The sequence below is a fragment of the Gossypium raimondii genome, chromosome 11 (genome assembly GCF_025698545.1).
Source record: "Gossypium raimondii isolate GPD5lz chromosome 11, ASM2569854v1, whole genome shotgun sequence".
In the NCBI taxonomy this organism is placed as follows: Eukaryota; Viridiplantae; Streptophyta; class Magnoliopsida; order Malvales; family Malvaceae; genus Gossypium; species Gossypium raimondii.
This window is the reverse complement of record NC_068575.1, coordinates 57,198,509-57,269,986: the sequence shown is the minus strand read 5'-3', so window position 1 is coordinate 57,269,986 and position 71,478 is coordinate 57,198,509. Positions and strand designations below refer to the sequence as shown.

Sequence of the window (71,478 nt, the reverse complement as noted above, 5' to 3'; positions counted from 1 at the left end):
TACGTTAGGACACGACAAGTTAAGTTCCCAAAAATGATTTTTATTCTCATGCATTTTGAATAAAGAATATTCTCGGTTATTTAGGATTAACAAAGAAAATCGGAACCCAATACGTTAGGGCTCAATTTTCTTGAAAATCCCAAACCTTGAATATTGCTTTTATTCAAACAAAAACTTCAAATCAAGAGAAAATGATTTTGATATACCGATAAAACCAAATTATATTTTCAAAAGGGTATGTTAAAAAATGTACAATATGAAACAAAATTTAATGTAAGGCATATATGGATATGTGTTCACAAAATATATACAAGTATAATGTGCAAGCAAATTGAGAATATGAGTGTGCACATATTTAACATACATATTCTAGTATACGTATGAAAAAAATGAAACATATAAAGCACAAGGCTTATGATAATCCCGAAATATATGTATGTACAAATTATAAAAGAAAAGTATATGTATTGATACATGTGAAAATTAGGAGAAATAAATAAAGTGTAAAGGTATGTTCATGTATTTACAAAATTTATATATACATATATATATTTAAAAAATAAAAAATATACTTAGGTTTATATATATATAAATTATTAAATATATGAAAAGAAATATGTATTTAAAAAGAAATTGAATATGTACATATGTATGTAAAAAAAGATGAAAATAAAAATAAAACGTATATAAAAAAACAAGTATATATACATATATTTAAAATATAAATGGATATAAATAAAAGTTAAAAAGATAGAATAAAAGTATATGTATAAAAAAATAAAAGGTATACAAAATATATACATGTATTTATAAAAGCTTAAAATACATATATGGAAAATATATAAAAAGGTGCGTAGGTTTATGTATAAAAAGCATAATAATAATAATAATGATATAATGATAAAAACAAATAATAATACAATAAGGTAATAACATAAAAAAAAATTAAAACAATCTTAAAAAACAGATTAAATTGAACAGATGACAGCAAGGCAGGGGCGAATTCAACAATAAATAAAAAAATCAATTCGAATACGCAAGCAACCATGAGGGACTGAAATGGAAATAATTCCTTTCCTCCCAAAGCACTATGCAACGATGTATCAAATTGAAAATAAAAAAAACTGCGACCCAATTTAAAAAACAAAACATGATTGATTGCAACGCATTGCAAAAGGGAGGGACCGATGGCGCAAATCGTGCGGAGGCTGGCTCCGAATCTTGCGGCGGCTGGAGAGGGGACTGCGGCGCTAGGAGTTGTGTACTGATACTAGGGTTTCTTTGGGCTAGGGTTAATTTGGGTTTTGGGATGTTAATTGGGTCTATTTATTGGTTTGGGCCCGGGCATATTTGGTCTTGTACACTTATATTTATATCGTGTTTATATTATTTCATATAATATTTTATTTATTTTTTTATGTTGTGTTGTTGTTGTATTAATTAAATTATTATATTGATTATATAATTTAAATGTTAAATTTAAAACTTAAGGTAACATGCAATGTTTATACTTTCTTTTAAAAGGGTAAACTATATAAATGGTTTTCAAATTATGCATGTAATTTAATTTTTAAAATTTTTAATTTAGGTATTAATGTTTGAATTTGTTCTTATTTTGGTCACTTGTTATTAAATTGATAACGGAAAGTCTTTTTCTAACGGTATAATACATTTAGTCCTAAATATTTACATATTCTATCAATTTTATCTTAATTATAAATAATTCAATAAATTTAACCCTTCACATTTACAAGTTATATCAATTTCATCCTCAACTTCCTAATTAAAACTTTCACTTTTAAAATAGAGACATCTCACATCTATAAATTTGTAATACCTAAAGAAGAAAAAACTTCTCTAAACTAACGAGCTGTTTTTCAAGCCAATTCTCGATACCAATAAGTTTGTCTTGAAATTTTATTTCCTTTTCCTCTTTTTTTTTTGTATTTGTTTTCTTCGAATATAATGCTTTATAACCCTTTGATTGATAAATTTTAGCTAAAGGAAATAGAAAACTTAACAAAAACACTTTAGATTTACTCTTGTTGTAAATAATATGATATTTCCTTCAAGGTACATAAAATAGCCCTCGAAATTGGTCCTTGATATTTGAAATTAAACCAAGAGTTAAAAATATCTTTAAAAATCCAATTGTTTGATCAATAATCATATAAGAAAATATTATGAACATTTAATTTTTCACAAGAAAAAATGCTAAAGAATTAATTGAATTCCTCTTGTTACATTGATAATAATTTTTTAATTTTATAAACTGGTTAATAGATGATTATGTGTTTTATTTAATTTTAATTATTTGTTTTAATTTTAAATTTACAATGAGTAATATGTATCACTAATAACTTGATTTAATGTCAAATCATTTACCAAATTAAATAAAAACTAAAATTATTCTAGTCGAGTGAACATTTTTTTACAAATATTAAATTATTTATACAGTTTTATTTTATATTATATTTTGAAATTTTAAATTTTCTATTATTTTTAATGATGTTTAGTTAATTTCTACTACTAACTTCTTAAAAATATAAACAAAAAGAGTTATGCATCGAATTTGATACTTTCAACCATAAATAAAACAATTAATAGATGTGGAATGCTTCTATTTTAAAAGCTGGAAGTTTTGGTTAGGAAATTTGAGAGTCAAATTGATGAATTTGTAAATATGAAGGGTTAAATTTATTAAATTATTTAGAATTGGGATCAAATTGATAGAATAAGTAAGTATTGAGGACTAAATATGTTATTATACCGGTTAAAAAAAGGCTTTTCGTTATCAATTTAATAGCGGGCAACCAAAACAATAACAAATTCAAACGTTAGTGCTTAAATTGGAAAATTTTAAAGTTGAGTGACCAAAACAAAAATACGAATCTAGTTGCATGACCATTTGTACAATTTACCCTTCTTTTAAGTAAGAAATAAAATAAACGTTTTTAACATTAATTTTAACTAATGATAACAAATTCGAGGTTTTGGGATTTTGATGTTTCAAGATGAAGTTTCATTTCATGTAAATTACGTGTGACCTTTATATTTATTTTAATTTAATCCACAATATGCAAATCTTTTTCAGATTTATTATGATATTTCTGTACTTAAAACTTTAGAAAACCAATAAGTAATGTAGCAAAATTTTATTAGGTTAAACTATTAAAATAATATTTTTTTATTTACCTTAGGTTACATTTTTGTCACTTTTGTTTGAAATATTATGTTTTAGTCAGTTACGTTATCGCGTTGTATCATTTTAGTAACTGAGCCATTAATTGCCGTTAACGGTGTAATGGTAAGCTGACGTGACACATTAAATTATCATTTCAAATAAAAAATTTAGGTTAATTTATACAATCGGTCCCCATATTTGTTTGTTTTGAGCAATTTAATTTTTTTCTTTTATGTTTTTTTAACTTTACTTTTTTTTCTTTTTTTTTCCATTCTCTTTTGTTTCTCTTTCTGTTTTCCTCCCTTCTCCATTTCTCTTAACGTAGTTTTTCTATGTTTTTCATTTGTTAAAACTAATCCCTATACTTTTATTTTTTTGAACAATTTAATTTTTTTGAGTGTGGTGAGCTTGTGGACTAATTTTAACAAATGAAAACTACGTTAAAAGAAATGAAGAAGGGAGGAAAACAGAGAAGAAACAAAAAGAAAATGGAAAAAATAAAAGTTAAAAGAACATAAAAGAAAAAATTAAATTGCTTAAAATGAAAAAATATAGGAGCCAATTGTAGAATTTAACCTAAAATTTTCGTTTGAAATGATGATTTAACGTGCCACATCAGCTTACCATTACACTGTTAATGACAATTAATGACTTAGTGACTAAAATGTTACAACATGATAACATAAGTGACTAAAACGTAACATTTCAAATATAAGTGACTAAAATATAATCTGAGGCAAACAAAAGTGATTATTTTAATAGTTTACCTTTTTTTTGAATTATATAATATTAAAAACTATTTACGGAAAATAACAAATTAAGTTAAAAAAAATGTATAAATCGACCTTAAAGATAATATTGGAAGCTAAATTCCTAACGACTACTAGGGCCATAAATTGACGGTGCTGATGCATTTATACCGGTCTGTGGGACCCAAACACCTTCTTGTTGGTTTTTTCCTTCCGTTTAAAAGCGACAAATCCTAATGGCTTGAACCATTTTAAAGGAAAACCAACAGGAAAATTAAAAGGTTAAATTTTGCTATTAGACTCTGTATTACTTGTATATTATTTATTTAGTCCCTATACTTTAGTTTGATTTTTTTTCGTCCTTGTATTTTTCAAAATTCAAAATTCTAATCTAAAAAAGATAGCTGTTAAATTTATTAAATTCTATTACTTCCAAAAATATTATGCTACTAACATATCAACACATTTATAATACTACAGCAGTTTGTTATTTCCAAATATTACTAAAAAATAGTTAATAAAATCATGACTATCATTTGTGTCAAGATTGGAAATTTAAGATTCGGAAAGTATATATACTAAGAATTGTCAAAATGGACTTAATCTACAACTTCACGCACAATACTAATTACAAAATTTGAAATGTACAAATACTAAAATTAACCAAAATAAAGTACAACGACTAATATAAGAAATTTTCCAAATATTTGAAAATCTAGTCGAAATATTTGTAATAGAACCATGAAATTTTGTTCAATTTCCAAAAGCCCCTCAAAGTTTTTGACAACTTTCTCAAATTCTTGAAAACAAACATATGAAAATTTCCTATTTTCCTTACGTTTGTTTATTGAGTATTTTCAAGGACTAAGAAATAATAATAAAAACCCATCACAAACCAAAATTTTTGAAAAAAATTAAAAGACATAAATAAAAAGTTTTAGATAATGGTTAAAATATATTTGAAGTTCCTCTACTTTTTGTATATCTTTCTACTTTTATTTTCAATAATGTAAATTTTTTACTTTTTAGATTTTAAATTTCAATGAACAATGTAAAATTTGTTTTGATAAATTCACGAAAAAATAAAACCCACTTAGCACCCTTGTAAAAAATGATGTTATAATAACCTAAATTTAATAAAAAAATTAATCGTGTTAGTAATTGAACTTATATTTTAAATCCAAAATATAAAAACAAAATTTTTAAAAATAAATAAAATAAAAATTTAAATATTCCAACATATTTGAACTTAGAATAGTTTTTATTTGTTTCCTTCCAAATAAAATATCACAAAATTCTCTTTTCAAAATGCCGTCAAATCATTAGAAAATAAAATCAGTTAAGTGAACCAGAGCATATATGTCCACTGTATTTGGAAATAAGCAAAAAATCCAATCAAAAGGACTCAATTAAAAACTTTAAAATATTTCGGATGCTTTCATAAATAAAGCATACTTAGCATACCATTCCATAAATTGTTCCTAAATTGAAATATAAAAATTCTGAAAAAGAGAAACAGAGAGACGAAAGAAGAACAAAAAGCCAAGTAAGACGCGCATTTGATTGTTGAAAATTTTCTTTCCCAGTTTTTTCTTCCAATTTTTTCTCTCCCTCCAAACAGCCTAAAAAGATTAGGGTTAGGATATTAGAAAAACACACACAGAAACCGGAAGAAAAGCCCAGATTTTCATCATCGGATTGTTGTAGAATAAACTTAATGAAAGCTGTATTTTTTTAGTGTTTTAGAGTACCTGTATCTAGAAAATGGGTTTCTTTTCAGCTTCAGTGATCAAGTGGCAGCCATTTTTCTTACTCTTCTCCTGTGTATTGAACAGTGTTGTTTTGGGTGATAATTCTTCAGACAAAGCTGTTCTTCTTGAGTTTAAGAAGTCTGTCTTAGATCCTTCAGGGCTTTTATCAACTTGGACAGAAAATTCCGGTCACTGTTCATGGTCTGGTGTTTCGTGTGATAAAAACTCTAAGGTTTTGTCTCTTAACATAACTGGTTTTGGGAATGGGAAAAAAGGTAATTTCAACAATACGAATGCTTTTCTCTCGTTTTCTTGTTCTGATTATAGTGTATTTCCATTTTATGGATTTGGTATTAGAAGGAATTGTGGGGAAAGTAATGGGGGTTTGTATGGGAAGTTGTTGCCTTCTATTGGAAAATTGAGTGAACTTAGAATTTTATCACTTCCTTTTCATAGATTTGGTGGTGAAATTCCTGCTGAAATTTGGGAGTTGGAGAATTTGGAAGTACTTGATCTAGAGAACAGTTTGTTATCTGGGACTTTGCCTGTTAGTGTTTCTGGGTTAAAGAACTTGAGAGTTCTTAATTTGGGGTTTAATAACATTAGTGGAGAGATACCAAGTTGGCTTTCAAGTTTGAAACAAATGGAGATATTGAATTTGGCTGGTAATCTCGTGAATGGAACCGTTCCCGGATCTTTTGGAAGGTTTCGAGGTGTTTACTTGTCATTTACATCGCTCGGTGGCTTGTTGCCCCCTGATATTGGTGAAGGTTGTAAGCTTGAGCATTTGGATTTGTCTGGGAATAACTTGGTTGGGCAGATCCCTGCTAGTTTGGGGAACTGTAGTCAGTTGAGGTCGTTGTTGTTGTATACAAATTTATTGGAGGAACAAATTCCTCACGAAATCGGTCAGCTTCGAAATCTTGAAGTGTTGGATGTTTCAGGGAATAGTTTGAGTGGTCCAATACCTGTTGAGCTTGGAAATTGTTCTGGATTGACTGTGCTTGTGCTCTCAAATATGTTTAATCCATATGATGACCTTGCCATTGCTAAAGGCGATCGAAGCACTGTAAAGGATGATTTTAATTTTTATCAAGGTGGGATTCCTTCTGAAATCACGAAGCTTTCAAAGCTGAGGATATTATGGGTTCCGAGGGCAACGCTTGAGGGCAACCTGCCAAGTGATTGGGGTGCTTGTGATGATTTGGAGATGGTAAATTTGGCTCAGAATTTTTTTGCCGGGGAAATTCCTATTGGTCTTAGTTACTGCAAGAAGCTCCGGTACCTTGACTTAAGCTCAAATAAGCGGCTTGCTGGAGAGCTTATTGAGGAACTTGCGGTTCCTTGTATGAGTGTGTTTGATGTCAGTGAAAATTCCTTGTCAGGTTCCATCCCTAGATTCTACAACCAGGGATGCCCTGAAGTTCTGACCTCAGATTCATATGCCATTGAACCCTTCAGCCCGACTTCTGCTTATTTATCATTTTTGGCAAGAAAACTTCAAGTTGGAACACATTTTGAGTTCTTTGGAGGAGATGGTGGTCCTACTGTGTTTCACAACTTTGGAGATAACAATTTTACTGGCAGTGTCTTGTCGGTGCCAATCCCACCAAAAAGGTTAGGGAAACAGATTTCTTATGCATTTTATGCTGGAGAGAACTTGCTCAGCGGACCATTTCCACAGAATTTGTTCGAGAACTGCAATGAGTTGGGTTCGCTTTATGTTAATGTTAGCTACAATAGAATGTCTGGTCAGATTCCAGCTGAAATGAGTAAAATTTGCAAGTCTCTCAAATTTTTGGATGTGTCTGGGAATCAAATTACTGGGTCCATTCCGCCTAGCATTGGAGACTTGGTTTCACTTGTTTCGCTTAATTTGAGCTGGAACCTGTTACGAGGCTGGATTCCAAGCAGTTTTGGGCTGATGAAGGATCTCCGGTATCTTTCTTTGTCTGGTAACAATCTGACCAGATCTATTCCTTCCACCTTTGGCCGGTTGCAATCTTTAGAAATTCTGGAGATGTCCTCAAATTCTCTTTCTGGTGAAATTCCTGAAGGTCTGGTTAATTTGAGAAACCTGACTGTTCTTCTGCTCAATAACAACAAACTCTTTGGGAAAATTCCCTCTGGTTTGGCAAATGTGACCAAGCTCTCTGCATTCAATGTATCCTTCAATAACTTGTCTGGGCCACTACCCTCAAGTTATAATTTGATGAAATGCAGCAATCTTCTTGGGAACCCACTTCTACAGCCTTGTCATGAATACTCCTCAATGTCATCTTCAGATCAAGCGAGAGCAGGGAATTCACAAAATTATGCTGCATCACCAAGGGGATCCGCAACCCGAAGGAATGGAAATAATGGTTTCAATTCAATTGAGATAGCTTCAATAACATCTGCTTCAGCCATTGTTTCAGTTCTTCTGGCTCTTATTATTTTATTCATATATACCAGGAAGTGGAATTCAAAATCCAAAATTATCAGCACTACGAAAAAAGAAGTCACGATTTTCACAAACATTGGGGTCCCTTTGACATTTGACAGTGTTGTGCAGGCCACGGGGAATTTCAATGCTAGCAACTGTATTGGGAATGGAGGTTTTGGGTCAACTTATAAAGCAGAGATCTCCCCTGGAGTCTTGTTGGCTATAAAGCGGCTTGCAATCGGACGGTTGCAAGGCTTTCAACAGTTTGATGCTGAAATTAAAATCCTTGGGAGGTTGCGCCACCCAAATCTTGTCACTCTTATTGGTTATCATGCCAGTGAAATGGAAACATTCCTTGTATACAATTATTTTCCAGGTGGTAACTTAGAAAAGTTTATTCAGGAGAGGTCCGCAAGAGCTATGGATTGGAGGATACTTTACAAGATTGCTCTGGACATTGCCCGTGCTCTTGCCTACCTACATGATCAGTGCGTCCCACGGATTCTCCATCGTGATGTTAAGCCCAGCAATATCCTCTTGGATGATGAGTACAATGCTTATTTATCAGACTTTGGTTTGGCCAGACTTTTGGGCGCATCTGAAACGCATGCTACCACGGGTGTTGCTGGAACTTTCGGATATGTTGCTCCGGAATATGCAATGACTTGCCGTGTTTCTGATAAAGCTGATGTTTACAGCTATGGGGTGGTGCTCCTTGAGTTGCTCTCAGATAAGAAAGCTTTGGATCCATCGTTTTCTCCTTACGGAAATGGTTTCAACATTGTTCAATGGTCATGCTTGCTCTTACGGCAAGGCCAGGCCAAGGAGTTCTTCACTGCAGGGTTGTGGGATGCAGGGCCCCAGAATGACTTGGTTGAAATTCTACACTTGGCTGTTGTGTGTACTGTTGATTCGCTCTCTACTAGACCTACAATGAAGCAAGTTGTCCGACGGCTGAAGCAACTTCAACCACCATCATGTTACTTACATGATGAAGTTTCCCTTCATTAACATAATGTTTCGAGGAGAGGTAAAGCTCTTTGTTATTGTCTCCGGCTGCCCTTAGGTAGAGTTGTTAGCTGTAGTTATTGCCACTTTGTAAATTGCAACACAGGTTTTCCCCAATTTTCTGATGCTATTTCATCCATGAGTCTGCAGAAGAATGCAGATGCGTGTGTATATATATATTTATTATCCAAGCTGTACAGTTCTATCCGAGTTTCATTTGATGTCTGATAACACAATAGAATGATTTTGCAATTTACACGATTCAGTGTCTTGTCTATTTTAGTTCAGTTTTTATGAAAATCATTTCTGCAACTCAGGAGCAAGTTATGGTGAACAGTTGAAGTTACGTTTCCATTCGGATCAGTTTCAATTCGGATAATTATGTATTCTGATTTGATTTTGGTTTGCAAGCATGTTTGAGAGAAACCGCTCTATTTCATGCTTGTTTAGGGCCAAGCCAACTTCAATTTCCCTACTCCCTCCCATCTTTGCTTTCAGCCATGGAAATAGCTTCATTCTTATCAATGGAAACAACCACCACTTTCCAGGGCCTTTCTCATCCAAATCGAGGCGATCCAGCAACTGTTATAATTTGTACAGATCCTGCTGGCTCCTTGAATCAAACAAAGTCTCTCAAAAATCCATTTCTCCGTTAATCCCTTCACCGTATTGTTGCAGCAAAGGCAAACCCCGTTTTCGAAATCCTTAAAATCTCTTAACAAATATACCTTTCTCCTCATTTTATTGAAATCTTCTGGAGAATTGTAACTGCGGTTCGAACTAGATTCGGAGACGCTCCTACGTCTGTTGAAAGCTTTCAACCTTTTATTACCGATAGTAATTGTTAGCCACTGGTTCAAATACAGCACATCAAGGTCAGTCAAACCCTTTAGGATCTTCGATGATGTCATGTCCCTAAAAAAAAGTGGAGTTACTTCTGGTAGCGACCTTGAGTTTTCTTTAGTCCCTTTGCTTGCACGTGAAAGCCCAGGATTTCATAAACATGGATGTAGTTTTTCCTTCAAGAATTATGTGATGAGCTGTGATTCCCAAGGAAAAACCTTGACTAGGAAAAAGGGTTATTTGAAGAGCTAGAATTGATGCTAAATCATCTGAGGATGTCAGGTGAGGTATCAAGGGATGTAACTCAACAGCTTCATAGATTCCGTTGCTGGAGAGACGGCGGAAATCTGCATCAGACTTGGCATCTGTGAGTCAAAGTCCATCATTCGGAAAGGATGGGTTTGGGGGGCATTTGATGGCCACTTGAGGTTTCCAGCGATAGAGAGGTAATGGTGGAGGGTTAGAGAAGAAAGATTGCAAGAGTTTGGGTTGAGAGGCTCGACTGGAGGGAGTTTGAAGCAAAAAGTGAGTGGAAGGGAGGAACTGGTGCTGCAGCTGATGGTTTGATTCGGGTGGTCAGGTCTCAAGGATTTTCACTGCACTGGAAGATGATGCCATGCTACAACGTCTCTTCTTTGACCAAGTTTGGACTTCTTTCTACTGCTATTATCAAAAGTTAACGGATAAAATAAAGAGAATACGCAGTTCAGGTAAAAGATTTCGATTAAACTATAAAAATAATCTTATTTAAATTATATTCTTGCAAGTCTTGATGACGAAACAACAAAGTTGACATGGCATGTTAAAATAACATTTCTTTTAGGTTAAAATATATACTACCTATATATATTTTTTATTTTGAGAAATTTTTTTTAATTTTACTTCTTCCAACGGCTATGGATTTACAGCCGTCGGTGTTCCCAACAGTCTCCACGGGGATGAAGGTGGTCCTTTTGGACCCTTTCCAGTGATGGATCTGTTGGGATGGGTACGACAGCCCTGAAGATGTTGATCTCTCCAGCCACTCTCCTCCCTCCCCGCTTGTTAATGAAGGAGACTGGGTTGGGCCTTGATTGCCCTTGTACTATTTGTCTTGATCCTCTGGGCTTCTGGGCCTTTTGCGATGTACTCTTTTATGATTAATGGAATTGGTCTTTTTCTAAAAAAAATTGAACTTAAACCCTCATCCTTTATATATATATAAAACTTTTGGCAGAATATATGGAATCGTTCCAGATCTGTGCCTATTACAGGTTTCCAAGTGCCAGCTCGCACTCTGCTCTGACAAATTTGGTGAGAAATTTAAGTCTGATTTATTTAATTTTATAATGAATACTCTCCAATTCATAATCTTTCAAATGGATTAAGAAGTGATTGAACCAAACCAAAAAAATAAAATTAGATTTAAAATTATTTTCATGAAAAATTATTGAACGTAATAAAATCTAAAACATTTAGCTTATTAAATTTATACTAAAAATTGAATTTACATATTTAATATACAAGGAGATTAATTGGGAAAGACAAGAAATGGTGAAGATAATAAGATCCAGGAAGTGATGCTTAGAATCCCCAGGTTTTTTTATCAAATCAAATCAGATGCGGTCAGCAACTAGATTTATTATTTTATGCAATATTCAATTATAATAATTCAGAAAAATTTAGAATAACCCCAAAATGAGCTTGCTTTCAACGTGGTCTGCAATATATGATATTACATAATTAAAATAATATAAATATTATGTAAAAATCGTTATAAAATCATGCCAACACTTATAGGATTTTTTTCTCTATTTTAGTCTTTTATTTAATTTATCATATTTTTAGTTCTTGAATTTGTATTACTTGTCAAATCACCTTAAAATAGATGAAAAAATTTAACGTTTGTTAATTTTGTTAATTTGACATACATGTGGATTGCCACGCTTATGTCACGTTAGCAATTGATTAATGTTTTAAAATATTTTAAAATTTTTAAAATTTTTTAAAATTTAATAACTAATAATAACTTTAGAATGATTTGACAAATAACACAAGTTTAAAAGCTAAAAGGATATTAAAAAATAATTAAATAAAGGGCTAAAATGATATTTTCGTCAAGTTAGAGGGTCAAATATATTATTATGCCTCCTTTTAAAAACTTTAAATTTTAAGCACCAATAAAAATATTAATTTATTATTTTTAAAGACATAAAATTATTATACATTTATCCATATTTAATACTCTTTTAAAATTAACTTAAATTTAATTAAATCAATTAAAATAAATAATTAAAATTTGAAAACAAAATACAAAAAATGATTATTTTTTCTAGAATTTATTGAAAATAAAAGCATATGTTGTGATGCTTTCCCTTTCATTGTTGTAATTTTGAATGAAATATTGATTGACATTTAATAGCAAGGGCATATTTAATTAAAATCATATTTTCTATTATAATTTTTTGGTAAAATTGTTTTCTGTAACACCCCTAACCCCAAACCGTCGTTCGAAACAGGGTTACGAGGTATTACTAAACTTATCAGACAACTTACGAATAATTCACGATTAAAATAACATTCATAGTATAAATTAATAACAAAATCCATATAATGGACTCTCAAAGGCCAAAACATATATATATAAAAAAACGAAACTTGTTCGAATATTCCATTTTTTTTATAATTTTTGAAAAATTTAAACAAGATTTCGCTTATTTTTACATAAAACCCCGCAAATTAAAAACCAAAACAACCAATACCAATGTTTCAATCAAAGATTTTATTCCTTAGAACACTACTAAATCATGCTAAATAAATTGATTTACTACTTTAATTATAAAGACTTAAGTTAATACAAAAAAAACTAACTAATTCATATCTTTCATTCCATTTCAAGATTTAATACTAAGTTTACTAATTTATAACTTTAAACTATATTTATCATCAAAAAAGATCGTAACCATTTACTTACAACTAAGATCATTTAACATTTATATTTACATTTATATATAAGACTCGTGTACAATTACCTAGTACATGCCACTTAAACAAAAGGAAGAAATACATCACCAAAATTTTCTTGTTGGAGTCGAGATCTTTCTGGATGCTGAACTGGACTTTGAACTCTAATGACCTGCACACGGAAACGACTGTACGCTGAGTATTTCATACTCATTGGTATTATTATAAATTAAACTATTTAATAATAATAAAATTTCAAATATCGACCATAATCTTTATAAATCACTTAAACTAAATATTCATATTTATATATCACTTCATGAATCTTAAATTCATATTTATTTATTTTTTTACATACTAATTCAATTCATAATTTAACTCATACATTCTTTCTCGTACCTTTCAATAGTGCCAAATCAATCAATCTCATTTTCAAATTTTCATTTCAATTATTTACCCTATTAACAAGGCTCGGACTCTGACAGATATGTGGATTCCACCCAAACACACCAGAATATCCAACCTAAACACACCCGGAATAATATAAATCCTCCTTAACACACCAATATGTCATATCCTCCCAAACACACCAATAAGGCATTAGATGCCTCTTCGGATAAACCGAAGCATATAATGACAGAATCATCTTCTCGGCCGAACTACAAATCTCCTCATCACATCACAAATCCTATGGCATGCCATTTGTATCCAATCTAGTCCGATAAGTTAATAGGATATTATTTTACTTTTCTAATTTTGAATTCATTTCCACAACAATTTCAAATATTCAAACAATTCAAAACATCTATTATTTCAATTCACATATAATTCAATATTCACACATATTCTTACTTAATTTCAAATACTATTACTTACCTTACTTTAAATGTCGCATGATTACAATTTCAATGCATTTAGTAAATAGTTTAAGTTATAGTAATACAAACCCGAAATACGTGTTTACTCCTCAACGATCTTTTCTTTTCATTTGGATGCCGATGCCTCATTTTCTTTGTTAGCTACGAAAATAATAATTATTTTCAATATTAATTACAGCATTAAATTATAAAAATAGAAATAAAAATAATTAAAATTTATTCAATTCCTACTTATTCCCAATTTAATTCTAACTAAACTTACTTACTTTTCTAGTTTAATTCATACTTCTTTTCTACTTAATTTTTTTACCCCATTTAACTCAACTATTCAATATTCATAATTAAACCCTAATTTAAGGTTTTTATAACTTAATCCTAACTATGTAAAACTTATAACTTAGTTTACAATTCAATCTTTTATCTATTCTAACTAGAAATTCTATCAACTAAACCCCTAATTTAACAACTTGTTCAAAATGAATCATGTTCAAAAACCTATGAACTTCCATAACCTCCACTTAATTTCAACAAAACTTTGTTTTAAAGCTTCTAAAACATCAAAATTAAGAGAAAATGGCTAAATTTAGCTTACCAATTAAACTTGAAGCTTTAAAATCTCAATTTTCCGCTTTTCTTTTCTTCCCCTTCTTCTTCTAGTCTCTTTCTCTGTTTCTTTTCTGTTCTTCTTTTGTTTTACTTACTTTACTTTATTTCTTTTATTTTAACTAATAATATTAATAATATATTATTATAAAAAATTTTACTTATTATTTAAGCATATATTTATTTTTACTACAAGTGTACCTATATAATTATTACTATTACACTTGTCTTTAAGCTTTACCATACGTTTGTCATCTATTCAGTTTATTTAATATATAATAAAATAATATATTAATATATTTAAAACATAAAAATCTAAGATTTTTATCACTTATGCCGCCTCATTTCTTGTTAATGGCTTAATTTCCATTTTAATCCTTTTTATTTTCTATTAATCTATAGTTCAACTTTTACCCCTAATTCAATTTAGTCAAATTTTTCTAATTCCTCTTAAATAAACTAAATTCACCCAATTAATACCTAATTAAGCACTCAGTTAAACTCATAATTACTTCAAATAAAAAATTTTTAATGACTCGGTTTACTAAGACGGAGGCCCGATAATGTACTTTTCCAATGCTTGTGAATTTTGAGTCATTACATTTCCATTGGTGTCCAATCCAATTTTGTAATTTGCCAACATTGGAAGTTGCATTGATGTATGTAGGTTCTATGGTTAGTAGATGGGATTTATAGATCATAGGGTATTGAATGTTAATAAATATTTTATTGACATTAACCATGGAAAGGGAAGACATAAAGTCCTAGACTGAAAATTTAAATGTTGCCGCTTATAATGTTTCTGAGAAAAAGTTTAGGCAAATTTAAAATTTTTTTATTTCTTTCTTTTAAAATTTTAATTATTTGTTTTTTAAATAATTATGTTAAGGTTAAATAAAATTAGAGAGGATTCTATTAAATATGTTTGAGTGTAAATAATATTTGTATGTCTTTAAAAAATGATGATGTCATACTATTTTATTGGGGTCTAAAAAAGAGACTCCACCTCTGCTTATATAACGACACTAACGCTTATATTTATATAGGTTGCAACTAGACCTGATCATGGGTTGGATTACCTGTCTAGGCTCGAAGACCCACTTTAAAAGTGTGATAGTTTGACAAAAAATATAGGCTCGAAAAATGGGTTTAGACAAAAAATAATACTCATTATTTAAACGGACCGAGCCTCGGGTAAAATAATTATTTTGTAAATTTACGCTTTGTATTTACAAAATAATTATCACTTCACATGAAATGCATTTTAAAGCCTTAAGATTGTTAGTAAAATAAATAAAAAATCGAAACAAGAAAAATAAATGACAGTATTAGTAAAATATGATGGCTTTAAGGCATATAAAACACTTTTCTTAAGGCTTTAAAATGTCTCCAACATACAACAAAGTCATCAACACTCCAAGCAAACACACTAAAAATGATTAATAGAAAAGCCTTTTATATAGATATTAAATAAATGTATATTTTCGTAAGATACCATTTCATAATTATAAGTAACTTTATATAAAGTTCTAACTTTACGTATAGGGACCTTTTTATTTTCCTAACTATCTCTTGGAGAATCCTTGAGATTGTTAATATTTCCTATTCATGGGCATAATAGTATGAGCGGAATCATTACGGGGATAAGTCAAATGTCCATATCTCTAATCCTTTTAGCACATTGTTAGAGAATTGGATACACTTGTTCACTGATGGAGCAGTTGATCGAGGATCTGGAGTAGCGTCTGCTGGTGGAGTGTTGCTAGATTAGAATAGGGATTGGATTTTCGGATTTAATTGTTTTCTCGAAAAATGCAACATCTTTGAGGTTAAACTTTGGGGTATTTTGGATGGCATGATTACGTCGCTTAGTAATAGTTTTAATAGAGTTGTGATTCACACTGATAATTTGGAAGTAGCCCAAACTTTACAGGATAATTTATTAGGAGACTCAGACATTACAATTTCTTAGAAGAATCCAAAAGATAATGAACATGGAAGGGCGTTGGCTAATTCGACATGTTTCAAGAGGAGACAATTATGTTGCGGACTGTATAGCTAAATTGAGCTCAGAAGGGAGGACATGTCTCCAAGTTTATGACGAATGTCCTCATGTTGCCTCAAAAATTCTCATTCAAGATAAAGCTAGGGGAACAATTGATAAAATGAATATGATGTAATTGTTTTACCAAAAAGTGTTAAATCTATGAAGCATCAATAATTATAATTTACTTAACTTTTTTTTATATAATAAAATATTATTACCTACCAACACGCCTAAATACGTGTGAACAATTATAACATTAGTCAAGACAAGTTGCAAACACAACACCAAACTCATAAATTTATAATTAAAAATAAACATAAATAAATTTGTGAAATATTAGTAAAAAAAGTAAATAAATTTAAAAACATGTTTAAAGCCTAAAAGGCTGACCAGGTTAAGAGAGCCGAGCCGACACTTTTAGAACAGAATGCGTGTTTTCTTTTTGTTTTTTGAACTTTTTGTACTCTTTCGCTAAATATAAAATTCCAATGTAAGTACGTTTCTTAATCATGTCTTGGAGTTGGAACATCATATTTAGTAAATCATGAATATATTAAATTATGATTGATTATTGACAAGTTTGAATAATAAATATAATTCCACTCCGCCATATCTCTTAACTAAGTTGGGAGACTAACCAAACAAAGAAGAGAAAATTATCTGCCATGGCCTCTTCTTGTATTGTGAAAATCCTTGAGACTACTGAAATCAAACCATCCCCTGAATTCCCCAACTTTGCCTCTGAATCCACTTTGCCGCTCACTTTGTTCGACACTTTCTGGTTCCAGATCCCACCGGTTGAGCGGCTCTTCTTTTACCACCTTAACGACTTAACTCCTGCAGATTTCAGCTCCGAAATCCTCCCCAAACTCAAGCACTCTCTTTCTCTAACGCTCCATCATTACCTCCCCATCGCTGGAAGCCTCAAGTGGCCGTCACATGCCCCCAAACCCTTCATTTCCTACACTCCAAACAATGGAGTTTCACTCACGGTTGCCGAGTCTAATGCAGACTTCCACCGTCTCACCGGCAATGGAATCTATGAAGCTGTTGAGTTACATCCTTTGATACCCCACCTGAAATCCTCAGATGATTCAGCATCAATTCTAGCTCTTCAAATAACCCTTTTTCCTGGTAAAGGGTTTTCTATTGGAATCACAGCTCACCATACGGTTCTTGATGGTAAAACTACAACCATGTTCATGAAATCCTGGGCGTACCTTTGCAAGCAAAGGAACATACAGAACTCTCATCAGTTGCCACCAGAACTAACCCCAGTTTTCGATAGGGACGTTATCAGAGATCCCACAGGGTTTGACCTTGATATGCTGTATTTGAATCAGTGGCTAACATATACTATTAGTAATAAAAGCTTGAAGGTTTCAACAGACAAAGGAGCAGCTCCTAATCTAGTTCGAGCCACAGTTACGATTACTCCGGAAGATTTCAAGAAAATGAGGGAAAAGGTATTCTCTAAATCACCTGATACCTCAAAAACACTTCATTTATCAACTTTTGCGCTTACGCTTGGTTATGTAAGTAGTTGCCTAGTCAAAGCAAGAGGTGGAGCAGGTGATAGAAGCGTGTGTCTTGCATTTACAGCTGATTGCAGGTCCCGTTTGGACCCACCTATCTCAGAAACCTATTTTGGAAACTGTAATGTTGTTCTATCAGATATATCAAAGGCTAGAGGCTACATGGACTTTGAACATGGGTTTGCATTTGGTGCAGAAAAAGTAAGCAATATGGTGAAGGGATTAAAAGAGAAAGGGGTTTTCGAAGGAGCAAAAGATATGCTGAGACCCTTTTTCGAAATGGCTAAAGAGGCAGCAGGAAGTGTACAAGCAATAACAGTTGCTGGATCGCCACGATTTGATCTTTATGAAACCGATTTTGGATGGGGAAGGGCGTGGAAAGTGGTGGTTGTTTCCATCGATAAGAATGAAGCTATTTCCATGGCAGAAAGCAGAGATGAGAAGAGGGGAATAGAGGTTGGGTTGGCCTTGAAGAAGCCTGAAATGGAGAGGCTTCTCAACGTGTTTCTCAAAGACGTTGTTTAACAAGATAATCAAGGTGGGAGAAATAAACTAGAGCCTTTTCTCTGTTTCTCAAAAGTGTTGGTCATGGACTAGCCATGGCACAGGGTCAGGTCAATCCATTATTTCTTCACGTTGATCTGGTGGATATCTCTTGTGGTAGTTCTGGCGGCTCAACTACAAACCTCTTCATCCTTCCAACAACAAAAAAACAAAGCACAAGTCTCTTCATTCCATTCCACATTTATGTTCCTCAACCTCTTCTAATTAATCGAGTTCTGCCTGTCTACGAATTATGACAGTCCATATAAATACATTTTTCAAGTCATTTATGTTATATAATATATTTAAGTTTTGAATTAATAATTAATAAAATTGATTTCTTTACTGTTATACTTCACATGTTATAATTTTTGTTGTTGTAATTGTTTTCATACTTATATTATATTTATGAAGGTATTGTCTTTGCAATAATAAAATTTAAAACATTTAGTTTGTTAAATTTATACTAAAAATTGATTTTAGTTAAAATTAATATTGAATTTACATATTTAATACAAGTATACAACTAATTAGGGTGAGTTTGGATGGGCGGTGCGTTTATCTACGGTTAGTGTAAAAACAGCAGTGGCGGTGAGATTAGATACTGTAGCGATACTGTAGCGTGAGACCCAAAGAAAGTTAAACGCACCGCACCCAATCACCCATCCAAACCCACCTTAATGTGGCAAAGCGAGGTGGAGCGGACAAGAAGTGACCAAGATAATAAGGTCAAGGAAGATGCGGTCAGCAACTAGATTTATTACTATTATTTATATTTTGCTTAAGGTGAAAAAAGCCTTTATTTTTTTTACTTATTTGGGTACTTAAAATTTTAAAATATATTAAAAAAAACTCTCAAATCTTCAAAAAAAAAAAAGCTACTATTCTTTTTTTGCACTCAATTGGATATTTAAAATTTTAAAATACATTAAAAGACCCTCAAATTTTTCAAAAAAATTAAGCTCTCGCTTTTATTAAAAATTAGAAAAAATTTAAATCAATAAAACTATAAATATTATTAAATTTTAATAAAAATTCTAATATTAAAAATTAGAAAAAAATTATAAAAATCGTAAAAAATATAAAAATTGTAAAATTTTATAAAATCATAAAATATATAAAATATATAGAAATATGAAAATTATAAAATTTTATAAATTGTAAGAAAATTATACAAAATGTAAAGAAATATAAATTTCAGTAAAAAATTATAAAAATTATTGTACCAAAAGAAACATTTTATAATTTTTCTATAACTTTTATTGAATTTTATTTTTATCATTTTTCGCCACATGTCACGCTGTGTTGCGACACATGATGACTTTAATAAAAAAAACTAGGGTCATTAATTTTTATGATTTTATAAAATTTTACAATTTTTTTATTTTTACGATTTAAAAAAAAGCTACATTTTAATAAATTTTAATTTTTAATAAAATTTAATAATTTTTCTAAAATTTATTGTTTTTTCTAATTTTAATAAGAGTGGGCTTAATTGCTTTTTTGAAAATTTTTGAGGGTCTTTTTGATACATTTTGAAAGTTCAAGTATCCAATTGAGTGAGAAAAAAAAGTAGGGGCTTAATTGCTTTTTTTGAAGAAGTTTGAGGGCCTTTTTGATGCATTTTAAAAGTTCAAATGCTCAATTAAGTGCAAAAAAAAGGGTTTAATTGTTTTTTTTTTTAAGTTTGAAGGATTTTTACACCCTTACTGCTTTTGTATTTTATACAATATTCAATTATAATAATTCAGAAAAATGTAAAATAACTCAAGGAGCCCGAAAAATGATTTCATTTTTAAGATAGGTGTGCAAGATATGATATAACATAATTAAAATATTACACAACATAAAAATAACGTAAATAATATGTAAAACTCGATATAAAATCATGCGAATACTTATAGCAATAATGCTTTTCTCTTCTATTTTATAATTTTATTTAATTTCTCGTCTCTTTTAGTCATTAAATTTGTATTGTTTGTCAAATCACCTCAAAATGGATAAAAATTAACGTTTGTTAACTTTGCTAATGTGACATACATGTGGAGTGCCACGCGTATTAGCAACTCGATTAATTTTTTAAAATATTTTAATTTTAAAATTTTAATAACAAACATCATCTTTTCATTCATTTTAGAATGATTTTACTAACAAGACAAGTTTAAGCGAAAAAAGATAAAAAAATTAAATAAAGGGCTAAAATAATATTTTCGTAAAGTTAGAGTGCTAAATATGTTATTATGCCTAACTTATATGACGATCCTCTTAAAAATTTTAAATTTTAAGCACCAATAAAAAATATTAATTTACTATTTTTGAAGATATAAAATTATTATTATACATTTATCCATATTTAATACTCTTTTAAAATTAACTTAAATTTAATTAAATCAATTAAAATAAATAATTAAAAATTTGAAAAAGAATAAAAAATATTTTTCTTCTAGAATTTATTGAAAAATAGAATCATATGTTGTGATGCTACATTTAATAGCAAAAGCATATTTAATTAAAATAATATTTTGTATGGATGGTTGGAGTTTATATTTTTATGGTAAAGTTGTTTCCATTGGGGTCAACCCAATTTTGTAATTGGAAGTTGCATTGATGTATGTAGGTTCTATGGTTAGTAGATGGGATTTATAGATCATAGGGTATTGAATGTTAATAAATATTTTATTGACATTAACCATGGAAAGGGAAGACATAAATATGAATTAAAAATACCAATTGCGGAAAGATAATGCCATTTAGAGGTGCTCATGGGCTGGTCAGCCCGGCCTGGCCCGACAGCTCGCTCGAAATATGAGAGGGTTTGGGTAAAAAAATGAGGCCCGTTTTCGGGCACCACTTTTTTGGCCCGAGCCCGGCCCGATATAATAAATATATATAATTTTAAAATATTTTAATTTTAAAATATTTTTAAAATACTTTTTTTATTATTTTTTAATTTTAAAATTTTTTTAAAATACTTTTTAAAAATTTTTAATTTTAAAAATAAAATTTTGGTATTTATTAAAAAAATGGGTCAGGCCGGGCCTGGGCAAAATTTCAGGCCCATATTTTGGGTCGGGCCCGAGCCCGGGCCATAATTTTTTATGGGCCCGTCCCGAACCCGGCCCAGCCCTACCCATGAGCACCTCTAATGCCATTAGATCATGTGCTTTTTGTACTCTTTCGCTAAATTTACATTTCCCATCTTAATCCTGTCTCGGAGTTCATACATTATATTTATTAAATTATGATTGATTATTGACAAGTTTCTTAATCCCCCAACTTTGCCGCCCATTTTGTTCCACGCTGCTGCATACAGTGCATCAAATATTATCTTTGTGGACATGTATATAATGTTTATTTTGCACCATAAGGATTAAAATGTATTTATTGTTATAATTACGGGAGAATTTAGATGCGAAACTTGAAAGGAACAATTATTAATTTAACCTTTATAAACAATTATACATTGGTTCTTTAAAAAAGTTTTTCTGAATATTATGCAAATCCTTTGACATATTTCAATTCATTCATGTCATATATTCCATGTACAACGTAATTTTGTTAAACAAAAGCACGTACATCATCAAATTGATGGGTTTTGTTTTTATTTGAGTTAATTTCACTAAATATCCTTAAACTATGATTTACAATTTAAATTAGTTCTTAAATTTTAATTAGATCTTTTCGTTATTAAAACCGTTAATTTAACGGTTAAATGATACATTTGATTTTATGTGAATTTGAAAAAAAAAAGTAAAAGGAAGACCCTTGAAAATTCATAAAATTGATTTTAAATTTAGTTTTACTCTTTTATAAAAGCATTATTTATCTCATAATATTTAAAGATTAAATATGTTGAATTATATTAAAATTTGTTGTTATTAAATATTTGTTATATTTAATACTTATCTAATGTTTAATTATTTTAAATACAATTAATCAACTTAAACTAGTCTATTTATTAGTGGTGGAGGCAAATTCTAAGGAAAGCTCTATAGAATGAGATTTTCATAAGCTTAAATGTTAGATAAAACATTTCTATAATTTATTAATTTATAGGGTAAAAGGATATAGAATCACTGAATTTTCATGAAAAATTAATTAAGTCTTTTCACGAGAAATACATTTAATTAATTTTTAAAATTTTAAATTGTATCAATTAAATTTTTTAACCAACATTTTTCGTCTTTTACTGTTACAACGCCAACATGATCGTTAAAAGCACTACTATTGTGCTCATGTTAAGATGTTGACTTGGCAGCTCAACAAAACAAATTCAAATTTTTTAAAAAATTAAAAGAAATATATATTTATTTTTTGCTAGAATGAACCGGATAAATAAATTTAGATTTTTCCATTTTAAAATTTGTAAAAAATATTTTTAAAATTTTATAAATTTGTAAAAATATTATTAAATTTTATAAAAGTATTAAATAAATTCAAAAATTAAAAATATAATAAAAAAACATTTAGAAGTTAAAGCCTATGTACAGATTCAATGTGAACCTAGAAAATATTACGTGTAGTGGATTGAAGATGATTTTTCTAAATTATATAAAATTTAAAAATATTTTTTAAAAGATATGTATCAATGTTCTAATTAACTTTATAAAGGCATTGGAAAATTTTAAGGGACCTCTATATGGGTCCTGATGATAATAAGTATAACAAAGTTACAATATTAAACCATAAGGGAGTTAATATAAATCTAAGAAATACATTTACATTATAGGAAACTAAAATATGAACTTAAATTTGATTGCTTTTGTTTTTGTTTTACTACTATTTCCTTAATTTTTAGATGAGCAACATTTGCCAAACTAGATTAAACTTGGGCATAGACTTTAACTTTTAAATTATTTTTAATTTTTTTATAAATTTATAAAATTAAAAAATAATTTTATAGATATATATTATTTTAATTTTTAAAAATTTAAGTTTTGAAATGAAGAAGTCAAGGTTCATTTTAATAAAAAAAATAAAAAGGTATTTCTTTTAAATTTTTTCTATTTTTTTTAGAAAATATAAATAAGTTACTGAATCAAACTGAATGAAAAGATTATCAGGTAAAAATGTAATGAGTATATAGTTGCTGGTCATACTTATCATCCAACTGAGAACATTAATGTAGATCAACCTTGGACTTTCTGCACGACAAAGATTATCATCAAAATCTTGAGGGGAAATGCATGCAAGAAGACTTTTTTTTTAACCGTATTTATGTGTATTTATCAAACTTATATTTATATATATCAAATTTTTTTATAAATAACCTCGTTAATCAATTTAACATTATAACATTTTTATTTTCGACACTATAAAAAATTATCAATTTAATCACTAATATTTATAACTTTGAGTAAATTAGTTCCTCCTCCGTTATAATGTGTATCAAGTGTGTAATTATTTTAAATAAATCCTTTACACAAAACTGTCGTATTTCAATACTCAACTGCCACCGCACCTCATGGCAAACATTTCTTCAAGCAATAACAATGTCTCATCTCTCTGTCATTGACTATTGAGGGTTCTGTTTAGGAAGAATGTAAATCGATTTGGAGCGACGATGACATTGGTCAAAGCTTCTTCAGCGCCGTTTACAATATTCTCCTAAAACAACATTTGCCAATCTTTAAAAAAAAAATCCACTCTTTTCTCTATTTCCTTCATTTTTTTCTAACGATTTTTTATCCAAATCATACTGACAATGGCCTTCTAAGAGTGGATTTTCCTTGAAATGTTGAAATTTGAATGAAACCCAACATTTTTCATTAGTTTAGATTTCAAATTTATTCTTGAAAAACTTTAGAAACTTTAGTTTGTTCAAATTGAAAATTGGTGAATTAATTGGTTTGACCATCAATTCAGTTATAAAAGCCTTGATCAAAATCATGAATTTCAAAATATTCGCACTTGTAAAAAGCTCAATATAAGAGGAAGAAGAAAGAAAATATATAAAGTAAAAATAAAATATATAGAGAGAGAAAAATACATTTTTTTTACCAAATCACAGTTTTATTTTGTTACCTTTATTTTTAAATAAATTTAATAATTTAAATGATGATGGAATTAATAGCGGCATCAACTTGAGAAAAAAAAGTTTAAATATCACTACAAAAAAATGTTTTGATACCAAAATGAAAAAATAACAATTTATTTTGGCAAAAAACATAGTTTAGGTTCGAATTAGTTGGTTAAACATTTTTTAAAATAGATTTAATGGCTTTACTAATGAATGAATTAACAAAGGTATGAAACCTTTAAGTTTATATTGGTAAATTTTACAAAGATTCAAATATATGGGTAGAATATTTAGTTAAGGAAAATGTTAACCGTTTGGCTGATATCACTTAATTAGTAGTATCGCATTAATGCGGTTTTGTTTACTAAAAAACAAAGAAAGAAGTAATTTAAGTATCAATTATAAAGGGAAAAATGATATACTTTTTAAGTTAAATTTATAGGTTAAATCTTAACCATTTATTTTATCCTTTATATTTAGGTGCAAGGAAGGAAAGCTTCTTCAATACCACAAATCTGAAAGAACATGCCAACTGCAAAAGTACATATGCAAAAACCTGAAATCATGACCTAGAGTGGAGTGGAGATTTAATTAAGTCTATGTTGAACTATTCTTCTAATAAGAGCAAAAAGAACCTGAGGTGATCTTCCATGTAGCCTACCATTTCTTTCTTGCCGTAGCATATAGAAACATATGCATAATGCATTCCATGATATTCCAACAATGGTCGAGGCCAATCCAAAGTCTTTCTTTACCCAGTCAATCATATCTTCCCAAGAAGAATGCGCCAGCCTCAAATTGCCGGCTTGCACACTGCAGTTCCATAGTTGGTATCGTATGTTTTTATTATATTTGTGAATACATTATATACTAAATTATGATAAGTTTGAACAAAAAAATGTATAATTCCACTACTCCATGTTGTATCTATTTAAGTTCCCGGAGTGACCAGAAAAATCCAACGGGGAAGAGAAAGTTTCCGCCATGGGATCTTCATGTACTGTGAACATCCTTGAGATTGCTCAAATCAAACCATCCCTTGAATCATCGAACTTTACCATTGAATTCTCTTTGCCGCTCACTTTCTTCGACAGTTTCTGGTTCACATACCCACCAGTTGAGGGACTCCTTTTTTACAACCTTAACGACTTAACCCCTGCAGATTTCGGCTCAGAAATCCTCCCCAAACTCAAGCAATCTCTTTCTCTAACGCTGCGTCATTACCTCCCCCTCGCTGGCAGCCTCAAGTGGCCATCAGATGCCCCCAGACCTTTCATTTTGTACGCTCCGGATGATGGAGTTTCAGTCATAGTTGCCGAGTCTGATGCAGACTTTCACCGTCTCTCCAGCAATGGAGTCTATGAAGCTGTTGAGTTACATCTTTTAATACCCCACCTGAGATCCTCAGATGATTCCGCATCAATTCTAGCTATTCAAATAACCTTTTTTCCTAGTCAAGGTTTTTCCATTGGAATCACAGCTCATCATACAGTTCTTGAAGGAAAAACTACATCCATGTTTATGAAATCCTGGGCTTACCTATGCAGGCTAGGGAATAAAGAAAACCCTGGGTTGCCACTAGAACTAATCCCATCTTTTGATAGGGAAATTATCAAGGATCCTACAGGGCTTGACCTTGATATTCTATACTTGAACCAACGGTTAATATGTTCTAGTGGTAATAAAAGCTTGAAGGTTCCAACAAACAAAAGAGCAACTCCTAATCTAGTTCGAGCCACAGTTACGCTTAGTCAGGAAGATTTCAAGAAAATGAGGGAAAAGGTATTGTCTAAATCACCTGATAGCTCAAAAACTCCGCATTTATCAGATTTTGCGCTTACTCTGGGTTATGTAGCTAGTTCCATTGTTAAAGCAAGAGGTGGAGCAGGTGATAGAAGCGTGTGTCTTGGATTCACAGCTGATTGCAGGCACCGTTTAGACCCACCTGTCCCAGAAACCTATTTTGGAAACTGTAATGTTATTCTAGCAGATATATCAAAGGCCAGAGGTTACATGGACTTCGAAAACGGGTTTGCATTTGGTGCAGTAAAAGTAAGCAATATGGTGAAGGGATTAAAAGAGAAAGGGGTTTTCGAAGGAGCAAAAGATAGGCTGACACCCCTTTTCAAAATAGCTAAAGAGCCACCAGGATCTGTGCAAAAACTTATAGTTGCGGGATCGCCACGATTTGATCTTTACAAAACCGATTTTGGATGGGGAAGGCCGTGGAAAGTGGTGCTTGTTTCCATTGATAAGAATGAAGCTATTTCCATGGCTGAAAGTAGAGATGGGAATAGGGGAATAGAAGTTGGCTTGGCCTTGAAGAAGCCTGAAATGGAGCGGTTTCTCTCCATGTTTCTCAAAGATGTTTAACAAGATAGTTAAGAGGTTTTTCTCTATGTTTCTCAAGATGTTTGTCAAATCCGTCCGGTCTATACTGGACCATTATATATGGAAAATTTTAAATTATGATATTTTCTATGGTTCGGCCTCTTGGGCTCAAATAATATATTAAGTAGATTTGAGTATAATTTATGATTATAACAACATGTTAAGATCGTATCCAATCGTATTACTGATAAGTTGTTGTTGGATCATCAAGTAATTCAACATCCTAAAACGAGGGTTGAGGCTTAGCAGGGACAAACCAAAGTTCAAAGAATTTCAAGCTCTAGAAAGAGCTTACAGGGAGATATTAAAGATCATTTGTTGATCATGGAGGCCACAAGACGAAACCTTGGCACGTGATTTGCTAAATTGGCTTTCACTTGGAACTGTTATTGTTAGTTAACCTCAAGATAGTGCAGAAAATTTGTGCTATATAATGTGTACATTAAGATTCGAGTTTATGTAGTTCTCAAATTGACTGGTTACTTTAGTTTAACTTTAATAGGTAGCATATTTTAACTTCATTCTTAATACGTTTTAATACGTTTTTGGGTGATTATTTGATGTTAATGATGAATTTTATGCTCCTAATCCTTTAAATTCATGTTTTTATACTTGGAAAAACATTTGGAAGCAAAATGAGCGAAAACGAACGAAATTTGGAAAATCGGAGCAAATTTCAGGAGCCACACGGGATGTCACACGGCCTTGTGCCAGACCATGTGGAAATCACGAATCACACTCCAAACCTGCGGGAAATGATTCTGAAGTAGATTTCCATCAAAATGGAAAATTCCCTTTTGATTTCTTTGGGGATTATTATGAGTTTATTTATTATGGTTATACTGTATTTTGGATGTTTTTATTTGCTAGCATGAATTAATTTTCCAAATTCCTAGGGAGATAAACCCTAGGATGGATTTTGCTATTTGATTTCTATTTTTATGCAATAAATACTTGATCTTGTTCTCAATTATGTGCACTTAATTTCATGTTTGATATGCTTAAATCAGAGGAGGAATAGATAATGTTTAAGAGTAGATCTAGTGTAATTAAGTGGAGTTGCATGCAATTCTAAAAGTAGGATGACATAAATATACCGGATTAAAGTCAAATTTAATAGGGGAATCTATAGATCGAGTTAATACGATAATAGATGTTTTAATTATAAAGAAATTTCAATTAATAAACCTAGAGTTAGTTGCTCTTATTCTTAAACAGAGATATTGTACATCAAGATACTAAGTGAAAAAATTGCGTAATTTAGATTAATAGAGACAGATGAAGTCTGGGTGAATTCTTTCCTAGGTATTGGTTTGCTTCTCGGTTGTTAATCATTTATTTTCTTGATTTGTTCTTTATTGCGTTCATAATTAATTAATTTAGTTAATTTTAGTTTTGGTTAATCTCTCGAATTTATCGATTAAATAATAGAAAGATAGTAATTACTAATACTTTTAGTCATTGTGAGAATGATATTTTTACTCATCGTAGCTATACTATTAATTGATAGGTACACTTGACTTAGTCAAATTTTTAGTTGGTTTATGACTGCATCAAACTTAAAAGGTAAGCAGTGTAGAAAATTTGTGTTGTTTAATGTGTATACATTATGATTCGAGTTTCCGTAGTTGTTAGATGTATTGCAACCTTAGATTCTATACTATTCCAATCAAGATTGAACATGAATTACCGATAGTGGATTAAAGCCTGTGATTATTACGCACAAAGCGTGTCATGAAGATTAAATGGACAAATCGAGCCCAGATTTTAACATTTTTATCAAAGTTAAATTTAGGCAAAATTTTAAACTTAATTTTGAGATTGGGTCCGAACCTATCAAAAAAGTGGCGTGGCATTGGCAGATAACATAGAACTTGATGATCCTTTGGATAAGTCGCAAAAAATGGAATGGGCTAAATTTTAGAAAGGTGAATGGAAGGGTTCTGTTGTTTTATCATGAAAAGGAAAAAAAGTGAACATCCCTCCACTTTTATATGACCAAATATCCCGGAAGAAAGGTCGTCCATCAGAAAGCAATGGATACTGTGAGAGAGAAGGGTGGGGAGTAGGTCGAGGCTTGGAAGGAAAAGAAAAAAAAAAAAGACAGAGAATTTGATGAATTGCCTACCTAGCTCTGTTCTCAAGTTTGTAGAGCAGCATCAATTGTTCTTTTTTAAATAAAAAAAAAAAAACATAGGAAGGATGGAAAAGATGGAGGCAGCAGAAAAGGCAACGTGTCGATCAGTGGACAATTTTAACCCTTTGATCACAACCATCTTTCAGGTCTCCTGCATTCTTGTCATTTCTCATATGTTTCACATTCTATTGAAACCCCTGGGACAACCTGGACCCTTTGCACAACTCCTTGTGAGCATTAATCATCATTTCTATATTATGCATAGTATATATGATGTTAATAATGAATGTTGTTGGAGCAATGTGGATGAATGTCTTGTTGTTGTTGCTGTTGTGTACAAAGCAGGCTGGTGTTGTGGTAGGCCCTACATTGTTGTCCCGCATACGCAGAGTTGAGGATTTCTTCATCCAGGCATCTTCTGCAGAGTACTATATGTTTTTCTCATTCTTATGTCGAATGCTATTCATGTTCTCCATTGGCTTGGAAACAGATATTCCATATTTAAAGCGCAACATTCGTGTTGTAAGTATAGTGGCTGGAGGGGGTATAATCCTGTCCTCCATCTGTGCTGCACCTCTCTTGTGGTTGCTTATCAAGGTTTTCACAGTGACTAAGAGCCGCTTTCCATTCTACCTTCTTATCTTTACAGTCTTAGCAAATTCAGCGTCTCCTGTAGTCATTCGGATGATTGCAGAATCCAAGTTTGACAATGCTGATTTAGGCCGCTTGGCAATTTATTCTTCCCTCATCAGTGAAATGTCTTGCGTTGCATTTGTCGCTACACTTACCGCCTGCTCCTCCACCATAAGACTCGTGGGTGCAATCATTGCTACTCTTGTCACCGTGCTCCTTATCTTTCTCAACAATTATCTACCTTTCGTTTTCAACAAAAGGAACCGCCACAATAGATTCCTCACTAACAGCGAACTTTTCCTCATCATATTTATTCTCTTGGCTATCTCACTGCTTGTGGAATCCGCTGGCTACACAGCTATAACCTGTTGTTTCCTGGCAGGCCTCATGTTCCCTAGGGAAGGCAAAACATGTCGGACATTGCTACATAAACTCACTTACGCTGTAAATACATTCGTTCTTCCCGTATACTTTGGCTACACCGGATTCCAGTTTAATATAAGTAAGATCTTTAATAAACTAACTCTTATTCTCACTGTCCTAATCATCCTGCTCAGTGCTGGCACTAAAATTGTGGCCACCCTTGCCGCTTGTTATTACCTCAAGATCCCAAGGAATGAGTCTCTAATCCTTTCTTTCTTACTCAACATGAAAGGCAACTACGACCTTATAATCATTAATTCTCCTCCAGTACCCAAAGTAAAGTTCCTTATTTCTCTAATACCTACCACCTTACTATAATCATTAATACAAGTGTTGTTCATGCTATGCATTTAGTGGCATTCATTCATTCTGTGGTTAATTGTTGCAGATGCTGTGGGAAAATGATATTCATGATTTGTTTTTGAGTGTAGTAGTTCTCAAGACATTGATCCTAGCACCAGTGGTTGCCATTTGGTTGAACAGAGGAGAGTTTTGTGGTCATTACCCTACAACACTGGAAATACTTAATCCAGAGAGTGAGCTTCGAATGATGGCTTGTGCATACATCCCACGCCATGTTTCAGGCTATCTTAGCCTGATCTCAGCATTGAGTGGTTGTCCTAATGCAACTCTCAATCCTTACGTGGCACATCTAGTGGAGCTTCGCAAGAAAAAGAAAAGCAAATTGATGTACCATCAACTGGAAGATGGTGATCAGTACAGCGACGAGGAAGAGTATGGTGGAAATGATGTGGTACAGATCACTAACGCTCTCGACTCCTTCATTTCAGAGACCAAAATTCCGGTCCATGAAGCTAAGATTGTATCATCCTTTTTAACCATAAACCAAGATGTGTGCAATGGTGCTGTGGACTTGCGTGTGTCTATTATATTCCTTCCTTTTCACAAGCACCAAAGAGTTGACGGGAAAATGGAAAATAGCATGGAGGGCATACGGACTATAAACCAAAAAGTTATTCGGCATGCCCCGTGTTCGGTCGGTATATTTTTGGATCGTGGACAAACTGGGTTCCAGCAACCACATGGCTCTCTCTCTGTGCAAAATATAGCAACCTTCTTCTTTGGCGGCCCTGATGATCGTGAGGCTTTAGCATGTAGCAAGAGAATTTTGATGCATAGTCAAGTTAGTTTGACGGTCTTCCGCTTCATACAAGCCAATTCAAGTATACAGAATTCGTGGATTAGCGATGCATCCCACAAGGATGAGGAGGTGGTCATGGCAATATCGAGTATTGGGACAGAGAACGAGATGGACAATGTCTTTGTAGATTCCTTTTATAACAGGTATGTGGCACAGGGTAAAGCCAGTTTGATTGAGAAGTACGTGAGTGATGGGGCAGAGACATTAGTGGCTCTGAGAGAGATATTGGACAACATGTATTCATTGGTGATAGTAGGGAAGGGAGGGAGAGAGAATAGCTCCTTGACAATTGGTATGAGTGATTGGGAGGAGTGTCCAGAGCTTGGGTTGGTTGGGGATCTCCTGGCATCTTCAGAAATGAACTTCAGTGGCTCCCTCTTGGTCATCCAACAACACCGGCACTCCGAGGAGGATGAGGCCTTCATCACTCCATAGACAATAGTTACTATTACCACTACAAATGCTGCTGCTACTGGCAATTCAGGTACATACATGCATACATATAACAATCATGTAAATTATTTCTGGATTAGTTGCCCTGTAGATAGAATAGTCATAGCTGAACTGTTAGATATCAGAATAAGATAATCAAAGGCACTGTTTAAGATATCAGAATGATCCAAGTTTTATTTTAAGATACTAGTTGGTGAATGGTGACTGCATTAGTCATTATCTTTTCCTATGAATGGAAAACAAGATGATAATTCACTTTTAGAAATCAGCAAACCTGACATTATCAACCATATATAATGGCCAAATTCTTTACGTCATATAAGTTGGTTTAAGCTGATAAGAAAACGGAACCCAAGACACAAATGCTTAAAACCAAGTCCTCAAGACGCTAATTATTCAACAAACGGCAGCAGCGAACGATCGCAAACATAAACTAGAAATAACATGTTCATGGAGCATTAAAATGAAGTAACAATTAATTCAAATGCTTAAGAATCCTTTCTCCTTCAAGCTTTCAACAGTTTCCCGGAGACTCCTCTCCCAAGTAGTGAAGCTGAGACCCAAACTTTTTGCTTTCTCCTGGGACACCTGGTATGTACGCTTAAGAGGCTTGTGAAGTTCTTCACATCTGTCATTAATTAAAGGAAAACTATGACTCTTATCACCAATTCCATCATCAATCAAACAATTGTTGGTACAAAATAAGCAAGATAGCACAATTGCTTACTTTCTTTCGAGGCCCAAAGTAGGATAAAGCTCATTCAAGGTCTTCAGAATCTCCGGAAACTCTACAACTCTTTCCACTAAGCAATATCTGCCAGTAGCTGAAGGAATCTCAAATGCTTGAATATGTGCATATGCAACATCTTGAACATCAACAAGCCAATAGATTGAACTAGGAAAAATGTTTTCTCCTGTATCCACAAGATTTTCAAAGGTTTTTACTGCAAAAATGGCACAGATGAACAACTCTATAATGGGTAAAAACAGTACCTCTTGTGTGGGCTAGAACCACCTCTGAAGTGTAATTTAGAGATGGCTGTAAAAGAGGACCAACCACAAATCCTGGATTAAGTACAACCAAGTCCATCTTCTTCTCTTCTGCAAACCTCCAAGCAGCTTCCTCTGCTAAAGTTTTTGAGGCCATATACCAAAGCTGGAAAAACCATGTAAATAATTACTCATTTGCAAGACATCGTAAAAGGATAGAACTAGTGTGGACATCAATACCTTATTTTTCTCACAAAAACGTGAATCTGAAAACCAAGTCTCATCGACCACCACATCAGAAGTCAAAGGTTTTCCGTTGTATACGACTGAGACGATAGAAGCTGTTATGACAACTCTCTTGATGGAAGGAACTTTGGCACATGATTTAAGAACATTCAGTGTACCCTTGATTGCTGGATCAATTAGTTCTGCCTGAAAATGGGAAAAGTTGGAATTGTTTGCATTAAATTCAGAGACAGTAAGCTAAACAAAGTGGCCATCATTCTACAGTACATGAATTCATTTTCCTTCAGTAGCGCATAAGTCTACTGTTGTAGTTGTGATGGAATCCAAAGTTCTAGCCTGCCACTGAAACGTGCATGATTTCCCCTAAAATTGTATATTGTAAGTGTCATTTAGGTCCATTTTTTGTCATATAAATTGTTTTCCTAAAAATATTTTTGAAAATTATGAGGATTTTTTATGAGGCTTTTTATTAAAAGAATAAAAAAATTAATTTCGAAAATGATTTAAATTCATTTTATACCTTTTATATCATTTTCGTAATTAATTTACATCTTATATCATTTTCGTAATTAAATTTTTTATATTGTTTTAATAAAAAACTCTTTTTTCAGTTTTGGTTAATATTAAATAAAGAATATAAAACTAAATTACCTTACACCTATATGGGTGACCAAATCCTATATCTTAAAGTTTCTAAAAATTATTCATATCTCATCCTAACCCTTAAATAGGAAAATAAATGTGCTTCATAACATTCGAATTTACGTTCTACTTCACCAGCAATAATGTCAATGTCAACCGAGCTAAGAATCAATCGGTTGTTTTATATATTTATTTATTGGGAATAAAGTATTATTATACACTCATCTATATCTAATATTTTCTCCAACTTAGTTTAACTTTAATTAAATTACTTAAAATAAACAATTTTTTAAATTATAAACAAATGTATTTTCTTCTTTTACAAATTTTAATCATTTTTTTCGTAAGTTAATATTTTTTATTAACTAGGTTCCTGCATCCAACTAAGAGCTAAAAGGACAGAAAATAAAAACGGAAGGGATGATAGACCTGTGGGTCTGTAGCTGAAAAGATGACAGGGGAGGCTGTATGGAAAACACCATGGCATCCATCCACTATAGAGTCAAAGCATCCTTCCTCCAACAACTCTGCCTTCAACAAATGAAGCCTTTCCTTAGCCCCATCAAGGGCAAGCAAGTGCTGTGTCTTTTTTGGATCACCTGTTGTATATTCAAACATACCAATGTTGATGTCAAACTGAAACGGAGAGGCAAGGAAATTTCTTTTCTTGTAAAAGAAAAAGAGAAAATTACAGACTTGGGTCACGAACAGTGGCTTTAACAGTGTAGCCGCGTTGTAGTAAAAGCTTAACGAGCCATGAAGCTACGTAACCAGAGGCTCCGGTTACACACACCACCTTCTCTGCTGTATTCATCTCTAATCAGTAGTTGCGTCGGCGTTAGCTAGGATCTGAATGAGCCGTTAGTTATGTTGGAGATAAGCCGTTTGAGATATATGGGTGTGTGTGTATATATAAGAAAATTATTCAAGGTTTTCCGAATTTAAATTTTATTTTTTAATGAACGTTTTAATCAGAGGATTTTTAAGTTTATTTTAAAAAATTACAAAATAATCATTGAACTATTCAAAATTTTTTATTCAAGTCATTGATTTGTTAAATTTCTTTATAAAAAGTCTGGCTATAGCGCTTCAAGGGCAATTCAACTATCGATATAGTTGATCAATACTCATCGATGATTAGAAGAACTTACCTTAAATCTAAGTCAATCTAATGGCCAGTGCTGAAGATCGAAGAAAAAATTGCTTAAATTTTAATTCGCAGATTCATGACTTTTAATACTATTTCATAAATAATAAAAAAATTAAATTATAGAAAAAATAGAAAAATAAACTTTCAATTGATGAAAGGATTATATAATTTAAGATCTGATCATGATGATAATAATCCCATAGCATGCGGTGATAGAATTCAACATCGTGTCAAGAATTCAAGGCTCAGTTCCTTACTAGATGAGGTATATATACAAATAATAATCCAACAGCATGCAGTCATAAAATTCAATCCCATTGATTACAAAATTTGAGTTTTGATATTCAAATGGCTTACCATATATGATGAATTGTCATGAAATGATTACATATATTTATTTCTATAATTAAATTAAAATTAAAATTTTAAATATATATTTAAATTATAATTAAAATTTGTAAGACCCATTTTCTGCCTGGCCCACTAGCAAAACCAACCAACCCAAAAATAAAAAAAATTACAGTCCATCAGAACTACAAGCCCAAACCCAATAGGCCCAAAAATCAGAAACCCTAAGCCCACAAACTTAAAGATTTTCAGCAAACCCTAGTTGCCTCCCCTAAGCCCTGGCGCCGCAAGCTTCCATGCGTGGCCTCCTCGTCTGCCACGCCTCCAGCGCACGCCGGCCTACTCGCACGCCTCTGCCATCGTCTGCACCAACGCATCTGACACCTGCAAGAGCCAAACAACAAAACGACAAAGAAAATAGAAATCAAACGGTTGTAATATGGCTATAAAAGCCAAAGTGTTCTCGTTGTAACTTTTTTTACAAACGCACATATAAAAATAAAAAACAGAATAGAAGTTAAAAAGGGTTGAGATTCTATTGTTTTTTTTCGTTTTCTTTTTTTATTCATCTTTTATTTATTTATTTTCTTTACAAGTGTTTTAACAAATAAAAAGGAAAACAAACTTACCAGAATCGGCCCGTGGCTCCTCCGTCGGTGGTCTTTTTCCCCGGCGTTGGAATCGGCAAAAAGGGAGGCAAAGGTCGAATCTTTTTCATTTTTTTACTTTTCAGGCATTTGCCTTGTAGATCTAAAACCTAGGTTTAAAACGGGCTAAAAATAAAAAAAAATTGGTTCTCCGGCTACCGTGTACGGCGGCGCCGTCGCCGGTGACCGGCGGCTATGACGGTGGTCAACGGCCGGATCTTTGCCCGGATGCGGGGAGGGGGCTAAGAGTTTGAGAGTATCTCAACTTTTTATTTTTTGAGAAAGAAGGAAAAATGAAAAATTTTGAAAAAAATTGGGCTTTATAGGAACATTAAACGACGTCGTTTTGAGCCAAAGTCACCAGTGGCAAAACGGCGTCGTTTTGCCTTAAGAACCGTGACCCGACCCAGCAGCCCACAGGATCCGCGTGTTTTTGCGGTGAATGGGAATTTTGTGCCGTCGGTCCCCCATGCTTTCAGCGCATTTTGTCTCAGTCCCCTAGCAACCTGTTTTACTTGTTTGCACTTTAAACTCCGATTTTTGGCCTGATTTCAATTCGGTCCATGACTTGTTTTTATTTTTTTATTTTTATCTTTTTCCATTTTGTTTATTTTATTATTATTTCTATTTATATTTTTTTTAAAAGAAGGTTTCAATAAAGTTTTCAATTACTGTTTGTTTACTCATACTTTTCTTAATTTTGATTAATTTCATACTTTTATTTGTTTTATTTATTATTCCTTTTTATGTATACTTATGATTATTTGCTTTGCTTTTACTATTATTATTGTCATCTCACTAATATTATATTTGTTAATTTTAAAATGTTTCTAAAATGTAGATACATTAGTTCATTTTTGTTGCTATTATTGCTATTGTTAGATTGTTATTTGCATTATTATTATTATTCACGCACGTTGATACTAGAAATTTTAAATATTAAAACATTTGTATTTTACGATGTATGATAGGCCTTTGTTTCAAATGCATGTTGTATTATTATTAATAGCTATGTACAATTCCTTTTGCGTATTAAATGATTTCTCTAAAAACCTAATAAATTAAATGCGTTTTTAACCTTTCACTATTCTTTTACCTAAATTCGTAACATATCTCAATAATAAGGCAATATTTTGCATTTTAGAAATTCGGGAAATTGTACCCTAACTTATTGGGTTTTGATTTTCTCGTTAAACCTAAATAGCAAAATATCCTTTTAAATTTCCAAACACATAAAATTTCAAAAATAAAGGTAATATTTTATATTTAGAAAATTCGAAAAATCGTACCCTAACTTACTGGGCTTCGATTTTTTCTCGTTGATTCTAAGTAATTGAATACCCTTTTAAAATTAAAATAAATGAGGTTTAAACAAAAAATATATCCAAGCTTACTCTCGAAAATACGAGGTGTCGGGTCCTAACTTACTAGATTTGACATCTTGTTACTTCGAGATAAGAAGGCATTTTTCCATTTTGATTTATTCGAGTAATTTTAAAATAATACACATAAAGAAGGATCGTATTTTTAAATTCTTTAAAATTCTCAATTTTCGACACCAAGACATTAAGTAATTAACTAGGTACCAATTTTGGGCGTATCGAGGGTGCTAATCCTTCCTCATGCGTAACCGACTCCCGAACCCGTTTTTCTGAATTTCGTAGACCAAAATCGTTGTTTTAATAAAAATTAAATCGTTTATTAAAAACAACCACTTTTCGAGGTGACCCGATCACACCTCATCAAAAAAAAGATTGGTGGCGACTTCTACATTTGATTTCATTTTTCAAAACCCAAGTTGACCCTGTTTCGTCAAAAAAAATGGTGTCAACAAAATTTATATGTAATTTTGAGATTAATTTTTTGTTGGGTTGCGAAATCAAGTGATTGTTGGAGAATTAATTCAAAAGGTGAATTATTGAAACCTTGAGTTGTCACAAATACTACGGTGATTGTTGGAACATTGAGTTGCGAAATCAAGTGATTGTTGGAGAATCAATGGAAACATTGAGTTGTCAAAAATACTACAGTAAATCAACTATTTTTGTTTTATTTATTGTATTTATTACTGAGCATGCGAGCAGGATGCACGAGGGTAAATATATATTATAACTAATGTCAATGTTGGAGTTGGAAAGATGTCTAGCTATTGGGAATAAAATTATCCGTGGTTTGTTATTTTTTATAACTTACAAAATGTTTTAAAAAAAGTAGTAATGAAATTTATAAATTAACATGTTATCAAAGGTTTTTCTTGATAATATGTACAATACGTGGTGTGAAGAAAAATAGTTGATTGTAAGATTTCATCTGATGATTGCATAAAAAAATATTTACTACCCAGTCTTGAGAACGTGATTATTGTTAATCCATCAACTATTTTGTTACCCTCTCTGAAGGTATGAGTAACTTTAACCATTCAAGGAATTTGCAACATGTTCTTAATAGTACGTGTCATAGCTGAGTAATGTTGATCAACTACATTTTCTTGAATCACTTGAATAGCTTCAATGCTATCCAGCTCAAGAATTATTCGTTTTAGCCCGAGGTTCCAGGCGGGTTGGAGACCTTTTGGAGCTCCCCAAGGTTCAGCATCGATAATTGGGCAATGGCCAATATTCCTTGAGAAACGAAAAATCCACATCCCATGTTGATCGTAGATCAGACCACCTGCAGCAACATTCTCGAACACCTTAAAATTAAAATTTTTTGGGTAAACTACACTAAATGTCACATATTATTATTAAGTTTACGTTTTAGTCAATTAATTTTAAAAAGTTACAAAACAGTCACTAAACTATATGAAAGTTTTCATTTAAGTCACTAAGTTATTAAAATTATTGTTGTATGACCTCTATTTGCATCACTTGCATCAATTGAAAGCTCACTTTTCCATTTTCTTCTACAATTCAATTTTTATTTTATTTTATGAAATAGCATTGAAAGTCATGAATCTGCTAATCAAAATTTAAGCAATTTTTTTCTTCGATCTTTAGCACTGACCATTAGCTTGACTTAGACTTAAGGTGAGTTTTTCTAATCATTGATGGGTATTGATCCACCATATCGACCGTTGAATTGCCACTTGGAGCGCTCTAGCCAGACTTTTTATAAAGAAATTTAACAAATCAACGACTTAAATAAAAAATTTCGAATAGTTCAGTGATCATTTTTGTAACACCCCTAACCCGTATCCATCGCTAGAATAGGGTTATAGAGCATTACCGGAGTTTACAAATTAATTTACAGACATTTCATTTCATCAAGCATTCATATTTATAACCAATCAAAATCAAAACATTAATGAGCTAACATTGGCCAATTTAACTTATACATGCCATTATAACCAAAATCAAATCATCCAAAATTACCAATAGAACCAATGGATAGTGTGATATATCTCTCATAAAGCTTCCAACCCAATCGAGCTTAGATAATCATTTCAATGCATCTAATAATTATACATATTACCAATAATAATTCAATTCCAATAATAAAACACATATTTATATAATATTCATCACCAAATAACATTCACTATAATTAAAATTATACAAAATATAGTTCATACGAACTTACCGGGCTAAATTGCGTAAATACCAAAATTGGGATATTTTGGTAATTTTCTATTTTCCTCAAATTTCCACCCAATTTTAATCTAAATTAATATTTCATTCAATTTATTAATTTAAATAATAAAAATTCATTTCATGCAATTTGGTCACTTTTTGAAATTTTTACAAATTTACCCTTAAAATTTTACTTTTATTCAATTTAGTCCCTAAACCTAAAAATGCAAATTAACCATTTTAATGAAAACTCATGCTAGTTGAATAATCATATATTTTCTCCTCCTCCTCTGCATTCCACATCCTTAATGCATATAACATGCTTATGTGTAATATTATCTATAATTCTACTCTTTACTTATGTTCATATCAAAACTATCCACGCGAGTCATAGTTAATAAATTATTTATATCTTGAGCTACGAAACTCTAAATTAAGATCCGCTAAACTTATCTACAACTAGACTCACATATCTTCTTATCATAAAATTTTTAGAACTTATGGTTTAGCCAATAAGTACAGTTTATTCCTTGAAGTCATCCATATTCTGTTGTCTGACAGTTTTGACCCTTCTTCACTAAAAATTAATTATCTTCTCGTATGGGATTCAGATGGTGTTCCTGTTTGTTTCTATTGAAAATACACTCATTAAGAATTTTAAACATATAAATTCTAACCCACAATTATTAATGATTTTCCAAATTCAGAATAGGGGAACCCGAATTCATTCTGACTTTGTCTCACAAAATTTATTATATCTCATGATTTACAATTCCATTACTTACACCGTTTCTTCTATGAGAAACTAGACTCAATAAGCTTTAATTCCATATTTTTTTCATCCTCTAATTTGATTTCCACAATTTATGGTAATTTTTTAAAGTTAACCTATTGATGCTGTCTAAAACTGTTTTAGTGCAAAATGTTGATTACTAAATTTATAACTCCCTTATTCCCTTTCTCTATAATATTTCCCATCACTTTCACTTATTTCCTTCACTAATATATCAAGAATATAAGACCTTATATAAGAAAAATCTACTATAATATTATTTCCATACTTTTCAATAATATCAAACTTAAAATATATTGAAATCTTGATATTCTTACCTTGTCCTATTAGTTTCAAACTTTAACTTGATTTTCTCTATCCTCCAGCTTCTATTTCTTGAATCTAACTTGATATTCTAGCTCCTTATAGTCTCCTTGTTATCTTTCCTCTTGATGGATATGAAAATTCTTTTGATTTCTAAGTGAAAATGGTGAATATTTGGTGAAAGGACCAAATTGTAAAGAAAAAAATTCTTTCTTTCTTCTTCTTCTCACATTGGTTCATGAGAAAGATGATGATAATTCTTCATCTTTCTCTCCTTATATATTAAATACAATAATAATAAAATAATAAAATATCTCATTAAAATATCAATAAACTAATATTTATTTAATTAAATAATCTAAAATATCACCAATATCATCATTGCCTTCTAGATTTCTCTCTTTAATTGACCATTTTACCCTTTATAATATTTAAAATTTCATCATTGAGTCATCACTTAATTTGGTAAAATTGTGATTTAGCCCTCAAAATTCTTAACCTTTTTCAATTTGGTCCTAATTCATCCATTTTCCTTAGTTTCTAGATTATTCCACCCTTAAAATATTTGCACTATTGGTCCTTTAAATTTTTCATATTTACACTTTATTTTTGAGTATTTACTCTTGACCAACAAAACTTTTCTCACTTTTGCGATTTAATCCTTTCTTGAATTAATATATCATAATATACTTCCCAATGTAGCCATAACTCAAAATTTCCCTTTTTGTCAATTTATTTCCTTATTTTGCTATATCAAGGATACCTACTTTCTTACTGTAGTAATTTTCGGGGTATTACAATAGTAATTTTTAGGATATTACAATTTTGTAACTTTTTAAAATTAAGTGACTGAAACGTGTAAACTTAACGGATGGGATGCAAGGAGACTATCAATGGTGGACAGAATTACACGTGTAAACTTAAGATGGTATAAACAATAATTATAGAATCTTCAAAATAATATGATTTACATGAATATAGAGAATTACCTAATGTAGAATTCAAGTCCATCATTAGATATTTAGATTTCACGAAGAAAAGCAACACAATAAACCAAATTCTTACTCTTGACATTTTTCTTTTGTTACAAAAATCCTAATGATGGAGGTTATAAACTTTCTATTAGTTTTTTATTTTTATGTGCAACTCTAATAAGTAGATGTAGAATCAATTTATAATAATCAACATTTATTTCAAGACACCCATCAAGTAACCAAATTAACAGATAAAATTTAATTTCTATTAAAGTAAATAATTTAACCACTTTAAATTAGACCACTTGATTTGAAACTTCATTAGGCCATAAATTTGAGCTAAAATCTTACATTTTCTATTTGAACAAATGCGATAAAATATAATCTTTAATAGCACAAATGTAGAGCTCACGTAATAAAATATAATATTCATTATAGTGAATTACAAATGCAAGTTAGTAACATACATATCACATCGTGATATGCCATTCTATGTACTACAACATTACAATCAATATAATAGATCTTTAAGTGTTAATGAATCAGTTAGAGAGGCAGTTAGTAGTAGCTAAGGTTGTTAGCAGATAGTTAGAGTAAACAGCTAATTCTATTACTATAAATACAATGACTTGTTTGTATTAAGAAGATAATGTAGTCTAAATTCATTTCTGAAAGAAGATTAGATTTACCTTTTATTTTTCCTATTTCTCTTCATGGTATCAGTCGCTAGCTGATCCTCGGTTATGGCAACCACACACTCTGCTGCATTAGACTCTGTCGAACCTCATGGCACTATTTTTACTGCTGATCGTGTTGTTAATTCCTTTCCTCGGCATGACGTTGTCAAGCTCGATGAAGGCACCTTCCTTTAGTGGAAGCAACAGGTTCGGTTCATTGTTAATGGTTATGGTTTATATGGTTTTCTTGATGGTTCTGTTACTGTGCCGTCGAGATTTGTACAAGCACAGGATGGTACTCTTGAGCTTAATCTGGCGGCGTCGGCGTATCAACAACAGGATAATCTCCTTACCTCGTGGCTTCTTTCCACCATAAGCTCGACAATTTTGTCTTTTTTTATGGATGTACAATCGGCCTCTGATGTTTGGACTACAACTTTGGCGATGATTACGGCCGATACAGATCTGAAACAGTCAAGGTTGCGTCATGAACTTCACTCAATCAATAAGGGGAATCTAATGATCAGAAAGTACGTGGCAAAGTTGAAAAGTCTCTGTGCTCTTCTAGAAGCATCTGGATCTTTCATTTCAGTGACGGAGCAAACGACTGTGCTTCTTACAGGTCTTCCGTATGAGTTTGAAGGTGTCGTCTCATCTGCTTCTCCTTCGTCGTCTCCTCTGCCGTTTCAGAGTTTGGTGGATGCTCTAATCGAGTGTGAGAATCGGAACATTCAGACGGTTCAGAAAATTCTGTTTGCCTCAAATCTGGTGGAAAACTCTACACCGTCGGCAATTGAAGGTTCGTCGCATGGTGGTTGGCCAATCTCGCGTGGTCGTGGCAGAACTTTTCGGCAACGGCTTCAATTTCAGATCTGCTCTCGTTTTGGCCACATCACCCAATGCTGCTTCTATCGTTACCACCGTGATGAAATGTCTCCGTTCAGCGCTCCGGTGACAAATCCGGATGAGTGTGGTTCTCATGGTTGGCCTCCACAGCAAAACACTCGACCAAGGGTTTCTTTTTATGGTCAAACCGTGCATAAGGACGGTCAAAATTGGTGTGCTAATCCAACTATGCCTTATGGTCAAAATTGGTGGGCTGGTCATGGTTTTGGTCCAAATTCCACTCACCATGAGTTTAGGCCGCAAACTAATGGGCCATCCTCGTTTGGTCCCAACTCTGGGCCGTATGGTTTAGGAAATAATAATGATGTACATTGTGATTTTGGGCCTCCTTATGGTAATGGGCCCTCCGCTCCTACAATGGCCCATTAGCCCGTCACTAACAATGTGCAGGTTGATTCGACTGCTAATTTTAGGTCACCTTGTCAAGAGTTCAGCCCTGTAGGAGTCCCATGGCGTACTAAACCGCGGACTCACATGTTTTTGGGAACAAATTCGTGCGTTGGGCTCCCTCGATTAGGTGACATTCATGCCTCTGATTATTGTGATCCTTCTATTTCCGGCTCGCATATAAACTCCACGCCACATGAGATTACTGGTGATGACACTGACTCACCAGTTCCTGGGCCAGTTGGCACCTCTTGGGACCCTGATTCTGGTGCCAGTAACCATATTTGTCGGGATTCTTCAACGCTGAATAATGCGACCCCGTACTCAGGTAAGTCCTCTCTTTTAATGGGTGATGGTACGCCTTCTGTAATTTCGTCAATTGGTCAAGGTGTGTTGTCTACGCATTCTAGGTTACTTCGATTATCTAATGTTTTGTGTGTTCTGGCCATTCGAAAAAATTTATTGTCGGTGTCTCAATTTGCTACTGATAATGGTGTATTTTTTGAGTTTCATCCCACTTATTGTATTATTAAGGACAGCGTGACACATGAGGTTTTGCTGACGGGCCGTATTCATAATGGGCTATATTATTTCTCTCTATCCGACACGCCTGTTCCGTCTACGGCTCAAGTTGAACTTCGGACTAGTGCTGAAAGCAGTGAGGTCTTTTGGTTATGGCATAAGCGTCTTGAACATCCGTCTTCATCTGTTGTCAAGACTGTTCTCAATAACTGTCATATCAATTTTAATAAAAGTTCTATTGATAGTATTTGTACTACTTGTAAAAAAGGAAAGTTTCATAAGTTACCGTTTTCTGTTTCAGTTATTGAATATACTGATCCGTTTTCTTTGGTTGTTTCTAATCTCTGGGGTCTTGCTTCTGTTGCTTCCGTTAACAACTGGTATTATGTGTCGTTTATCGATATGTATACAAGGTTCACTTGGGTATATTTGATTCGCCAAAAGTCTCAGGCTGTGGATTGCTTTGGTCAATTTCAGAAATTGATTCAGACTCAGTTTGGTAAATCTATCAAACAGTTTCAGAGTGACTAGGGTGGTGAGTTTCAAGTGTTTACTTCAGTTCTGGCTTCTTAAGGTATCGTTCATCTCCTAACATGTCCGCATACGTCTGAACAAAATGGTGTCGCTGAGCGTAAACATCGTCACATTGTGGATATGAGAATTACTCTTTTGGCTCAAGCGGGTCTTTCTATGGCATTCTGGGCTTTTACGTTTACGTGTGCCGTTCACCTGGTTAATCGCCTTCCCACACCAGTACTAGATGGCCAATCTCCGTTTAAAGCTCTTTACGAGCGTGATCCCAATTATGATCATTTACGTGTTTTTGGATGTTGTTGTTATCCGTATTTGCGACCATTTCAGCGACACAAGGTAGATTTTTTATCATAGCCTTGCACTTTTCTGGGGTATAGTTCCCGTCACAATGGTTATCAGTGTCTTCTGCCTAATGGGAAGCTTATAATTTCTCGTCATGTGGAGTTTGATGAGTTGCATTTTCTGTCTCCGTCATCTCTCTTGGGATCTGGTCGTACGGTAGTAACTGTACTCACATGCATTCCAATAGTCAAACCTGTTTCTTCTTTTTCGGAGGACGTGTTGCCTGTTCGTGCATGTTTCAGTTCCTCGGATAGGACTTCGGTTCCTCAAAATAGAGATGCTGGTAATTCAATACATGCTAGTTTTAACTCCTCAAATACTGAATCTCCAGGTGTTCAGTCTCTTACGCCAGTTGTTGGAGTTCCGTCTGATCCTACAGGACCAGAGATTTGTGTGCCTAATACGAATGTTCATCCAATGACAACTCGATCAAAGGCTGGTATTTTCAAGCCAAAGGTCATGACTGCTGAAGTTGTGGAACCATCTACGATTGAGGAGGCTTGTGCTCGCCCTGAGTGGCAGGTTGCAGCTCAGGCTGAGTATAATGCGCTGATTCGCAATGCCACCTGGGACCTTGTCCCTCTACCGTCAAATCATAAAATTATTGGGTGTAAGTGGTTATTCAAAGTCAAACGGAATCCGGATGGTACTGTTGTTCGTCATTAGGGGTGAGCAAAACTCGATTCGACTCGAAAAAATTGAAAAAAATTCGAATTTCGAGTTAAACGAATCGAGTTATTCGAGTTAATCGAATCAACTCGAATTTTTTTTTCGAATTTCGAGTTCGTATCAAGTTGAGTTTTCGAATTCGAATAACACGAATAATTCGAATATCAAACTATAATATTTTACATTTTTACCCTAAACTCCCAAACCTTTTTATTTTTCTCTCAAAATTTTTAGTTCTTCCCACTTTCCCTCAAAACTTTTACTCCCCTCCCCTCCCAACCCCCCAATCTACCCAAAATCCATTTCCCACCAAAATTTTACTCTCTCATTTACTTTTTCTCAAAATTTTACTCCCAAAAACCCTCAAAACCTTTTATTTTCCCCCAAAATTTTTACTCCCTCCCACTTTTCCCCTAAAAATTTTATTCTCTTTCCATCCCACCTCCCATCTACCCTAAACCCTCACCCCTCCAATTTTTTTTTAATATTTTCCCTCCAAAATTTTACTCCCCCTATTTACTTTCCCTCAAACTTTTATTCTCCAAAACTTTTTATTTTCCTCCTAAACTTTTACTTCTCACCATTTACTCTCAAAGAAAAAATCAAAATTATCCAAAAAAAAAGCACTAAGCATAAATAGTAATAATTTTATTTATATCTACTATTTATATTATTAAATTAAATTTCACATTTTATATTATTTATATTATTGAATTGTTTAGTCATCTTGACTATTTATATTAAAATTGAATTATTAATTATGCCATAAAATATTCATGTTAAAATTTTATATTGATATCAATTTCACATTTTATTTTTAAAATAACTTTTATTAAAAATTCATATTTTTACATTTAATATATTTTTAATTCCAAAATACATAGTGACAAGAATCAAGATAATTGAAACAACTAAGCAAGCAAAGAAGCTAACCAGTATATAAAAAATTAATAAATAAATTATGAGGTGATGAAAGTTAATAAAAAAATTGATTAAGGTGGTCAAATTTTATTACGATGGGTGACAATGGTTACAAGGACCCAAAATTATTTTTTAAAATTTAACTCGAACAAATATATTCGATTCGATTCGATTCGGATTCCATCTCACTCGACTCGATTCGAGAAAACTTCAAATAAAGTTAGGATGATAAAACGAGATTCAAAAACTCGATTAACTCAAAAATTTTCGATTCGATTCGATCGAATGCTCACCCCTATTCGTCATAAAGCGCGTCTCGTAGCAAAAGGTTGTTCTCAAGTTTCGAGTTGTGATTTTCAGGAAATGTTCAGTCCAGTAGTGAAACCTGCCACAATCAGGGTCATTTTGTCGATTGCTGTCTCTAGAGGCTGGCCTCTTCGTCAGGTTGATGTGAATAATGCGTTTCTCAACGGCGATATTGATAGTGAGGTATTCATGCAACAACCTCCAGGTTATGTTCAGTTAAGTTTTGATGGGAAGCCTCTGGTGTGTCGCCTAAGAAAGGCTTTGTATGGTTTTCGTCAGGCTCCTCGGGCATGGTTTGTGAAGCTGAAGGCCTTTCTTGCGACCATTGGCTTTGTTGGGTCAAAATCGGATGCTTCATTGTTTATTCGTGTCTGACCTGATTCCACACTATACGTTCTTATATATGTGGACGACATTATCGTGACTGGTAATTCACCTCATTCTATTGACTGGTTTGTGCAGTTGTTAAATGATGAGTTCTCGTTGAAAGATATGGGTGCTTTTCATTATTTCCTTGGGATTGAGGCCACTTGGTCTTCCTCTGGATGTCTTCATCTGTGTCAAAAGAAATATATTCGTGATATTATTGCGCGAAGTGGTATGTCCACTGCTAAAAGTGTTCATACGCCAATGAATAGTTCGTCGAATCTTTCTAAAGATGACGGTGATCTTTTATCAGATCTAACGGAGTATAGGAGTCTTGCTGGTGCATTACAGTATATTGTTCTTACTAGGCCTGATATTGCGTATGCAGTAAACAGGGTTTGTCAGTTCATGCATAGCCCCATTACGGTTCATCTGGTTGCTCTTAAAAGAATCTTACGATATTTGTCTGGTACTCTTGATTTTGGGGTAGTTTTTCGTCCGTCCAAAGAACTGTCCCTGGTTGGGTATGCCGATGCTAATTGGGGGTTGAACTTCGATGATCGTCGCTCCACATCAGGATATTGTGTATTCTTTGGTTCGAATCAAGTGTCATGGTCATCTAAGAAACAACCAGTGGTTTCTAGATCCTCAGCTGAAGCTGAATATCGAAGTCTTGCTGCTGTCACCAGTGATAACCTATGGTTATCATCGTTGCTTCAAGAATTACATGTTAAGTCTGCTACTACACCTAATATTTGGTGTGATAGTTCCAGTGCAGTTGCTGTTGCTGCCAATCCCGTCTTACACTCCAAATTTAAACATGTGGAGTTAGATTTATTTTTTGTTCATGAGAGGGTTGTTGATGGTTCAATTCAAGTTGGTGAAGTTCCTGCGTCTGATCAAGTCACTCGTTTCAGGAATTTTCTTCGGGTGAGGAAGATGGGTAAATGTTAATGAATCAATTAGAGAGGCAGTTAGTAGTAGCTAAGGTTGTTAGCAGATAGTTAGAGTAAGCAACTAATTCTATTACTATAAATACAAAGACTTGTTTGTATTAAGAAGATAATGTAGTCTAAATTCATTTTTGAAAGAAGATTAGATTTACCTTTTATTTTTCTATTTCTCTTCATTAAGTAACATATATACCACATCACCATCACAAAATATCTTATAAAGATTTCTTGTTTTAAATAATTTCATATAAATTACATGCACACAATAAAAAAAAACGTTAATTTTATATTAGAAACACGATAATTTAGATAAAGTGTCACGTTACCATAAGATATCATCTATCAATACAACTAAGACACATTTCGTATACTTATTCTTTAAAAGTTTTATTTTGTAAGTCTTTAGCCACCAGATCTACAATAAAGAGATCAATTAAAATGTGCTTTGTTGATATTATTTGTTTCTAAACTTCCTCCTTAACAAAAAATTATTTTAATTTCATATATTTTGCAGTTTTAGAGTATTTGTGATTCTTGGAGAAAATAATGTTGTGAAATCATTACAATAAATTTTCAGTAACTCAGTAACAATGTTAGACTACCCAAAATCTTAAAATAAGCTTTGTAACTATAATACTGTATGAATTGTAACTATAATACTGTATTGATGAGTGCACTGTTCTAGTCCTGATATTAGTACATACCAATACCAATGTGTTTTAGTGTAACATTTCAGATTTATCGATATTTTTAATTTTTTACATGTATATTTATTGTCTAATGTTAATTTCTTACTAAATTATATATTAAATATAAATGTAAATTTATCTCAATTGCATCCACATAAATATATTTATATGCAAATATAAGCTTTAAAATTATTAATTGGTTTAATAATTTAATTTGATAATTATATTTTAATTTTAAATGTAACTATAAAAAATTGATTAAGATTTAACAAAAACTAAAAAGTTAAGTTTAAAGTATCAAAAAAAATTCACGTCATTCTTTAACCATGTGGTCAGGGGTTGGATCCCACCTCATAGGACACATTTTATGGTTGACTGTTTTTCTCTTTGGATAGCGTCTGTGGTGAGGGATTAGTCACTGCTACAAGTGGTGGATACTTTGATTATGACAATTTTTTTTTTACCAAATGTACGAGTCGTTAAGCATTGATATAAGCCAGTATTGGTCGAAACAGGTTAAAACACACCAAAATAGCCAAAACGTACCAAAATCTTGCCCTTAATGAAACCTAAACTACTTGGTAAAAATTGAGGATTGAAATTATTATTAACTAAGTCGGTTATACCACATACATCCAGATTGTTTTCATCATTATGAATATTTATGCAAGTGTATTAAATTATTTTCTCGAGAATTTTCATTATGCTTCCAACATTTTAAAATTTTTGGGGTTTTCATATAAATTTGACCATATAGTGATTCATATAAAAGCAATAATTAACAACTATTAAACACATGTCAAATTTTACCATATAATGATTCATTAACTGCTAGATTAATAAGACATCTAAAAGTGACTATATTCACCATAAAAAATATTATATATTTTCATAATTAATATCACCAAGTTTTGAAAACTTGATTTATGTCCCATAAAAACTACTCATTTCTATTTTGTTGGTTTTACACTTTTAGATGCTTTCTTTAATCGTCAAAAAACCTCACATCTTAGAAAATCATTTCTGGCTACATTACTCCATAGATTTAGGCACAAAGTCCTTCCCTTTTATCATTTTACCATAAATGTTATCAAACAACTCTTTCATTTTGATTCCATTTTTGTTTCTCCAAAGTCAGATAACTCATTCAGATCTCTCTATTCTTATTATTTTTATTTGCAGCAACCTGAAGCTGAGTTTTTATTCGGAGTACCTGTATTATTTATTATTTTTATATAATTAATCAACCATGCTTCAAGCAAATATTACTTTTATTATAACACGTGGTTATCTTCAGAAGTTAATTAAAGCATTTAACAATTTGACTTGCCATATTAATAGTCAATATAATTAATTATTCACTTCTAGACAGCAAACCTAACATTATCAACCAAGACCCAAATGCTTGAAATACAGTCCTGGGGGCGGCAGTGGCAGATGGTCACAGGTACATACTGGAAATAATAACATGTTCCAACGAGATGGAACATTAAAACCAACACTTCTTCAGATGCTTAAGAAGCCTTTCTCCTTAAAGCTTTCAATAGTTTCCCTCAGACTCACCTCCCAAGGAATGAAGCTGAGACCCAAACTTTTTGATTTCTCCTGGGATATCTGGAAAACACGCTCAAGAGGCTTCTCATGATCTTCACACCTGTTGTTAATTAAACAATACATCACAATTTTAGGTAGAGAAGTAAGATCTCAAGTCTCAATCATGCATGCAATGGGGGCTTTTGAAACTTTACTTGCTGTGGAACGAGTGATCATAATCCTATCCAATTAAAAGTTTAATAGAAAAAAGAAAAGCGCTAATTTACACTCTAAAAGAACTTTATTGCTAAACAACTTCCCAACAATGTCAATTCTAATCCATATGAATACATGATGAGACTCTTTTTAGCCCTCTAACCTTCTAAAATGCAGGCAGCAGTTCATTCATGTAAATTTCACGCCATTGCTTTGCAATTGAGTACAGTCTAAAAGTTCCCTATGACCTAGATTGAGTGGTTTTTGCATCAGAGCCAACTAACATAATCCAACTACCCCAGACTCTCTTACCATTCTACCAAGTGAGGACAGTCGAGTGAAACAACGATGGAACACAAGAATCCAGTGAAAGAATAATAAGTTGCATTTGGCAACTTGCAAAGAGTGATACTAAATAGCAAGATAATCCAATTGCTTACTTTTCTTTAAGGCCCAAAGTAGGATAAAGTTCATTCAAGGTCTTCAGAATTTCCGGAAACTGTGCATGTCTCTGGACTAGGCAATATCTGCCAGTAGCTGAAGGGATCTCAAATGCTTGAATATGTGCATATGCAACATCTCGAACATCAACAAACCTAAAACCAGGAGTAGTGTATTCTCCTGAATTCAAAAGATTTAAAATGTTTTTGGAACAAAAATGAAACAGATGAAGAACTTTTCTTCCAAACAATTAAAATGAGAAAGAATATTTAGGTACATCATCCTCAATAGGTTAAAAAAAGTTACCTTTTGTGAGGGCTAGAATAATATCTGAAGTGCTATTTAGAGCTGGCTGTAAAAGAGGACCAATCACGAATCCTGGATTAAGTACAACCAAGTTGATCATATTGTCTTCTGCAAACCTCCAAGCAGCTTCCTCAGCTAAAGTTTTAGAGGCCATGTACCAAAGCTGGAAAAACCAAAGATCAAGAAGTAAGTACTTTGACATTATGTATACTTTCTTTAGTCATTTGAGAATGTTGATTTATCATAAACTAATAAACCTATTCCAGTAGCACATAAGGTTGAGAAAAGATAAAATATAGAACCCTTTAGATGAAAGGCGATAAAAATCAGACTTGACATAACTTTGACAGCATAAGATTTACAAGGACTTTTGATCAAAGTGCAATTTAGTTAGAACCCTCACCTCTATTAACATTTTTTATACATAGATTAATTAAAGAAGAGGGTATAACTGAGATTACTGGTCACTCATGGAATTTCGAGAAGCATATATGCTACTATATTAGCTATGACACTATAAACAACAACAACAACAAAAACTCATTTCCAAGACATATTATAAAAAGTTACCTTATTCTCCTTGCAAAAACGTGCATCTGAAAACCAAGTCTCATCGACCACCACATCGGGAGTCAAAGGTTTTCCATTGTACAGAACTGAGGCGACAGAAGCTGTCATGACAACTCTCTTGATGGACGGAACTTTTGCACATGATTTAAGAACATTAAGCGTACCCTTAATTGCTGGATCAATTATTTCTGCCTGAAAATGGGAAAGATAAAATTTGCATAAAATTCAATGACAATAAGTTAAACAGGGTGGCCTGGCCATTATCTTACGAGAGAGGGTCAAATCACATATAATGCAACCATACAGCTTACAATACAATAACTCATCATCATTAGAACATAAATCTATAGTAGTTGTGTTGGAGCCCAAAGTTCAATTAGCCTGCAATTGAAATGTGCATGCTTGCCCCCAAAATTGTATATATAAGTGAAATTTAGCTTCTATTTTTTAGCCTTTGATCCTTTCCCACAACAGTTTGAAAACAATCTTAGTGGTCTTTTGCCCCCTTAACTAGGTTCCCAGTCCCACATCCTAGCGGTTCAACTAAGTGCAATACAAAAGAAAATCAAAGACATTACAAATGGAAGGATAGACCTGTGGGTCGGCAGCTGAAAAGATGACAGGGGAGGCTGTATGGAAAACACCGTGGCATCCATCCACTATAGAGTCAAAGCATCCTTCCTCCAACAACTCTGCTTTCAACAAATGAAGCCTTTCCTTAGCCCCATCAAGGGCAAGCAAGTGCTGTGTCTTTTTTGGATCATCTGTTGCATGTTCAAACATACCATTTTGTGGTCAAACTGAAACGGAGGGGCAGGAAAATTTCTTTCCTGTAAAAGAAAAAGAGAAAATTACAGACTTGGGTCACGAACAGTGGCTTTAACAGTGTAGCCGCGTTGTAATAAGAGCTTAACGAGCCACGAAGCTACGTAACCAGACGCTCCAGTTACGCACACAACCTTTTCTGCTCCACTCATCTCTAATCAGCACCCGACTCAAGAGTAGTATCGCTTTAAGTAGTTGGGGTTTTGGAAATTTCTGTATCTTCTAGTATGCTATTGCCAGAATCTGAATGAGGCGTCTCCAAGGAAGACGCAGACCTAGGGTTGACTACTTCACTTTACTAACAAGCAAAACGCAGTTTACAGCTTCTTTTTCCTTTTAATAACAGGGAGTGATGGAGTTTATTTGGAGTCGATCTGATTTTTTTTTTTTTGGCATAATGAAATATTTACCACTCCGACTTGGGTTTTGGTACCAATAAAGTTCCATTTCTAAAATTATTTATAGATATAGGCACTTTTTAAAAATAATAATGAGTATGATCAAAAATTTAAAAATGCGTTGACGTAGATGTATTTTTAAGGATAAACTAAAAAAACGTTTCTTTGTCAACATTTTTTTATTGTGTCAGGTAAAAGTGCGTTGACATGGATTTATTTTTGACCGTGTAATCTTCATTGGGTTATTTGTAAATTAGGTTTTATGTTTAGAGTTTTAGGTATGGTTAGGGTTTAGTAAAATTTAAATTAGGGTGTTAGGTTTTCAATTGTTTAGAGTTTTAGGGTTTACTTTTTTTAATTGCTAAGTATTATTCTGGAAAAAATATTTTTGACAATATGAGTTTTGAAAAATAAATTTAACGTGATGTGTTCTAAAAATTATTTTGATAAGATGAATTTTGCTTTTTAACATAATAAATAGAAAATTTTCATAATTAGACACATGATTTTTTTTATTCAGCCACAACCAAAAGCACTTGAAAATTTAGTTAATTATTTTTAAGTAATAAAAAATATATTTTAATAAAATGCTTAAGATAACTTTATAAAAAAAGTGATAGTAAACAATGATCATATCAATTTGAACTTACTAATAATATCATACCAAATTAAAAATATATATTAAAATTTCAAAATTTGATATAATAAAAGGGACTAAAACTATAATTTAACTTAACTCCGTACACACAAGGCTCCAAACCACAAAAATCCACTCATTTTATTAGGCATATTAGATCACACGGCTCTAGTCAAATAAAAACTAAAAATGAAAAATAAAAGTTAAATGCTCCCGTAAAAAGAACAAAGGTATTCAAAATTCAATTCCCTTATTCTTCTCAGAACAATTCCATAGAAAATTTTAAATCCAAATCATGTAGGGAAGGAAAGGTTCAACAAATAGAGAGCAAGAATGGCATCAATGACATGCAATATCTAAAGTGTTACAATGCTTCAAATGGTGATTCAACGATGAACAATGAACAAATCCAAATCCCGAATAACATCGATAAGTTCAAGAAAAACAAATTCAGTGGGGATTACACAGCCAAAAACATGTCCACATGAGCGCACTTTTGCCTGACACAAGGAAAAAACACTGATATGGAAGCGTTTTTCTAGGTTATCACTTGAAAACGTGTCCACATCAACGCGTTTTTAGATTTTTGGTCCATACCCGTTATTATTTTTAGAAACAACCTATTTTAGTAAATAATTTAAAAAATGAATATCTATTGGTATTAAACCCTAACATTATAACTAAAACATTTTAATTTTCGTTTTTTTAATAATATTTTTAACCCCCATGGTTCCTCTCCCTCCGTCACCGAGCAAGTATGGTTCTATAGGTGGAAAATCAAAGAAAAGGCAAGAGTTATGTTACAAATTAGAAAGACGTTACATAGATTGTAACAGATTCAATCAGAAATAAAGTGGAAAAGCTAGATTACATATTGATGATGCAAAAACTCGAAACTCCCCAAATGCTGTGTCCAATGAAGCTAGCAATCTTCCTAATGGAATTATTTCATCGTCACCACTTTCGCAATTCATTTTCACATATTCATTCAACTTAGTTAACGACTCTTCTTCATACGCCTTGGTAACCTCATGTTCCCTGTTTGAGTTGCAACTTGCATCTAGTGAAGTCGCGATATTAAGTTTATTGTTATCAATGTCACGAAATCTTTTTTGCGATAGTCACGATATTGAATTACTGTTTTCATGGTCATACTCAGCACTTTTGAAGTTGTGACATAAAATTATTGTCTGAAATATCGCGACACTTACTCAATGATGTCAGAATAATACCTATTGTTTTAATAGTTTTTTACATTTTAGTCCCTCAAATGTTACCGGAATATCACGAGAGCTTTCATAAGCCTACTTATGACCCGGAATTGAATAAATGATGTGTTTAGAAGTATTAAATGACGACTATCTTGTATGAACCGACTTATTGAATTTTGAAATGAAAGTATAATTGCTTCAACAAAAAATATGACATTTCATATCTTAAAGCTAATGTTCAGGTTGAGAGTAAGGTATTACACTATAGAAAGTAAAAGATCACTATATAATATATATAAATGTAAATGTAATGACTATTCAAAGTGAATTATAATATAAAATTATAAAAATAAATTTATACAATAATTTAATAAATAGATATTTTATTATAGTAAATATAATATAAAATATTATTAAAATAAAATCATGTTAAATGATTTAATTTTTAACATACACGTGGTTTTAATACTTTTAATAATTAATTTAGCAAAAACATAATATATTTTTAATATAAAATGATTTTAAATAATTATTTATTAAATTATGAATTCATTTTCAACTAATGTGGTTAATAATTATTTATTATAATCAACAATTTAAATATTATAAAAATATTATGATACATATTATTTTATTACATAAAATTACAATTAAACATATTTTTAATAAATTCATAAAAATAAAATAATTTATCATTTCTATTATATATTATTATTAATTTAATGTCTTTAATAATTATTTTTATTCTCACCTTATTATTATAGTTAGGATTAGACTACTAATTTTAATTCTATTGTTATAGTATTTAATGTCATGACCGGTATTTTTAATTTTAATGTAACCTAATTGGTAATAAGTTTATTTATATATACTTTTAATATTAATTGATATTTGCTATGTGACGTATTGAGAAATTGTCTCCTACTATCATCGGATTGGTTAATAATATCATGTCAGGACAAATTAGCAACAAGAATAAATGTTCAAGTTTTACCTTTTACTTTAAATTTTAATTAAAACAAAAACAAAAAAAGTCTTTTCCTCTCAGACTTTCAAGTGGATCTGATTCCGTACAATGAAAAACCCAAAGTCTAGTCTCCCTCCCGCCTCCTAGTGTTAGTCCTCGTCCTCCATCTCTCTGAATCCACAAAACATATCAAAACCTATTTCTTCGAGTTCTCTCCATCTTAATCGAAATCAGTTTTTTTCTTTGTAGTTATTACGCTCCAATCACTTACGCCCGAATAATTATTACCCATCTTTGTTTCTTTTTCACTGTATCGACAGATATATTGACAGGGGCATTTTTGGAGGATAAGAAACCGTAATTTTTGCATTTTAGTCATATGGCGTGTATAAAATGGGTCAATAGATCGGCCTCAGCGGCACTGGCCCCGGACGCGCCGTACATGGCGGCGGGGACAATGGCTGGGGCGGTCGATCTTTCCTTCAGCTCATCGGCTAATCTCGAGATCTTCAAGCTTGATTTCCAGAGTGAAGATCGGGAGCTTCCCGTGGTAGGTCAATGCCCCAGCTCAGAGCGTTTTAACCGCCTTGCTTGGGGGAAGAACGTATCCGGCTCCGACGAGTTTTCACTCGGGCTCATTGCTGGTGGCCTCGTTGATGGCAGCATCCATATTTGGAATCCGTTGACCTTGATCCTGTAAATTTAGTTTTTTATGCATTGTGTTTTATTTATCTAATTCACTTTATTTTTCGGTTGAATTGCAAATAAGGAGAATTAGTAAGGAATTTTCTTAATCTGCAAGTTAAGTGGATATGTTGCGGCTTTTAAGTGTATTATGTTTGTGTAAATGGTGACTGTTTTCTAGCATCTTGTGATTACACTATATTGCTATCTACTTTGACACATTTCTGATGTGGGCTTTCTATTGTTTTTTTATGTGCATTGAATTGCCTGGTTGTTTGGAGTGGATAACAAGTGACTTCTAGGCCGAACATGTTTTATTTGAGCCTAGAGTTTTTAGTGGTTGGATTGAATGATGTTTTGCCCATGATTCTAGATTACTTATTTTAACTGCATATGATATGTGGTTAGTTGAAATTAAAATCTGGAAGAGATGTGTTGTCTTTTTTTTTTTTTTTCCTCAAAAAGTAAAATATTTTGATATTTTTTTTAATGCTTTTTTTTTAGCTGGAGTCAGTTAGACAAAATTTACCGTAATTTTTTGTGCCCTATATTTGCATTGCCTTTGAGCATGCTGCATGCTTAATTTCATTTTGTCTGATGCGTCGATGGTATTGTTTTATGTTAGAAATTAGGAGTGAAAGTGAATTCAATTGGAGGTTCATAATTTAGAGAAAAATATGATGTTTGCATTTTTGTGGTGTTTTCTTCACTTGTTTGTTTGGTATTTGAATAAGTTGTGTTGATTCTTTTGTGCTGGGTAATTACTTGATGATTATGGAAAAGCTTGTTTTCAAAGGGCGGGAAACTATTTTATTTTCCTTGTATTTGCCTGCTGGATGCATTTCGGCCTTGCTGTATTTTGTTAGAAAAGAAAAGATGATCTTTATCTTTGGGGAGAAATTTCTTTTTACAAAATGGTTCATGACTTAGACCCTCTTTAGGGAAGTGGTAATGTTCTTTTATCTGTTCTTGTATGGTTTTTGTTTCTAGCGATCAAATTGGGTTACTCTCTCACATTTCACTTTTGAGAAGTTTTTTGCTAACTATTACTAGATATAACAACCTACCTCTGTTTTGGGATATTTATTTTTGTTAATATCATCGTTTTATTTTTGTTTGTAACAAAAGAAATGATGGTGAAGAAAAATTTAACTGATCTCCACCATAGATATTTTGCATATATGGTTAATGTGGCTGTAATTTACCTTTTCTTTACTTCCTTAGCTCTGAGGCAAGTGAACAAGCTCTGGTTGGACATCTTTCAAGGCACAGAGGGCCTGTGAGTTTTCTTTTTCTGTAATAAATGCGCGATCTTTCTTACATCTGTGATATTTTTCATCAAGCATTTGAAGATTGTGTGGTGTGTTTAGTTTTTTTCCTCTCCCCATATTTCAGGTTCGTGGTCTTGAGTTCAATGCCATTGCTCCAAATTTACTAGCATCTGGGGCAGATGATGGTGAAATCTGCATTTGGGATTTGGCAGCACCTGCACAACCCACCCATTTTCCACCTCTTAAGGTATGTACCAATTATCCATAACTTTTTGAATTGGAATCCTCGTGCGTCTATTATGTCATTGATAATAATCTTGTAAGTTCTGTTATGCCGTTTGTGATCTACTAAATGCCTTTAACTTCTGCGTATTTATTGCATCATTAATGTTGCAAGCATACCTTTTTTAAATATATTAATTAATGGTTTAGTTGGAAAGTAGACTACAAGATTACCTGATCTACATAGTTTTTTTGGTAATGATGCAGGGTAGTGGTTCTGCCTCTCAAGGTGAAATCTCATTTCTGTCTTGGAATAGCAAGGTTCAACATATATTGGCATCAACTTCATATGATGGAACTACCGGTGAGGAAATGAATGGATTTTATTGTCTTGTCATATATGTTTAGTAGGGAAGATAATATGTATGTTTTTATTTTTCCAGTTGTTTGGGACTTGAAGAAGCAAAAACCAGTTATAAGATAAATATATGTTATCTACCAAGCGAAAATATATGTGACCTGTTACTTCATTTGACCTAATCTTTTATATAAGTAAATATATATTGACAGTTTTGCAGATTCAGTAAGAAGGCGATGTTCTGTTCTGCAGTGGCATCCTGATGTTGCCACTCAACTTGTTGTTGCATCCGATGATGATGGTTCACCTACCCTTAGGGTAACAATCTTGTTGTTGATATTGCTTCTCTTGAGGATTACTATTTGTAGGGAATATGTTAATATCTTTAAGTTTTGCAAGTAGCTTTGGGATATGCGGAACATGATGTCACCAGTGAAGGAGTTTCTAGGGCATACAAAAGGTAAGCATGCTTGACAAGTTGATTCTTGTTCATAACTTGGTGATAACTACCTTCTTTGCTTTTAGATATTTTCTTCTGCCCTCGATCTGACCATTTTATGCAATTGAGTATTTGCTATATCACTTTTTTCACTCTTTCTAAAATTAAAAATCAGCAGCCTGAATATTTTTATCAATAAGAATGGCAATGACAATGGAAGGTCCAAATAACTCTTTCGGTTTGACCTTTTACTAGATCATTTAATGTGAGATGCATTTAATTTAATTCTTAAAGTTGGTGTGAGAGGAATTTTAAGACTGAGTTGGTTGCCCTTCTGTCGGAACCATTTGCTTTAGGGCTCCATGATAAACTTAGGTCTTTGTCTCTTTCCTGGTATAGGTCATCTGTTATTTTTTCTGGTAGTTATCTGTCTTCCATTCTTGTAGTGGTTTTATATTTTTTTTTTCTGGTTCTTTTAGTTGTTGTAAGTTAAAGTGGAGTTGTATTATTTTTGCTCTTATATTTGACAGCATACGCTGTTGCTTGTGTAATTACAATGGCATGGTGTCCCTCTGACAGCTCTTATTTGCTCACTTGTGCAAAAGATAATCATGCTATTTGTTGGGATATGGTTACTGGAGAGGTGGGGGGGGGGATGAGTTGATTATTTATATGCTTCAGCTTTCTTCTGCTGATTTTGCCTGTCCCTTTTATCAAACAAGTATATTCTCAATTTTGATTTTTTTCCCTCTTTTGGGGCATAGATTGTCTGTGAATTGCCTGCTGGTAACAACTGGAACTTTGATGTGCACTGGTATCCGAAGATGCCTGGAATTATATCAGCATCTTCCTTTGATGGCAAAATTGGCATTTACAATATTGAGGTGCGACCTTGTTTAAATTATATTTTCTATCACAGTTAACCTTTTTGTTAAACAAACGTTTCATGACAGTTTGACTTTTTATATCACAGATCAGTTGCAATCTGCCTGTGATTATTATACACATGTGGATGGGATTTATATTTGTTTCGAGAAACTGTTTCTTTTGTAATTTAATTGGCAAATGTTTGAAGCTTATTATTTTTGCTGGTTTGTCTATAAAAAAGATACTTGTCTGATCTGCAAACAATTTTTGCCTCAGAATATTTTCTTGGAACCCTAGATTTAGCACTTCTTTCAGGTAATAAGGGTTGCAGCCGATACAGTGTTGGGGAGCTTGATTTTGGTGCAGGTGATTATCAAATATAACCGTATGTTTTACTGTGTCAGTTGGTTTAGCAGTGATCAAATATGAATCATTGTAGACTGGGTTGGATAGGCTTAGGTTGAGCTTTAGCTTTTCCCGTTCTTTTCCCCCTCCTATTATAATTTGACCTTATTAGTATTAAGCTTTGGCAGTCAAGAAGAAACATAATGATGACTGTCAAAAGTTGGGGAAGATAAGCAGATATGGGCCAGATCTGTTTAAATAATCTTCACTGTTTATCTCCTATAAATTCATTGTTTCTGAGACAATATATATTTATTGGTACTTCAGTTTCTCTAACTAGTTTTGATGTTTTCTTTATGCAGCGTCTTTGAGAGCTCCAAAATGGTATAAACGTCCTGTTGGAGCATCTTTTGGTTTTGGAGGAAAAGTTGTCTCTTTTCGCCCTTGTTTATCTGGTTTAGGTAGTTGTGCATCATCAGAGGTAAGTATGTTGGTGAGGTTTGTTTTGTTCTGTTTTATTTAAATGCCACCCACATTCTTCTGTTATCTTATGGTCTTGTATATTATTTTTCAGGTTTTCATGCATAACTTAGTTACTGAAGAAAGTCTTGTCAGCCGTTCATCTGAATTTGAATCTGCAATACTGAATGGGGAGAGGTCTCACTAAGGGTTTTATGTGAGAAGAAATCCCATGAGTCTGAGTATGTTGCCTGAATTAAGAAAGTGTAGTTATTTTCTTCTTTTTTCTGTTGTCAAAAAATTTGGTTACCTCCACCAATTAATATTTTTGATGGTTCATTTTGAATAATTCTGCACAGATCTCAGGATGATCGAGAAACATGGGGCTTCTTAAGGTGATGTTTGAAGATGACGGGTCTGCGAGGACAAAGTTGCTCATGCATCTTGGTTTTAGTTTACCTGCAGAAGAAAAAGATACTGTACAAGATGACCTCTCTTGGAGTGTGAATGAGACTACACATGAGGATAAAGTGGAAGAAAAAATGGGCTATGGGGGAGAGAAAGAAGCTACCCTCTTTGCAGCTGATAATGGGGAAGATTTCTTCAATAATCTTCCAAGTCCCAAAGCTTATACACCTGTTTCAACTTCCGAAAATAGTTTTGCTGTTGAGAGCACAGTTCCTAGTGCAGATCTAATACCTCAAGAATCAGACGGACTGGAGGAAAGTGCAGATGCATCATTTGATGATGCTGTTCAACGTGCTTTGGTGGTGGGTGACTACAAAGGGGCAGTCGAGCAGTGCATTGCTGCGAATAAAATCTCTGATGCTTTAGTTATTGCTCATGTTGGTGGTTCTTCCTTATGGGAGAGTACACGTGATCAATATCTTAAGATGAGCCGTTTACCATACCTCAAGGTAAATTAAATTTTTATTTTTGATTAGCACTGATTGATTTAATCATATTTCTTCATTATTTCTTTAGGTTGTCTCTGCAATGGTGAACAATGATCTCACAAACCTTGTAAACTCTAAGCCTTTGAATTTTTGGAAAGAAACATTGGCACTCCTCTGTACGGTAAGTTTCCAATTTGGAAGTAGATAATGTACTGGTGTAGCCACAAATTGTATAACTGAACTTGTTGTTGCCATTATCATGGGCTTATTTATCATATTTGATGAGCAGTTTGCCCAGGGAGAGGAATGGGCTGTACTCTGTGATATCCTTGCTACAAAACTAATGGTTGCGGGTAAAACTCTGGCAGCAACTCTCTGTTATATATGTGCAGAAATATTGATAAAACCGTAGAGATTTGGTCAAGTTGCTTGACAACTGAAAATGATGGGAAATCTTATGTTGATCTTCTTCAGGTAAGTTGGCAATCGGTAGAACAACACATTTCTGATTGTCTAGTCCACCAATCTGACGATAGACTTTGTTTTCTAGGATTTGATGGAAAAAACGATTGTTCTTGCTTTGGCAACTGGCCAGAAGCGATTTAGTGCATCTCTATGCAAGCTTGTTGAGAATTATGCTGAAAATTTGGCTAGTCAAGGACTCCTAACGACAGCAATGGGGTATTTGAAACTCTTCGGGTCTGATGAGCTTTCTCCTGAACTTGTGATCTTAAAAGATCGTATTGCATTTTCTACAGGACATGGTACGTGGTTTAGGATATATCTCTGGTAACTGCTATAGTGCTGTTGCATTGGATTTTGTATCTACCACTGCTAATTTATATTTGTGCAAATAATTCACATGAAAAGTTCATGCTGGTAACTGAAAATGTCCACCAGTTGAACTTGGTAGGAAACACGATTGAGCTCTTCCAATTTGGATTGCTTAAACAGTGATGCTTTAGATTTAAACTAAAGAACTGTTAGCAACATTTTCTGGTCTCTCAATTTCTTTCAATTTATCTTACAGTTTTTTTTACTTGCATGTAATAGCAATATTTATGTGGCCTAACATGAAATTAGGTTGCTGTTAGCTTTGTAGACTTGAAATGTGCCTATTGAGGATATTTACTTTTATTCTTGCAGAGAAAGAAACCAGTGCTTCTGTTTTTGGTAACTCTCATCCCGCAAGTGGACCAGTCTTTGAGCCTTCACAACAGGTATATCATGGTGCTATGTCTTGCACTTTTGTTTTATAAGAGTTGTTTTTGAGTGAAAGTTCCTTGAGAATCTGTTGTGATGCTGTGAGTAGCCTTTTCTTTTCTTCTACTTTTACTCATTGCTTAGGAGTTAGCTACATCGCAAATTCATGCAAGTGTTCCTGATAGTGCTTATGATGAAAATTATCAACACTCTTTTTCTTCATATGGAGGGTATGCACCTCCTGCCTTGTATCAACCTCAACCACCACCTGCTAATACTTTTGTTCCTACCACAGCTCCTCATTTTTCCTCGGTATGCTGTACTGCTTTGCTTTTTGTGCATAGCATTCCATTTTGTTGATTTTGCTATTAATTTGTCATGTTATCTCAACACCTAGAACTATTTGGTTGAATTGGTATTTGTAGGTGCTTTCTATGAATTACCATTCTATTGGATGTATCCATGGGAAAAGAAAAGGAGAATGCTTGTTTAGAGTTTTTGGAGTGAAAGATTGCATTTAATTGACAGCGTGGAATTGGTATGTGTTTGGAAGTCTTGGCCTTGGGGGTTTTTTTTTAATCCGTGATTGATCTTCATTGACTTGACTGTTTTTCAATTCACAAACTGCCTTCCATTGCTTCTATCTAAAAATTGATTGCGACTATTTTTTCTTGAGATCCACTAGGGATAATAAAACTGTACAACTGAAAATCAGAACAAAACCAGCTTCATTTGTTTGATTGGAGTTGATTTTTTATATACCTTGGTTTGATCGAACAACGTGAAAATCTGTATACACAAAATGTAGAAAGAAGATTAGATACTTGGTAGAAGGCTCTTAGATGTCCTAGATGAGCACTCTGTTTTGACTTTCTAGTTCTTCCAGCCTTTTCAGTTTCTTATGTGCATGATGTTTTTTGCATTTTTATATCATTTTGATGCTTGACTAAATAGTTTCTTGACATTCCAGGCAAATTTTGCTCCTTCACCTGGCACCACTTAGCCTTCTGTTAGACCCTTTGTTCCTTCAAATCCTCCTGTTCTAAGAAATGCTGATAAATATCAGCAGCCAACTACCCTGGGTTCTCAGTTATATCCTATCTGTATAGCTACATTATTTTCATATTTGATGCCAAAGTTTCTGAGACTGGTATACTGAAATACTTTTGCATGCTTTCAGGGTGGTGCCTACCCTACGTATCCTTTACCCCATGGGGCCGGTTCACTTGCATCTGTCCCATCACCAATGGGATCTGTTCCTGGCCCAAAAGTGTCCCAAGTTGTAGCTCCCACCTCAACACCTAGGGGATTTATGCCAGCAACTAACCCACCTGTTGTTCAAAGACCAGGGATGGGCCCAATGCAACCACCCAGCCCTACACAACCGAGACCAGTACAACCAGCTGCAGCACCTGCTGCCCCTCCACCAACTGTGCAGACCGTCGATACTTCAAATTTTCCTGGTAATTGCTAGTTTCTTGGATGCTAATGTCATGCATGTTTATTGGATTATGGAGATATTCTGGTCATGTGGTATGTTCTCGTCACTGTATAAGTTTATTCCAGCAGGGTTTACCATCCAAAAGAATTGAGCAAAGTTTATCTTGACATTATTATTCTTCATCTGAAGAACCTTTATGAAATATGATAAATCTCTGTTCTTGGATTTCTTCAACTTAAAGATGATATGGGATACTTTTGGTGATGGCTTCATCTTGTTTGTTTTTCAGCTCACCAGAAGCCTGTAATCACAACCTTAACTGGACTTTTTAACGAGACATCTCAAGCACTGGGTGGCTCACGTGCAAACCCAGCAAAGAAGCGTGAAATAGAAGGACAATTCAAGGAAAATAGGTGCCTTATTTGCCAAACTCAACAGTGGAGACATTTCAAAAAATGCTTCTGATAAGCTCATTCAGCTTTGCCAGGCTTTGGACAATAATGATTTTGGTACAGCTCTGCAAGTCCAGGTATGGTGGGGGAAGAGTGTTGTTTATGGTGATTTCATCATGAATTTTGGCAACTGAAAGTAGTTTTCATAAGTAAAAAGTTGTTTTTCATTTTAACATATATTTCCTGGAACAGGTTCTTCTTACCACTAGCGAGTGGGATGAGTGCAACTTTTGGGTTGGAACTCTGAAGCGGATGATTAAGACGAGGCAGAATGTAAGATGAGGTAGATGTATAAGGGAGGGCATAAAATCTGCAATTATGGAACCCCCGGGGTCTGCTTTTATTTTTTCCTCAACATACTTGGGGGCAGGGTACTGATGAGTCCTTTGATGTACACAAGAAATAGGGCATCTCTTTGATTGCGGTGCAGAGGATATTCTTGGTTACTTCACTGCTATATATTGACGACTTTGCCTCTCATATACTAGTCCGTTGTCAAAGCAAGTTAGTGGGAATAGTTGCGATGCAGAGGATATTTTTTGTTTATTACACATTTTGTTATTAGTGGTATTTATAAGTAGAGTTGAGTTGGCTTATTTAGTTCAGTTCTGTTTCTTTTGGGGAGGACGGAGCGAATTGGATCTGACATGCTTTTCCAATGTTTGGTTTGTGCGTGGTAGTTAGATGTAAAACCCTTTAGCTTTTTTATTATCAAAACAGAAAATTACAAAGAAAGATTTATTATTATTTCTAGATTCTGGTAGATGTGGGTAAAAACAAATCATGTACCAAAATTACAAGAAATTTGATGCAAAAAATCAATTATTGCTTTGGTCATGTTGTCTTGGGTTTGCGCTTAAACGCATGTCTTCATAATGTTATAATAGGAATGACAGTCAACGGAATTTGGTTCTGGTTGGTTCCATCCAGCTTTCAAGTGGGCGTTAATATCTGAAATGCTCAGACCCATCGCTCAGGACTTAAACTAAAAAGGCAAGCAGAAATGGAAGTTCTCTTTAAAAATTTTTTTTGAAAAGAAGCACCGCCATCTTTAGACATTTTGCACAATTTGGTAACCACCAAAAAAAGAATAAGGTGCCTTTTCCACCATAGATATTGATTGATCATTCCTTGATGCTTTCAGTTTTCTCTTTCTCACAAACTCACACTCGATAGTCTGGACGGAACTAAAAGCATCATTAAGGGTCTTAACTTCAAATTTTTCATCTTTACTGTTTGCAATAACTGATAGAAGAAAAAAAAACTTCAATACTTGGATCCAGAAAATCAAACACAGCACAACCCATTTTAGTTTCATCTTTTGAAATTCATCATCATTCTTCTCGGATTTTCGTATGTTTCTATTGCCCCAATAAAAGCAAAGAAAATGTATTTACAATTCAATTTATTTCATGGTTATTTATCTTCAAACCCATATATATGTTATCTATGTGAGACTTTAGGCATTTGAGAGAAAATACATAAAAAGATATCAGAAGCTTTTAGTAACAAAGATAAATTTGATGGAAGAAACAGATTGTCTATGTGAAGATAAAATTTGCAATCATGCTAATATTTCGGCCCTCAGTAAAAGTTTTAATAGTTTAATAGATATTACTTCTTTATATTTTATAAATTATATAACAAAGCAAATAAAATAGAACAACAATTAAACAATTTAAGAGAAGTTACAAAATTAGATTTAAACAATGAATCTAAAAGATATTATTTAATATTAATAATAAATTAAAAAAGTTCATATTAATAAAAATATAAAACAAAAATAGATTTAAGAACTTTATATTATAAAAATAGTAATATAATATTAATTTTGTCTAAAAAAATATAAAAAACATGAAAAAAGAAAATTGCCATAGTTGAGCAATAATGAGGGAGGTTGAGGGGGGGCACATTCACCAAGGAAAGGAGAAGCACATGAAACTGGAAGTACCTGAGCTGTAAAGCCTTGATATTTGGAAAAACAAAAAAACAAACAAGGAATACATATTTTCTTGCTTCCTGATAAATAACTAAAGACGCATCTCCGTTTGAAACTTTGGGTCTTCCTCATCTTCATCTTCTTGTCTTTATTATTAATCGACTTCTTCTTTTTTTTAAAAAAAAAATGAAAAAGACATGGTGAGGAATAATAAGGAAAGGGTTACCAAATGAGCACTAACAGAATGGATTGATGAAGTTGGGTTAGTTATTATCTTTGTTCAGTCCTTTTCTGAACAGCAAAATCTGACCTAATGCTCCAAATGCAGCGCCAACTCAAGTCCTGTTTTTTAACTTGAAGCACAGTGGGTGGGGAAGTGAAAGCAGATTCATATATTGTCCATTGCGTGCCTTCCAAATCACTCTTCCTCCACATCTTATCCTTAATTTCTTTTCAACCAAACACAAATATACTAGGACCTCACTTGGCAAGACATGAAGATGAGATCCTACTTGGTTTCATTCTTTTGGTTCTAACCACAATCGATCCTATCGCCACAGAAATTATCTTTGGCTCAACCCCCAATATCTGGTTTTAAACACATCATGTGTGATTTTACCACCAGTCAAATTTTGGTTTTCATCTGTAGTATCATAGGTTGGTCCTAATAGTTAACATCATTAACCATTTTAATAAAAATTATGTGAAATTAAATCCCAAAATTGAGTATAATTGGATCAAAACCACCTTTACTTTCCGCAAATCTTTTAAAGATATTGGCCAAGCTGTGTAGTATTTAACATATTCAACCAATACATTCAGAATTATGAACAAGTGTTGACATTCAATGCTGTTATTGTATAAATTATAAATTAATTATCTGTCCTTAAGGCATGGCCAGCAAAATCCATACTGCCAGAATTCTTTGTTCATTTGAGTTCTTATTTGGCAATAATAAGTAATGTGAATTGAACCAACATTGCAATTTGCAAGGCAGTAAAATATAAATATATCATTAAAATGAAGATGACAAAAAAAGAGATGAATCATTAAAAGCTGTCCATTTTCACAGGGAAGTGCTGGGATTATTCTGGAAACCGTTAGAAGAAAATTCACATTCCAATAAGAAATTTCCATACAAACAAACAAAAATCCAGGTTTGATGAATTAATTATTCCATTGACATGATGATGTGCCGAATATCAATAATACCTTTGGATTTCCAGAAATAAGATACGATAATCTCTCTCTCCACCCTCTACCCTCTACCCTACAAAATATGACGAAGTAAAAGCAAAGCAAAGCAGACCCCTCTCATCTCAATTATTTATGTATGTTTTGGACTTTGATCAAACTAAACTACTGGGTTTAGCCTTTAAATTACATAAAATCCATCTACTTTCCCAAACCTTGCGTGAGAATGAAACGAAGTAATACGTTATTCAGTTATTGCGAATGCAGGTTCAAATTACAAAAAAAGAAGAAGAAGAAACCCATATATTTTGAATCACCTCATCATGCATGGATTCGTCAATTGTATGCTTTGCAGCAAAAACAAGATTAACAACCTAAGAAATGGACATTAGCCATGTCCTCATCTTACATACAAAATGAACACAACTTTAACAATTCAAAGAAGCTTTGGATATGGTTGAAATCACCAAAAACAAGTTACCAACAAGTAAAATACACATGGATTTGGGGTGGGGTGCAAGCAACTGAAACTTGGAAGCCTCGACTTTGCTTCATTGCCAACCATTTCAATGTTCATGATATACTACTGAATGTCACCTACAGCAATCGAGCAAATACATCACCTTGAGAAGTTTCTCCGGCTGATCGATTCCTCCTCAAACCGAAACCACCGTTCTTATCTTCACCATATCTTTTGCTGCTCCCTGATTTTGTTCCAATTCCAACAAGGTCAGAGCCACACTCTCCCTCAACACCACTCATGCTCATGCCCATTAGTTCCATCAGGTTGCTTCTGAACCCCAAATCTGAAAAGACTCTGCGCGAGTCCCTTAAGTTTTGCCTCCCAAATTTACCATCCATGGCATCCTCGGCGTTCCTACACTCAACAGGACGCCCCATTGTTTCCACCATCATACATGGATTGTTAAAACCATTCCATAGATGTAGAGGAACCAATTTGCTCAACCCTGTTAACCAACCAACCACCTCTTTCATTGCCGGCCGCCGCTCCCTGCAGGACCTCACACATTTAGCTGCTATGACAGCCAACTGCTTCCTAACAATAGGATCCGCAGGAGGTGCAATCCTTTGATCATATACTGCAACAATCTTCCCTTTCTTTATAAGAGGAATTGCCCAATCCACAATGGAAGGTGGTGAATGTGCAATGTCAATAGCTTTTCTACCACTAATAATCTCTAACAACAAGATCCCAAAGCTAAAAACATCAGTTTTTGTACTAAGATTATCAGGGGTCACATAACATGGATCAAGATACCCAATGGTTCCAGCTGGAGGGGTTGATCTAAGCCTATAATCATCAACACCACACCTGAGTGCCAACCCAAAATCACCCAACCTGGCATTGGAATTCCTATCGATTAACACATTTGCAGATTTAACATCTCTATGAATAATGGGGGGTTTTTGTGAGTGAAGTGTCTCTAAGGCTTTGGCAACTTGCAAGGCTAATCGAATTCTTCGACCCCAATTCAAAGGCCTTGAAGAAGAGGAAGTGTGAAGAACATCATATAAGGTGCCATTACTCATAAATTCTACCACCAATAAACGATCTTTAGCGTCATTACTAAAGCCAAGAAGATTCACCAACCCGGGACTTTGAATGTTGGACAAGATTTCGATCTCGTTATCAGCTTCCGGGTTGGTTTCTTGGTTTCTTAAAGATGGTTTCTTGATGGCAACGTGGCGTCCCCTGAGAACAGCCTTGTAGACGGAGCCGTGGCTACCTTTGCCTAGAAGCCTTTGGTCGGAGAACCCATTGGTGGCGGCTTCAAGGTCAGAGTATTCGAACTGTTGGATCTTGATGGGTTTTTCCTGCTTGTTGGTGACACCTTTGGTTGTGGAGGTGGAGATTATGGACACTGCTGAGTCTGCTTTGCAAGAAAGGTAACCCATCAAAAAACAAACCACGAAAAGTTACTTCTTTCTTTCTGAGTCTTGTTTGTGAAACGGGAATTTTGACAGGCTACAGGAAATATGAATCAGGAATGAACAATTATATCATTTCATTACTGGGCTGCAAATGCATCAAAGACTGAAGAGGGAAAATTGAAGTTTTTATTTTTTTCTTTTCCTGTCTTTCTATCTTGGAGAGGAAAGGAAAGGGGCTTTTGGAAATATATGAAGTGGCAGTGTTTCTTTATTGTTTACTTTTTCATTTTCATGTTGGGTTGGAAAGGGGAGGTTACATTTAGGGATATGGCAATGGCATCAAGCCTAGGTCTACAGCTGATCATCGGAGAGAGAGGCCCACCCAATTGGAATCCCGAGGGGTTTTGAACACATCAATTGTGCCATGAAATGTGTAACTAAAAAGTATTCACCCTCCAACACCAACACATCACAATCTTGCAACTCATTTTGCTAAAATCAACTAATCTCTACTAATTTGGATGATATATGATTGATGTGGTTTACATTCACTCTCCTTTTGTGGTTTACCTTTCAATATAAGTTTGCAAATGGACAACACACACAACAAAAAACATGTTTGCTTGATTGACACTGAAGGTTAGATAAGATGTGCATAGCTTTTGAGCTAACTAAATAAATTATTCAATTTCTACCGTTCATTGTCTTTTTTCCTTCTTACTGTTTCTGTTCTTACAAAAAAATTAGTTAACCTACTTACCATCCAAGCTCTATTATAAATAACCTGAGGTTGTTTTCCTATGGCTGCTAAATCACTCCATGTTTGGACCAACACCAACCATATTTGAAAGGCGCAGCGCACCCCGCTCACTTTGCTCTGCGGAGTTGACTTCATTTCATCAGTATGATGAACTGCCTTCAAGCTCTAAATTTTGGCATTACATCACATTGTACTACATTTCATATCAGTGTTCCTTTTCATCTTTTGCGGTTAACAAACAAAACTGAAATTGAATTAGCAATTTAGAAGCAAGTGCAAGTTGCAAATGTGAAAATGCAGTGCATCCACCCAGCAATTGTAGGCCACTAGGAAAGGGAATAGCGTTTTCATGTTGCCCTAACATACACGAAAGTCGAAACAGCAGACTCCAACTCATTACCTAATGGGGCATGGAGAAATAAATGATACAAACCTATCCTACCCACTGTTTAATTCTTTGCCCTTTTTTATATATATATATATATATATATATATATATATTGTAGTATCTAAAGTACAGAGACATGTTGAAGAGGACAAAGTTGGGGAGTTGCTTCCTTCACATTAAAAGCTTGGTCGTAATTAATGTTTCAAATTTGTTTATTATTATTCATTTCTGAAACTTAAAGCAGGAATGATGGATGGAAGAATTCACGAGATTTCCTTTCCCAGAATTGTAGATGGCTATAACTGATTTGTATTGATTTTCAATGTCATGGATAGATCTAAAATCTCGACCATGAGACAGACATTGGCAGTATTGGGGGGATTTATTTTAGGCAAACACTTCTTGTGCAGGGTACATATATCCAACTGTTGTTCTTTCTTGTTGAATTGTGGTAAGAAGGTGGAAACCTTGTCTGCTTGTTCTTGTATATGTACTCGTTGGAGGCAAATTCTGTTGGAGAAGTTAAATTTTGTTGTTATCGTTATGAAAGTCCTAGTATTAGAAGTCAAATTACATTTTGGTCTATATACTTAAAAAAATGAGTAAACTAATCCTTCTATATTAGATCAAAGAGCAAACTGGTCTTTTTATTAAATATTTTATCTATTTTACGGTTAAAAACTAGTCACTGAACGTCAACAGGAGTTACACGTGGCATATCATGTGTCGCTATCTAGCTATTTTGTCAGCCATGCCAGTTTTTAGTAGTATAAAAGAATGAAATTTTTAAAAGAAATGACCAATTTGCTCTTTAATCTAAAGTACAGGGATTAATTTGCCCATTTTTTGAGTAGATAAGTTAAAATACAATTTAACTTCTAATATAGAGGCTTCTATAATGC

General features: G+C 33.1%; 7 protein-coding genes, 2 long non-coding RNA genes and 1 pseudogene across 9 annotated transcripts; 5 read left to right on the top strand and 5 right to left on the bottom strand.

The window, feature by feature from the left end:
- The first annotated feature begins 5,472 nt into the window (after nt 1-5,472).
- LOC105802508 (LRR receptor-like serine/threonine-protein kinase RPK2) lies at nt 5,473-9,394 on the top strand. The gene has a single exon (XM_012634192.2). The coding sequence runs from the start codon at nt 5,698-5,700 to the stop codon at nt 9,118-9,120; it is 3,423 nt and encodes a 1,140-aa protein (XP_012489646.1). The 5' UTR covers nt 5,473-5,697; the 3' UTR covers nt 9,121-9,394.
- A 3,560-nt stretch (nt 9,395-12,954) lies between these two features.
- Nucleotides 12,955-14,479, bottom strand: LOC128034684 (uncharacterized). Its single transcript, XR_008190826.1, has 3 exons — nt 14,374-14,479; nt 13,851-13,922; nt 12,955-13,075 (listed from the first exon to the last, which is right to left on the bottom strand). It is a non-coding gene; the product is annotated as an uncharacterized LOC128034684 (long non-coding RNA).
- Nucleotides 14,480-17,006: 2,527 nt separating this feature from the next.
- On the top strand, nt 17,007-18,860 carry LOC105802510 (malonyl-CoA:anthocyanidin 5-O-glucoside-6''-O-malonyltransferase). Its single transcript, XM_012634198.2, has one exon. It carries the CDS (start codon nt 17,097-17,099, stop codon nt 18,489-18,491), a length of 1,395 nt encoding a protein of 464 aa, XP_012489652.1. The 5' UTR covers nt 17,007-17,096; the 3' UTR covers nt 18,492-18,860.
- A 6,419-nt stretch (nt 18,861-25,279) lies between these two features.
- LOC105802511 (malonyl-CoA:anthocyanidin 5-O-glucoside-6''-O-malonyltransferase) lies at nt 25,280-27,014 on the top strand. The gene has a single exon (XM_012634199.2). It carries the CDS (start codon nt 25,513-25,515, stop codon nt 26,899-26,901), a length of 1,389 nt encoding a protein of 462 aa, XP_012489653.1. The 5' UTR covers nt 25,280-25,512; the 3' UTR covers nt 26,902-27,014.
- A 2,116-nt stretch (nt 27,015-29,130) lies between these two features.
- Nucleotides 29,131-31,721, top strand: LOC105802509 (cation/H(+) antiporter 2). Its single transcript, XM_012634196.2, has 3 exons — nt 29,131-29,286; nt 29,402-30,388; nt 30,501-31,721. The coding sequence occupies exons 1-3, from the start codon at nt 29,131-29,133 to the stop codon at nt 31,707-31,709; spliced, it is 2,352 nt and encodes a 783-aa protein (XP_012489650.2). The 3' UTR covers nt 31,710-31,721.
- A 257-nt stretch (nt 31,722-31,978) lies between these two features.
- Nucleotides 31,979-34,489, bottom strand: LOC105802512 (phenylacetaldehyde reductase). The gene is made up of 6 exons (XM_012634200.2): nt 34,302-34,489; nt 34,035-34,204; nt 32,958-33,149; nt 32,721-32,883; nt 32,455-32,641; nt 31,979-32,355 (listed from the first exon to the last, which is right to left on the bottom strand). The coding sequence occupies exons 1-6, from the start codon at nt 34,417-34,419 to the stop codon at nt 32,208-32,210; spliced, it is 978 nt and encodes a 325-aa protein (XP_012489654.1). The 5' UTR covers nt 34,420-34,489; the 3' UTR covers nt 31,979-32,207.
- A 587-nt stretch (nt 34,490-35,076) lies between these two features.
- LOC128034888 (uncharacterized) lies at nt 35,077-36,047 on the bottom strand. The gene is made up of 2 exons (XR_008190973.1): nt 35,733-36,047; nt 35,077-35,487 (listed from the first exon to the last, which is right to left on the bottom strand). It is a non-coding gene; the product is annotated as an uncharacterized LOC128034888 (long non-coding RNA).
- Nucleotides 36,048-49,914: 13,867 nt separating this feature from the next.
- Nucleotides 49,915-52,936, bottom strand: LOC105802515 (phenylacetaldehyde reductase). Its single transcript, XM_012634203.2, has 6 exons — nt 52,587-52,936; nt 52,322-52,491; nt 51,728-51,919; nt 51,158-51,320; nt 50,851-51,031; nt 49,915-50,315 (listed from the first exon to the last, which is right to left on the bottom strand). Exons 1-6 carry the CDS (start codon nt 52,702-52,704, stop codon nt 50,168-50,170), a joined length of 972 nt encoding a protein of 323 aa, XP_012489657.1. The 5' UTR covers nt 52,705-52,936; the 3' UTR covers nt 49,915-50,167.
- A 2,883-nt stretch (nt 52,937-55,819) lies between these two features.
- On the top strand, nt 55,820-65,239 carry LOC105802516 (protein transport protein SEC31 homolog B-like; annotated as a pseudogene).
- A 2,600-nt stretch (nt 65,240-67,839) lies between these two features.
- On the bottom strand, nt 67,840-69,947 carry LOC105802518 (serine/threonine-protein kinase-like protein At3g51990). Its single transcript, XM_012634204.2, has one exon. The coding sequence runs from the start codon at nt 69,450-69,452 to the stop codon at nt 68,133-68,135; it is 1,320 nt and encodes a 439-aa protein (XP_012489658.1). The 5' UTR covers nt 69,453-69,947; the 3' UTR covers nt 67,840-68,132.
- Between the last annotated feature and the right edge of the window lie 1,531 nt (nt 69,948-71,478).

Excerpts from the sequence above, each read along its gene's own strand:
- LOC105802508 (XM_012634192.2), top strand. The coding sequence starts at position 5,698 with ATGGGTTTCTTTTCAGCTTCAGTGATCAAGTGGCAGCCATTTTTCTTA.
- LOC105802510 (XM_012634198.2), top strand. The coding sequence starts at position 17,097 with ATGGCCTCTTCTTGTATTGTGAAAATCCTTGAGACTACTGAAATCAAA.
- LOC105802511 (XM_012634199.2), top strand. The coding sequence starts at position 25,513 with ATGGGATCTTCATGTACTGTGAACATCCTTGAGATTGCTCAAATCAAA.
- LOC105802509 (XM_012634196.2), top strand. The coding sequence starts at position 29,131 with ATGGAGGCAGCAGAAAAGGCAACGTGTCGATCAGTGGACAATTTTAAC. Across the intron at positions 29,287-29,401 it reads GACCCTTTGCACAACTCCTT|GCTGGTGTTGTGGTAGGCCC; the intron begins GTGAGCATTAAT and ends TGTACAAAGCAG. Across the intron at positions 30,389-30,500 it reads ATTCTCCTCCAGTACCCAAA|ATGCTGTGGGAAAATGATAT; the intron begins GTAAAGTTCCTT and ends TAATTGTTGCAG.
- LOC105802512 (XM_012634200.2), bottom strand. The coding sequence starts at position 34,419 with ATGAATACAGCAGAGAAGGTGGTGTGTGTAACCGGAGCCTCTGGTTAC. Across the intron at positions 33,150-34,034 it reads TTTCAGCTACAGACCCACAG|GCAGAACTAATTGATCCAGC; the intron begins GTCTATCATCCC and ends TCCCATTTTCAG. Across the intron at positions 32,356-32,454 it reads ACTTTGGGCCTCGAAAGAAA|ATGTGAAGAACTTCACAAGC; the intron begins GTAAGCAATTGT and ends AATTAATGACAG.
- LOC105802515 (XM_012634203.2), bottom strand. The coding sequence starts at position 52,704 with ATGAGTGGAGCAGAAAAGGTTGTGTGCGTAACTGGAGCGTCTGGTTAC. Across the intron at positions 51,321-51,727 it reads GTTTTTGCAAGGAGAATAAG|CTTTGGTACATGGCCTCTAA; the intron begins GTAACTTTTTAT and ends TGGTTTTTCCAG. Across the intron at positions 50,316-50,850 it reads ACTTTGGGCCTTAAAGAAAA|GTGTGAAGATCATGAGAAGC; the intron begins GTAAGCAATTGG and ends AATTAACAACAG.
- LOC105802518 (XM_012634204.2), bottom strand. The coding sequence starts at position 69,452 with ATGGGTTACCTTTCTTGCAAAGCAGACTCAGCAGTGTCCATAATCTCC.